Genomic DNA, 72,089 nt, shown 5'->3' with positions numbered 1-72,089 from the left:
TAACAAATATTCAGAGTCAAATAAAATGTTTTGACAGAAGAATAAATAGCGTTAAATAAAATGAAAATTTTCTATTTTTCATCCATTTTTACATATTGTTTGGTTTCCCCCATTTCTTTAATGCAGTTATTTTAAGGACATTTTAACCTGTTTTCCATTAGTGTATTTTTTTTTACTATAAAACACTTTGAAAGGAAATTAAAAAAAGTAGGAAATGTTGAGTTACTTATTGATTTAGATTAAATTACAGGTAAGTAAGTAATTCAATAGCATAAAATAATATTTAAACAGTTTTATAAAAGTATATTTTAGGCTCTGAAGCTCCTCACAACAGTCACAGTTTATTTTGTTGCTATGCAAGAAAGTCGAGTTCAACAGCTTTATAATTTAAGTGCAGGATTAAAAGTCCACAAAACAAAAGTCAAATTGGATGTGAAACTAGTTTCTGTGTCTCTCACCACCGACGTAAAAGCTCTGAGTTTTGTCGACGGCGACTCCATCGTTGGCCTGAGCGAGAAACACACAATCAGTTCAGAACCAACAATGTAGGACAAATGACGACAATCACAGAGAAAATTACCACATCAGAAGGTGTTTCTGAAGATGAACTTCAGTGACCGTGTGTGTAGGTGTGTGTGTGTGTGTGTGTGTGTGTGTGTGTGTGTGTGTAGGTGTGTGTGTAGGTGTGTGTAGGTGTGTGTGTAGGTGTGTGTAGGTGTGTGTGTGTGTGTAGGTGTGTGTGTGTGTGTGTGTGTGTAGGTGTGTGTGTGTGTGTAGGTGTGCGTGTGTGTGTAGGTGTGCGTGCGCGTGTGTGCGTGCGTGCGTGAGTGTGTGTGTAGGTGTGTGTGTAGGTGTGTGTGTGTGTGTGTAGGTGCGTGTGTGTCTGTGTGTGTAGGTGTGCATGTGTGTGTGTAGGTGTGTGTGTGTATGTGTGTGCGTAGGTGTGCGTGTGTGTGCGTATGTGTGCGTATGTGTTCGTGTAAGTGTTTGTGTGTAAGTGTTTGTGTGTAGGTGTGCGTGTGTGTAGGGGTGCGTATGTGTGTGTGGGTGTGCGTGTAAGTGTTTGTGTGTAGGTGTGCGTGTGTGTAGGTGTGTGTGTAGGTGTGTGTGTGTGTGTAGGTGTGTGTGTGTGTAGGTGTGTGTGCGTGTGTAGGTGTGTGTGCGTGTAGGTGTGTGCGTAGGTGTGCGTGTGTGTAGGTGTGTGTAGGTGTGAGTGTAGGTGTGTGTGTAGGTGTGTGTGCGTGTAGGTGTGTGTGCGTAGGTGTGCGTGTGTGTAGGTGTGTGTGTGTGTGTGTGTAGGTGTGCGTGTGTGTAGGTGTGTGTGTAGGGGTGCGTATGTGTGCGTGGGTGTGCGTGTAAGTGTTTGTGTGTAGGTGTGTGTGTAGGGGTGCGTATGTGTGCGTGGGTGTGCGTGTAAGTGTTTGTGTGTAGGTGTGCGTGTGTGTAGGTGTGCCTGCGTGTTGGTGCGTGTGTAGGTGTGCCAGTGTGTCTAATCACATCTACAACATCTAAGTGTATGTTGGTGTGTGTGTGTGTAGGTGTGTGTGTGCGTAGGTGTGCCAGTGTGTCTAATCACATCTAAAACATATAAGTGTATGTTGGTGTGTGTGTGTGTGTAGGTGTGAGTGTGTCCATGTGTGTGTGTGTTTAGGTGCGCGTGTAGGTGTGTGTGTGTAAAGGTGTGTGTGTGTGTGTAGGTGCGCGTGTGTAAAGGTGTGTGTGTCTGTGTGTAAAGGTGTGTGTGTGTGTGTGTAGGTGCGCATGTGTAAAGGTGTGTGTGTGTGTGTGTGTGTGTAAAGGTGTATGTGTGTGTGTAGGTGCGCGTGTGTAAAGGTGTGTGTGTGTGTGTGTGTGTGTGTGTGTGTAAAGGTGTATGTGTGTGTGTGTGTACAAGTTGTGCTCCACTTCATCAGCTCACCTGCTCACACAAGTGATCCCACATTCCTCTGACAGGCTTCCTGAAGACACCTGGACCTGCTGCTACAAACACCTACAAACACACACAAACACAAACATCAACGTCTACCTTTCATGAGTTGGATTCAGCCATTTTTGATCAGCTGTTTTGATTGACAGCTGAACCAATGGAATCTTTTACATTATGACAAAGAATGTGTCCCATTGGTTTATTGTCTGGTGGAGGAGCCGTCCAATCAAAACTGGCCCTTGACAATGTTTTATGTCGTGTCAATAAAGTTATAAAGATTCTGACACAAATGAAATAAAATAAAGTCAAAAACAGAAAAAAAAGAAAAGATTTTTAATCTTTTTTCAAGTACTGGACAATATATACAATATATCCATGTTACTACGCCATCACTTATATATCACCAGAGTCAAGTACTATACAATACTACACATATATACTTGTTACTACACTATCACAACACCAGAGTCAAGTACTGGACAATACTACACATATATACTTGTTACTACACCATGACAACACCAGAGTCAAGTACTGGACAATACTACACATATATACTTGTTACTACACTATCACAACACCAGAGTCAAGTACTGGACAATACTACACATACAGTATATACTTGTTACTACACTATGACAACACCAGAGTCAAGTACTGGACAATACTACACATATATACTTGTTACTGAACTATGACAACACCAGAGTCAAGTACTGGACAATACTACACATGTATACTTGTTACTACACTATCACAACACCAGGGTCAAGTACTGGACAATACTACACATATATACTTGTTACTACACTATCACAACACCAGAGTCAAGTACTGGACAATACTACACATATATACTTGTTACTACACTATCACAACACCAGAGTCAAGTACTGGACAATACTACACATATATAATTGTTACTACACTATGACAACACCAGAGTCAAGTACTGGACAATACTACACATATATACTTGTTACTACACTATCACAACACCAGAGTCAAGTACTGGACAATACTACACATATATACTTGTTACTACACTATGACAACACCAGAGTCAAGTACTGGACAATACTACACATATATACTTGTCACTACACTATCACAACACCAGAGTCAAGTACTCGACAATACTACACATATATACTTGTTACTACACTATCACAACACCAGAGTCAAGTACTGGACAATACTACACATATATACTTGTTACTACACTATCACAACACCAGAGTCTAGTACTGGACAATACTACACATATATACTTGTTACTACACTATGACAACACCAGAGTCAAGTACTGGACAATACTACACATATATACTTGTCACTACACTATCACAACACCAGAGTCAAGTACTCGACAATACTACACATATATACTTGTTACTACACTATCACAACACCAGAGTCAAGTACTGGACAATACTACACATATATACTTGTTACTACACTATCACAACACCAGAGTCAAGTACTCGACAATACTACACATATATACTTGTTACTACACTATCACAACACCAGAGTCAAGTACTGGACAATACTACACATATATACTTGTTACTACACTATCACAACACCAGAGTCAAGTACTGGACAATACTACACATATATACTTGTTACTACACTATCACAACACCAGAGTCAAGTACTGGACAATACAACACATATATACTTGTTACTACACTATCACAACACCAGAGTCAAGTACTGGACAATACTACACATATATAATTGTTACTACACTATGACAACACCAGAGTCAAGTACTGGACAATACTACACATATATACTTGTTACTACACTATCACAACACCAGAGTCAAGTACTGGACAATACTACACATATATACTTGTTACTACACTATGACAACACCAGAGTCAAGTACTGGACAATACTACACATATATACTTGTCACTACACTATCACAACACCAGAGTCAAGTACTCGACAATACTACACATATATACTTGTTACTACACTATCACAACACCAGAGTCAAGTACTGGACAATACTACACATATATACTTGTTACTACACTATCACAACACCAGAGTCAAGTACTGGACAATACTACACATATATACTTGTTACTACACTATGACAACACCAGAGTCAAGTACTGGACAATACTACACATATATACTTGTCACTACACTATCACAACACCAGAGTCAAGTACTCGACAATACTACACATATATACTTGTTACTACACTATCACAACACCAGAGTCAAGTACTGGACAATACTACACATATATACTTGTTACTACACTATCACAACACCAGAGTCAAGTACTCGACAATACTACACATATATACTTGTTACTACACTATCACAACACCAGAGTCAAGTACTGGACAATACTACACATATATACTTGTTACTACACTATCACAACACCAGAGTCAAGTACTGGACAATACTACACATATATACTTGTTACTACACTATCACAACACCAGAGTCAAGTACTGGACAATACTACACATATATACTTGTTACTACACTATCACAACACCAGAGTCAAGTACTGGACAATACAACACATATATACTTGTTACTACACTATCACAACACCAGAGTCAAGTACTCGACAATACTACACATATATACTTGTTACTACACTATCACAACACCAGAGTCAAGTACTGGACAATACTACACATATATACTTGTTACTACACTATCACAACACCAGAGTCAAGTACTCGACAATACTACACATATATACTTGTTACTACACTATCACAACACCAGAGTCAAGTACTGGACAATACTACACATATATACTTGTTACTACACTATCACAACACCAGAGTCAAGTACTGGACAATACTACACATATATACTTGTTACTACACTATCACAACACCAGAGTCAAGTACTGGACAATACTACACATATATACTTGTTACTACACTATCACAACACCAGAGTCAAGTACTGGACAATACAACACATATATACTTGTTACTACACTATCACTATATCGTGATACGTATTTTAATGCCAGTTTCTTGGCGATACAAACTCGTGTGCAGACTCGTCAATCACCTGTGAGTGTCTGAGACACGAGGTAACATCGAACCCGGACTGTGTTTTCTTTTACTCCAGGTAATGATTCTTCAAACAATCTCACGGTCTCACCTGCACCGGCAGCTGCAGCTTGGCCAGAATACCCTCCACCTTGGACTTGAAGTCTTCTGCTCGTAGTTTTCCTCGAGCGATTCCCATCTGGTTGGTAAAGAACACCACCTGCAGACCATAAACCAACAGATGCATCAACCAACACCTCGTCACATCCATGTCCTCACTTTGTATCCTTTCTTCAGCAGGGCGGCCAGTCGAGGCTGGATCTCCGGGAACAGAATCCTGTCGCACACACAATGACTTTCAGGTGACGCTGGAGAAACACACGAGGAACAAGCGAACCTCCAGTCGTCCGTCGAGGTCGCGAAGACTTTTCCCGACTTGGTGGTGATGATGCAGCCGTCGATGTCGAACCCGGCGACCTGAAGCAGAGACACACGGGAGGCCGATCAATCCTGTGAGTTCTGTGAAGTTATTAGTAAGTAAGTCATATTTGTAGAGCTTTTCCAGACCAGGGTCACAAAGCGCTTAAACAATCGAAACAATACTCATTAAAATGAATACTTTAAAGGTCAAGACAACATAAGAAAAACACAGGAGTCTCAGAGAATAAAGGAAAAGCTTGAATAAAAGTGTGTTGAGATGTTTCTTGAAGGAGTCAGTAGATCATCAAACACAGAGATGTTTCTTGAAGGAGTCAGTAGATCATCAAACACAGAGATGTTTCTTGAAGGAGTCAGTAGATCATCAAACACAGAGATGTTTCTTGAAGGAGTCAGTAGATCATCAAACACAGATGTTTCTTGAAGGAGTCAGTAGATCATCAAACACAGATGTTTCTTGAAGGAGTCAGTAGATCATCAAACACAGATGTTTCTTGAAGGAGTCAGTAGATCATCAAACAAAGATGTTTCTTGAAGGACTCAGTAGATCATCAAACACAGATGTTTCTTGAAGGAGTCAGTAGATCATCAAACACAGATGTTTCTTGAAGGAGTCAGTAGATCATCAAACACAGATGTTTCTTGAAGGAGTCAGAAGATCATCAAACACAGAGATGTTTCTTGAAGGAGTCAGTAGATCATCAAACACAGATGTTTCTTGAAGGAGTCAGAAGATCATCAAACACAGAGATGTTTCTTGAAGGAGTCAGTAGATCATCAAACACAGAGATGTTTCTTGAAGGAGTCAGTAGATCATCAAACACAGATGTTTCTTGAAGGAGTCAGTAGATCATCAAACACAGATGTTTCTTAAAGGAGTCAGTAGATCATCAAACACAGAGATGTTTCTTGAAGGAGTCAGTAGATCATCAAACACAGAGATGTTTCTTGAAGGAGTCAGTAGATCATCAAACACAGATGTTTCTTAAAGGAGTCAGTAGATCATCAAACACAGATGTTTCTTAAAGGAGTCAGTAGATCATCAAACACAGAGATGTTTCTTGAAGGAGTCAGTAGATCATCAAACACAGATGTTTCTTGAAGGAGTCAGTAGATCATCAAACACAGAGATGTTTCTTGAAGGAGTCAGTAGATCATCAAACACAGATGTTTCTTAAAGGAGTCAGTAGATCATCAAACACAGATGTTTCTTAAAGGAGTCAGTAGATCATCAAACACAGAGATGTTTCTTGAAGGAGTCAGAAGATCATCAAACACAGAGATGTTTCTTGAAGGAGTCAGTAGATCATCAAACACAGAGATGTTTCTTGAAGGAGTCAGTAGATCATCAAACACAGATGTTTCTTGAAGGAGTCAGTAGATCATCAAACACAGATGTTTCTTGAAGGAGTCAGTAGATCATCAAACACAGATGTTTCTTGATGGAGTCAGTAGATCATCAAACACAGATGTTTCTTGAAGGAGTCAGTAGATCATCAAACAAAGATGTTTCTTGAAGGAGTCAGTAGATCATCAAACACAGATGTTTCTTGAAGGAGTCAGTAGATCATCAAACACAGATGTTTCTTAAAGGAGTCAGTAGACCATCAAACACAGAGATGTTTCTTGAAGGAGTCAGTAGATCATCAAACACAGAGATGGTTCCAAAGCTTAGGAGCAACAGTCTGGAAGGATTTCTCTCCTCTGGTCCTGAAGTTCAGGAACCATCAGTAGATTCTGATCCACAGACCTCAGAGCCCGAGCTGGGGTGTAAGTCTGGATCAGATCACTGATGGAAGTTCTGACCATGAATAGATCTGAAAGTAAGAACCATTAGCTGTGAAACACAAACACCGTTTTATTATACGACTGTATTTGTTCAGATTCACATCATCCTAACATTTTAACTATTAACAACTTCTATATCAGGAACTTTACAGGAATATAAAGATATTCACGTTAAATATAAAAGGAAAGTGATCTAAAGAATTTTATTTTAATGTATATTTGAGAATAAAGAAAATAATTTTGAGATACTTAGTTACTTATAATTATAGTAAAATAAAACCACAATTAAATTGCACTTTATTTGATATTTAACATCCATACAAACTGGACTGTTAAGTAAATACAAAACTACACAAGTTAATTTAATCATGAGCATTTTTGAGGAACAACTTTACTACAAACTGTAATAAAAGATTTTATTTAAACAATTATGTTGGTAAAGTGATTTAGCATTATAAAAAGTTTCAAAAAAGGTCAATTTTTATTTTAAGTTCATGATCTGAACAACCAAAACCAAAACATCCATAATACACTGACAGTGCAGATAATTGGGCATGAATCTACTATAAAAATAAGAGTTTTTAGAGGCAGAGAATATGATAAAATAAAATAATCGACTAATATCAAGTAGCAAAATAATCAGTGATAAATGATTGTTTCTCATTTGCTCATCACTTCCTTAACTTTTTGTTTGTTTTTTCATCTCACAGAATTTTATTTAGTGGTGCAGTAGGTTTTTCTGTTGGTTTACGTCTTGAGGTTTGTGTTAAGAAAAGAAAAATGAAAAAAGTCGTTTGTGTTTGATGAAAACATGTTCGATGATAACAAAACCTGACTCAGCTCTCAACATCTCACGCCTCCTTCGACCACATGATGGTTCAAGTCGCCACATGATGATCAAAGTTCATTTGTGTTTCCCTAAATCTCAAAGAGTTTCTGTTGTATTCTACCTTGTTGCTCCCTTTCACGCCGGCCGCGGTGAACAACAGGAGGTTTCCCGTCTGCTGCCAGACGCTCTGAGAGCGAGCTTTGGAAGAAGACGACGACGACGACGACTCTCCTCCGCCTTTCGTCTCCGTCATGGACTTCTCGGCAAACTCCTGCAGCTTCTTGAGTTTAGCCTCGGCTTCCTTCTCGTCCTCGTCCTCGTCCTTCGATTCTTTGACTTTCCTGCGACGTTTCATGTCGGATTGATCTCGGTCGGGGCTCAGCGGCCTCTTACACGACTGTGATCGTTAACAAAGAAGAAGTGTCAACATTTCCAAGAGGCTGGCGGAGCATTAACTCTTACCTGCCTTGTGGAGGAGCGAGAAAAGAAGTCGAATATGTTGCAATTTAAATTTAAATTATAACCAATTTATTGAAATAGTTATTTATGTTCAATGTTTTTCTGATTTTCCGTCCCATATTTAAGCTCTTCACTCCTCTCTTTTGGCCCCTCACTGCACTCAAAGTACATAATGTGGCCCCTGAGGGAATGTTAGTGCCCACCCTTAGTCCCTCCAAATAAAATCTTTTTCAACTCTCACCGCTGTCCGGTGCAATAAAGCGTCACGACATTCATATAGTTACAGTTGAATGCAAAAGTTTGAGCACCTCTGTACAATTTTCATGACTTTCCTTTATAAATCATGGGTTGTTCGGAAGAAAAATGTAAGTTAAATATATAATGTAGGAGAGTTGATATTAGATAAAGATATTAGAGATTGATCTCGGTCGGGGCTCAGCGGCCTCTTACACGACTGTGATCGTTAACAAAGAAAAGTGTAAACATTTCCAAGAGGCTGGCGGAGCATTAACTCTTACCTGACTTGTGGAGGAGCGAGAAAAGAAGTCGAATATGTTGCGCTTCTGCGCCGGACTTCCTTGTTCCGCTGCACTTTCCCCGTTCCTCCCTCCGTCCGTCTTATCTGTTGCCTTTAGTCCTGGCGGTGCTTTGCTGGCGGATCCGTTTGAACTCAGCGAGTAATGCAACTGGAACGGGTGTTGCTGATTCACCAAGTAAAGGGAACCTCCGTGTTGGAGTCTGCCGGACTGGCCTCGACCCAACTTCTGGTCGTCCAGGAAACTTGGATTAGGACCCAGCTTTGGAGGAAAAACTATTATTATAAACTAAGTAGACTCAGTTTTTTTTTTTTTTAAAAAGAAGCCACTTATTATGTAGGTCACGTCCAAGTTTATCACGCGTATCACGCGGCACTATCAGGGTGTGTCGTGTTTGTTTAACTCGACTCAACGACTAGACACAACTAAGTGCATTCCTACCTGAGTGACAATCACATCCTGGTCGGCAAAGCAAGGAACCACTTTCACTGGAGGAAAGACAAAGATATTAGCATCGAAAATAATGAAAATAAAAGGAAATATCACAGATTTTGTTTCATGGTTGGTTTAATTTTAAAAAACATCTTGACTCCAACTATCTTTTATTTCTAAACTTTCCTACGCAAGTATAACATCTCGTGTACACCCCAGTCCAAGCATTGGTAAAGTGTGGCCCCTTTATATGTGGCCCTTATGATGTCAAAGTAGAACTGACTAGAAAGTGTTTCTGACCTTTAACAATTGTATATTATTGTAAATAACTATCTTAAGTTCTTTGTTTATGTCTTTTCCCTGATCTTGCTTTTCTGTGTCCTTTTGGTGAATATTTCTACCCCCTCAAAATAATAAGAGTCAACATTGAGATCATATTAAAAAAAAAAATGAAGTTTACCTGATTTAAGGTAACACTTTATTTTTACCTTAAATCAGGTAAACTTCATTTAAAATATGATCTCAACGTTGACTCTTATTATTTTGAGGGGGAAGAAATATTCAACAAGATTTATTCGTTTTTATGAAAGTTTATAAACAATTTATTGAAATAGTTGGATATGTTCAATGTTTTTCTGCTTTTCTGTAACATAATTAAGCTCTTCACTCCTCTCTTTTGGCCCCTCACTGCAGTCAAAGTACGTAATGTGGCCCCTGAGGGAATGTTAGTGCCCACCCTTAGTCCCTCCAAATAAAATCTTTTTCAACTCTCACCGCTGTCCGGTGCAATAAAGTGTTTTTACTTCTTGTTTTTATTGCTCACATCAATCATATAGTTACAGTTGAATGCAAAAGTTTGAGCACCTCTGTACAACGTTCATGACTTTCCTTTATAAATCATGGGTTGTTCGGACGAAAAATGAAAGTTAAATATATAATGTAGGAGAGTTGATATTAGATAAACAACGTTTCAATGATTTACACAAAGGTGTGTAAGAATTATTAATACAAAGTCTTGTATATAAAGTTAGGCACCACAAAAGAAAAAAAGAATTCAAAGTTTTGTGCATCATTCTTTTGCAGAAATAACTCCCTCTAAACGATTCCCATAACTTTGCTTAGATTCTGGCATAACATCTACTTAAACTTTTGCACAGCACTGCAACAATAACCGTTATATCTGCAATGCATTCTATTAGTTTCACCAATAAAAGTCCATTTTCATTCTTCCTCAACTTTGTCTTTTTCTTATTTGTTAAAATAAAATCTAAAAACTCAACCTTTTCACATGTGTGTCAAAGTGTATACTTATTAATTGATTAATGAATAATCGAATATACTATTAATTAAAGATATATATATAAATACTCTACACATACACAATCGCAGCTTAAGTAATTATTTGTGTGGATAATTGAATACAATAATAATAGAACTAATATATGAATGTGTTCTCATCTTTGATGTCTAAACCTTTAACAAACCCTGGTGTCTGGAGCACTTCTTGTCGGCGACACCGGTGTCCGGTCCCCGGCCCAGCAGCACCGCTCGACCGTCCTCCAGCGGGACCCGCACCCCGGCGGCACCGACCAACATGCACGACATCACACGAGCCCTGATTCTCAAACCTTATCGAAGGATTAAACTCATAAACGATCGAACTTTTCGCTGAAAGTTTCCAGTAACTTTTCACACTCAGATGTATAAACAAAAGCAGCGAAACTAACGGCGTGATTTCCGCGTCCTTTGCCAAAACACTTCCGACTATAAACACGACGAAGAAGGTTCCGGGGTCCGTTTAACAGGAATTACAATTATATAATTAATCTTTTTTTTTGACTATCTTGTTGTTTTTATATCTGCAGTTTAATTTGTTTATATTCGTAAAACAGTTGAAACGCAGTTGTGAATGAAAGTGTAAATAAATCCCCGCCCTGTTAAAGTACTGTTTCAAACCAGGAAGTAAAGGTGAGTTCAATTTCTCTTCACCAGTCTGTGCTTTAACAACATAAATGGACGATTATCAGTTTTACTTTTCTCCCTCTCAAACAGTAATGTCGAATGTGTTTGTTGTAGCAACTTGAAAATGTTTATTCAGATTAATTTCCCTCATTTTATTTATCCATGACTTTCCCTCTGAAATGAGTGGAATATTTTTTGGTTCTGACAATAGAAAATAGCTTTTTTTAATATAACAGAAAATACAATTAAATGCAGGAACATTACTCTATGTATTGTTTGGTCAGAACTGTAACCCTCACTAGTCAAAATAAGAATTAACTACTAGAGCCAATGTTACACACATTAAAAATAGTTATAGGCATGAATTACTTGTGACATAAGTGTTAAAATACTAGATAAATATTATGCTTTTACAAGGGCCAAGTTGCATATTAGGAATGGTTAATGTTTATTTAATAATATTAGTATTAACTCACAACATTTTCTTTAAATGTATCAATACATTATAGTTATGCAAGGTGTGTGATACACCAGTTGTTTCCCTTTGTTAACGTATAATTATTATTTATAAATAAAATAGTATTTTTTTAAATCAAGGTCATTTGTTCAACTATGTATTTAAATATTTTCAATATCTTCATTTAGTGTACAAAACAATCAATATTATAATATTTACAGGTATTGTTAGAGCAAAAAATAAGTGAACGATAATAACGAAAACAATCCTTTGTGTGAAGTTTAATTTAAAAAATAATCTTTAAAAAAAATACTTGCAAACCAAAGCGCACTGCAGGAATTGATCCCTACGTGAGACATGAATGCAAGTATCTGTGTTTTATTATTATTATTTTGATAATTATTATGTTTTTATTCCCTGATATCAGCAGGTGTTTTCATAGTGCATTGTTTGTATTTGGGAGATCACTCGTGGTACTATTTCAGTTAAATAAACAAAATATTATAAGATAGCTAAATGTAATTAACTTAAAAACATAAGCAAATCCTTTTTTTTTTTAAAATTGTTTCCCTAATTCTATTACTTTATATTATGTGTGTCAAATATTGTTATTTAATATTGGAAATTCATGCTCACGTATTATTTTAAAGATATTTCGTGTTAAGCCTCAGATACAAAAGGCTTCTGGAACATAATAAGAAAGTTCTGACGACGGACATGAACAGGTCGAGCAGGTTGGCCTCGAACAAACAATCAGGGTGGATCCCGTTTCAGGACGGCTGGCATGAAATGCAAATATGTCTGACATCTTAGAATGTGGGAAGATGAGTGTTTGTCATGTGTCTCCTGTCTTGATCAGAATTATTTGTCTTTTATGTCACTCCTCTTTTTTTCCAGTCACCCAAACACTCCCTCGCTCACTCCCTGAACCTGTTGTCAGTCGTACTGACGGCGTCTTTCATCTGCTGCGCAGCTCGGCAGGTGAACTTAGAATCACTTTAAACTGATTTACAGTTGATTGAAATGTTTGTTTTCTTGGCACAGATTGTTTGATTCGACCCGATCCTCCTCGACTGTCTCGGAATCCGCCTAACCATGTGCAGCCAGATCCCCCACGACCACCACGAAGACGCCTACGTCGCCCTGATGCGAGGCCTGAGGGAAGTGGACCTCCGGGGCTCGGCTGTTCCCAGCAACCTGGTGCTGATCGGAGACCACGCTTTCCCTCTGGCCATGAACAGCTCCGGACAGGTTCTGATGGCCGCCTCGCTCTACGGCTGCGGCAGACTTGTGGCCCTGGGCCACGAGTCCTACCTGACCGCTGCGCCGGACTTCCTGGACAACGCTCTGACCTGGCTTCGGGGGGACAAGAGCGACAACCTGTCGGTGGGCGTCCACAAGAGTGTCCAAGCGGTGGCCAAGAACCTCAGCAAGTCCCAGTTCCAGGCCAAGGTGGTGGGGGGCTTCGACAGCGCGTCCAAGGTCGGCGTCTACGTGACCGACTCCGACTCTGTGGACGCCAACGCGTTGGTGGGCTTCATGAAAGAGGGAGGTGGAGTTCTGATAGCAGGGGAGGCCTGGAGCTGGGCGGCCAAGCACCCCAAAGAAAACACCCTGATCGGATTCCCGGGGAACAAGGTCTCAGGTGTGGCAGGGGTCTACTTCTCTGAGCACAAGGCCGACTCCGAGGTTCTTCCTGTTCATCCTCACATCCCCTCCACCTGGATGGAGTCAGTGTGAGTGACATGTCTTCTTTTTTATCCTCTTTTTTCCTTTTCGTGTTTAAATCTTTAATTGCATAATTGAAACAGTTTAAACATAATGGTATTTACAACTAACACCTTTATTTCGTTTGGAATATCTAAAAAAAAACGCAACTAAAAAGAAGAAAATAAAAAAATGCCATTCTAACGATTTATGTAGATGTGAAATTGAGGCAGGAAAGAGTTAAAATTAAATTAAAGCAGCAATAGGTAATTTTACAGAAAGTTTTTGGCTCCCTCCAGTGTCAGGACAGTATAACTTATATATGAAGAACATGGTTAATTAAAAATAGCGAGTATTGTACAAACAAAACAGAATATATTTTTTGTAGTGTTGTAGAATACAGTTTAAAATATAATAAAATGGAATAAATGTAAATAAATAAAGTGAGAGATTAGATAAAATAAAAGTTACTCATACATTAAAGTTGGCATGTAAAAATTAATTAACTGAAGTTATTTACACATAAATGAAATAAAATAAATGTATATGAGCTAAGAGATGAAAGAAAGAATTATAAATGACCCAATATTTTAAACTAAACTGAGGGCTATGAATATATTAAAAAGAAAAAAACTGAATAAATACCTATTAAAAATAAAGTAAAATGACTTTTCCTTGCTATTCTGAGACTCCTGCGTTTGTCTTATGTTGTCTTGACCTTTTAACTTTATATTTTATTGAGTATTGTTTTAATTGTTTAAGTGCTTTGTGACCCTGGTCTGGAAAAGCTCTCTATAAATAAAAATGACTTACTTACTATTCATTTAATGAATAAAAGAACATATGAATGATTAGATGAAGAAATAATAATAATTAACGTTCTATCCTTAAAAAAACCCATTTATTTCATCCATGTTCTTCAGAATTGGCAAGAATTTCGAGGACGACCTGGAGTTCCTTCTGAAAGACGTGAAAGAGTTCGACCTGCAGGGCAGGATCATCGCCTCCGAGGTCATGGTCCACGGTCGACTCGCCTTTCCCATCGGGACGACGGCAGATGGACGAGCGTTCCTGGCCGGAGCCTACTATGGTCAGGGACGCGTCATCGTGGCCACACACGACGGCTTCCTGCTCAAAGAGGTCAAGTGTTAGACCTGTCGTTGTCTCACCGCCAAAACACCACTCATGTTTATTTTCATGGATCAAACAGAATCTGCTCCAGTTCTGGAAGAATGCTCTTCATTGGTTGGACGAAGGCCGGAACGGACTGGTCGGCGTGTTGCAATCCCGTCCTTTTGGAACCTTGAAAAAGTGTGGTTTGAAGTGTGAGATCGCGGCGCTCAAGAAGGAGCTGAGCGTGTACGTGGTGCCGTCGACCATTTACTCAAAAGCAGAAGACGTGCTGGACTTCGTGGCGGAGGGCGGAGGTCTGCTGGTGGCCGGGCACGCCTGGAACTGGGCGCAGAAGCGTCGAGGACACAACGTATTGACGGAGTTTCCAGGTAGGATCCCTGAACTCTTGCGTGTTTTTCTTTACTTTCGGAACTGGTACTTCAACAGTTACACTAGTAACAAATGTTAATTTACATAGTATTGTTTTTCAAAATGCCTTTTTTTTAACTAAAATAAATAAATCAATACAAAATATTATATAAAATAATAATAAATTAAAGCAACTAATTGTTTTCCCTTTTCATTCAGTTTTTTCTAGTTATTTTGTTTGCACTTTGTTCTTGTTCTGTTTCTATGAAAGTTAATTAAATTCAAACCATCCATCTATCTAAAAATATATAGAATATAAAAAACGAAATAAACATATAAATTATCAAAAAAAGGACTCTTTTAAAGATGCAAAATGGATAGAAATGTGTAATAAAAACTGCAAAACAATTAATTATCAGCCATTTATCAGGTACTTTTGATTCGCTGGTACTTTTTAAAGTGAAAATTATATTTTTATAATGCATTTAGTTTATGATTAGCGATATGTGACGCTTCTGCCACCTGCTGGCGGATTGGGCGCATTGCTATCAATGATGTTTAATATTTGAAAAACATAATTAATCATACAGATAAAATAAATGTTGGATTATATTAAACTTCAAAACCCATACAGTATGAGTGGAAATCAGCTGCTTTCTTGCTACACATTTAAATTCTGATAATCCTTGGTCATGTTCGAGGTCAGATAGACGTTTTCTTTATTGGCCTGCAGGGGGCGATATTGCTTAAGCGCCTGATGTTTTTATAACATTATCGTGAACGAATACTATTTCGTGAAGATTTCCTTAATAGTCCAGCTGTTGACTTTTCATTGGTGCGTTTTCTAAATCTTCAAAGGTAAAATAAAAAAAACCATTCTAAAGATTTATGAAGATGTACAATTTTCTTTTGTAATGTGTAGCAAATGAAGAAGCAAAGGAATTGATTAGGTAATATAAAAAAAAAAGATGACGCAAGAAAGAGTTCAAATTGAATTAAAGCAGCAATAGGTAGTTTTACAGAAAGTTTTTGGCTCCCTCCAGTGTCAGCTCAGTATTACTACAATATGAAGAACATGGTTATATACCTATATTTCGTGAAGATTTCCTTATTAAACGAGTCCAGCTTTTGACTTTTCATTGGTGCGTTTTCTAAATCTTCAAAGGTAACAAGGTGCTGAACAAGATGGGGTTGAGTTTGTTGGGGACCACCATCGGAGGAGGACTCTACAAGACCCTCGAGCCCAGCAAAGCCCTCACCGACTACTACCACTTCCAGCACCTTCTCCATCGCTTCGCCGCCCACGTGAAGAAGGGAGAGACGCTGAGCAAACACGAGCAGACATGTCTGACCAAGCTGGGCAGCGACTGCGCCGTCTACCTGAACATGAACGCCCACGACTGCTGCAGCTACACGCAGGTGGTGTCGGTGCTCAGCGAGGTCCTGAAGACCTCCGGCATTCCCGCGGTGAGTCCCCCTGGAAACACACTCCGGAGCAGGGAGTGAGAGAAGGGAGTCTTGTATTGACGTGGTGTGTTCAAGGTCACGGCTAAAACCCCGGTGAAGGCTCCTAAAGATCACCTCCTGCTGAAGGTGGTAGCCACCGTCTACAGACACAGTCCACACCAGGATCTGCTCCTGCCGTATCTCGTCAAGAACCAGGAACCCATGGCCATAGTCAAGAACTACAAAGTCAAGATCAATGTCAATACTGGAGGTTCTGTTTTTCTCCTTCTTCTCTCGATAATTTGTGTAGCGACGTGTCTCATGAAACACTTCATAATACAGTGTCTTCTTTTGAAAGGCCACCAGATGGCACTCTCAGTTTGAAACTGATGCCGGGAGTATAGAACTATATTACTGTCATCACAATATTAAATATTGAATTTAAATGTTAAAAATTAAAAAAAATGTAATCAAAATGTTTTATTTAACCGCTGTTATCTCAGGGTCAAAGTGACCCGAAAGCCTGAAAACAATTGTATTGTGTTTATAAATACATGTGCAGCAGTGGAGGTCGTTCACTTTAACCTGGAGGCAACATAAGGGATCATTTTTGTTACCTTTGTTTTCGGGCCTTTGGGTCACCTTGACCCTGAGATAACACAAGGGTTGATTATTGAATTATATATATTTTTTAATATAATTGAATTAATTATTCTATTTTATAATGGAGGGGAATGTATTTGTTTACTTATTTAATTTCATTAATTCAATAATTTATATATTGAAATGTTCAGTTAATTCTTCTTTTGAATAATTGAAAAAAAAATCGAATATATTCTAATGATGTTTTTCCCCATAGAGTTTGGTATTTTAATTACATAAAAATAACCATAATTATCCTAATAAACCTTCTAAATTTTATATTTTTTAATACATAACCTTTTAAATTCAATTTAAAAATGTGCAAAACAGTGACACCAGACAATACTGAATATAAAAGGTTACACATTCAACCTTGAGTATAGAATATTAAATTATATTTAAAAAAAATGTAATGCATTAGAAAAAATGATATAAAACAGAGAAAAGGCACAGAGTGCCATCTAGTGGCCATTTAAAACGAGCACACTGTTTCGCCTCATCAACCCAACGGTAGCGATGTGTAGCTGTGGATGTGTTGTGTTCATGTGTGTTTGTGCGACAGGGCACGGAGAGTGGGTCAGCACGGGTCTGTACCTGGCTCAGGGAATGAAGACCTTCATGTCGATGCCGGCGGAGATCCTCAACAAGGGCTGGCTGGTAATGACACCAGAACATTTACACCTTTACAATATGAGGCGTCAAACTTTATTTTGTGTTTTTTAAAGCAGTTATTATTTTTATTTAGCTGGAATGAAAAATGTTGAATGTTTTCCTGCTACTTGATGGAACATTTTGAGTTCTGTTTGACTGATGGATCCAGTAGATCGGTACTCTGTTGGTACTCTCTGGAGTTCTATTATACTGACATCTTTATATTGAATTTAAAAGACTACACATTTTAAAGACTTCATGTTTTCATTTTTTTGTATTCAGAATATCAAACTCTATGTGTAAAAACACTATTTATTTTATCGATATATAATCTTTTTAATTGCACTGATATTCTTTTGCATATAGAAACCAACAATTAATTTACCGTGTTGTGAAATCGCAAAAATGTGTATTGTTTTCCATTTGCACCACGTCTTTTAAATATCTTTTACACAGTACGTCACTCGAGCGCTCAGACAATGATGAAACACAAATGATCGTTTTCATTGATGGTTTGTGTCACAGTGACAAACGTTATAGTGAGGATGGATGAGGAGGATTTTAATGTTGAGTGAGTCTGAGTTTGGAGAAAAACAAGAAAAAAGATTCAAAAGCAACTTTTTCTTTATTTTATCAGTCAAAAACTTAAGGATTTATGTCTCACTTATAGATACATATAATGACAAAGTAAAGAACATTTAATGGTGCAGCTATCAAATATTTTATTAGCAGAGTTAATCACTTAACATGTAAGAATTATTATTATTATTATTAAATTCAATAAAAGCGAATATAAATATGGCATTTAACTTCATAATAAATGAACCAATGATTTCCTTTTTACTAAACAAATAGAAAAAAGGCAAATAAATCAATAGTTTTCAAGCATTTATCATCATAAGGAAAGAATGTTTGTTCTATTTTCATGTCATAGTTTTTAAATAAAGAGTGATTTTAAGTAGTAATGTGTTGATGAAGCTTCATGAAACAGTGTCATGTTGTTCAGAGGTCAGTAGGTGACGCCATCAGTTTAAAAATGATGTTTCATTAGATACAGTTGTTCAAAACAAAGGAAACAAGTGCATAGACGCCATCTAGTGGACTCTGAAGATAATGACACTGTTTCATGAAGCTTCATCAACACATCACTACCATCTAGTGGACTCTGAAGATAATGACACTGTTTCATGAAGCTTCATCAACACATCACTACAAACTAGTGGATTCTGAAGATAATGACACTGTTTCATGAAGCTTCATCAACACATCACTACCATCTAGTGGACTCTGAAGATAATGACACTGTTTCATGAAGCTTCATCAACACATCACTACAAACTAGTGGATTCTGAAGATAATGACACTGTTTCATGAAGCTTCATCGACACATCACTACAATCTAGTGGACTCTGAAGATATGACACTGTTTCATGAAGCTTCATCGACACTGAAGTCAAACCTGTTTCATGTAAAAATATTTCCTCTTTTCAATTCATTTTTGTTTCAGTCAAAGTAAAATAAACCGAAGGTTAATAAAACGTATTTGATTCAAATCAAAAATGAGATTCAATGTCGTCTTCAGGTGCAAATTGGATGTCAGACGGATTATCTGAAGGGAGGATGTCTGAAGAGGGCGCCGTGCGTCTACGAGAGGTTCCCTGTGGACTCGGAGATGATCCAGGTCAACAACCTGTGGGGGGGCCTCGTCTACCTCGTCGCCCCGGCCAAGACCAAAGTGGACACAGAGATCACGGTCCAGATGGCGGTTCCTGCTCCGTATTATAAGTCAGGTGAGATCGAAGCTGCTACGAGGAACCTTCAATGATCACAAAACTATGGTGTTTCTCTTGACTTTCTCCGGCACAGGTGTGACGACGCTCGACGACTGGAACCTGCTGAAGACGGCGCCGGCCCCCTGGGCCGAGCTGGAGTTTGAGAACATCGTCCTCACCGTCCCGTCCGTCGTCGTGCGGAAGCTGGATCGTCCCGACCAGCTGGCGGAACTCTGGGACAAAATCATGAGAGCCATCGCCGACCTGTCGGCCACGCCGGCCCCCTTCCCCAGGAAAGAACGCTTTGTGACGGACGTGCAGATTTCTCACGGTGAGGATTTGAAATTAAGCCTTGATACTGTAGTAACAAGGATATATGTGTAGTATTGTCCAGTACTTGACTCTGGTGTTGTGATAGTGTAGTAACAAGGATATATGTGTAGTATTGTCCAGTACTTGACTCTGGGGTTGTGATAGTGTAGTAACAAGTAAATATGTGTAGTATTGTCCAGTACTTGACTCTGGTGTTGTGATAGTGTAGTAACAAGGATATATGTGTAGTATTGTCCAGTACTTGACTCTGGGGTTGTGATAGTGTAGTAACAAGTAAATATGTGTAGTATTGTCCAGTACTTGACTCTGGGGTTGTGATAGTGTAGTAACAAGTATATATGTGTAGTATTGTCCAGTACTTGACTCTGGGGTTGTGATAGTGTAGTAACAAGTAAATATGTGTAGTATTGTCCAGTACTTGACTCTGGTGTTGTGATAGTGTAGTAACAAGTATATATGTGTAGTATTGTCCAGTACTTGACTCTGGTGTTGTGATAGTGTAGTAACAAGTATATATGTGTAGTATTGTCCAGTACTTGACTCTGGTGTTGTGATAGTGTAGTAACAAGTATATATGTGTAGTATTGTCCAGTACTTGACTCTGGTGTTGTGATAGTGTAGTAACAAGTATATATGTGTAGTATTGTCCAGTACTTCACTCTGGTGTTGTGATAGTGTAGTAACAAGTATAAATGTGTAGTATTGTTCAGTACTTGACTCTGGTGTTGTAGTATTTACAGACCACATGACTCTTGACAAAGGCGTAACTGCAATCATTTGTTTTCGTACCAAAATATGTCCAAACATCAGCTTTAAAAACTTCTGGAGTCACTGTATCCTCTTGTCCTCAGTCATCGCTGGGATTACATTCTGTGGAGCACATTATGACTCCTGCCATCTAGCGGTTGCAAGTTTAATGGCAACACAAAAATGAACAGACGCCATAAATATTTGCATGTAAAATGTTCATGTTAATTAAAAATATATAATTTGATTATAAATAATATTTTAATCACAGTTAATTAAAATAGAAACCATACTTACTTAAAAAAATACTATGGTTAACCACAAAATATGATTTTAAAATATACAAAAATACAAATAGCAATAGAAATATTGCATTATTTAAGTGTATTGATATTTTCTGACCTCCTAGTGGATACTCATGAGAATTCCAGTTCATCCTTCACACAACAGAAGTTCTCTCCATTCTTGTTACTTTAAATCAGAATTTCTATATATTGAGGAAAACGCTTCTGTGTCTTTAAACCTGATGGTAAATAATGAGAAGAAGTTTTCTAACAACAGGTACTAAATATATTTAAAGGAGGGGTAGGCGATCTTGAAAATGGTTAGAGTGGGAATTTCAAAGGTTTAACCCCATTTCTTTAGACTCTCCCCTTAAGCCACGCCCCCCTCAGATTAGCCAACGAACGAGGAGATGGTTAAGAGTTAACCGGTCGTACCTCTTCAGGTCTGATGCATGCTGGGTATCCCATCATGACTCATTCGCACACGGCCGCTCAGCTGGTGAGCGTCGAGCACATGACGAAGGTCGGTCTGTGGGGCCCCATCCACGAGCTGGGCCACAACCAGCAGAGAGGATGCTGGGAGATCAAGCCCAACACCACGGAGGGAACCTGCAACCTGTGGTCGGTGTACGTGCACGAGCAAGTGTTCGGCATCAACAGGGACAAGGTGAGGTCGTTGGTCGTCGCAGGTGTTTCACGCAGGTGAGGCTGAACCTTGTCTTGTCGTCGCAGTGTCATCAAGCCATTCATCCGGCCAAACGCCAGAGCCGCATGCAGGGATACATCAAAGGAGGCAAGAACCTGAGGCAGTGGACCATGTGGTGCGCCCTGGAGACCTACCTGCAGGTGGCGCCAACAAAATACACTCATCGTTACTAATACGTTGATCTATCAACAACTTTTTTCAAACATATTTTTTTATAAATGAAACAAAAGTGAGATATTAAATAAAAACTCTCATTACAAATTAATCATATTTATGTCCATAAAATGTATTTAGCGTCTTAAAATTACATGATTATAAATAATTAAATGTACTTATTATATATGCAGGAATAAATAAATGTCTGACTCAGTAAAAAATTCTCAAAACAAATACATTAATTAAGATTTTCCTTTGTCCAAAAATTATATACGCTTGTTTATTTATACATTTTTTATTTTATATATTTGTAGTTATTTATTTCAGATTTTCTTCTTTTTGTCTCATTCTCATTTTTTTTTCTTTTATTTATTTAGTTTTTTCTACTTTTTGTCTTTTATTTTTATTTTTTTCTCCTTTTTGTCTTTTATTTATTTCAGTTTTTCTAATTTTCGCCTTTATTTTTTATTTTTTGTACTTCTTTTCTTTTATTTATTTCAGTGATTCTACTTTTTGTCTTTTATTTATTTAATTTTTTCTACTTTTTGTCTTTTATTTATTTAATGTTTTTTACTTTTTGTCTTTTATTCACTAATTATGTATTTCTCTAGTAATATGCAAATGTCGTAGGTCTGCATTGATTGGTCACAGTGATGTCATCGGATCAACTACCACTACCTTGACGAGCATCCTTCGCTCTGTTGCGATTGTTCCGAGATCAGCGATCGGTTGCTTCGGTCTGTTTCAACGGTCGAACTGCCATTGAAACTCAAAAATAAATGAAACACTACAAGTAGAAAAACAGTATTGAATAAAGAGAAATGTATAAATAAATCAAGAATAAATAAATGTTGAAAATAAAATACATAAAACCAACAATTGAATGAAACTGTTTAGATAAAGAAATGTATACAGAGAAATATCAACATTCTTCGACCAAAAAAAGTGTTTTTTGCAACATATAAATATTTATCCACACTTTAATAACTTAAATTCTATATTTATTTATTGATAATTATGTCTTTTATCTTTCTTCAAGGTTTTGCCTCTTATTTTGACCATCTTGTAAAAACTTGTCTCCGGCAGCTCCAGGAGAAGTTCGGCTGGGACGCCATGAAGAAGGTTTTCGCCGCCTACTACAAGATGAAGGCGTTTCCGCGCGACAACAAGGGCAAGATGAACCTGTACGCCCTCACCTTCTCGCAGGCCGTCAACATGAACCTGTGCGACTACTTCAAGGCCTGGTCGTGGCCCATCGAGGCGGCCACGGAGAAGCAGGTCGCGGCCCTCGCCGCCTGGACCGACTACCCCATGACCAAGCTGTGACCTTCGCACGCTCAGTGACCAGGAACCAAACTTCTGTCACAAACGAGGCTTTTACGTGACGAAAGTTCATCTTAAATCATTAATAATAATTGAACTGGTTTTTATTGTTGATTTATTTGATGAATTGTTCAACAGGGTGTTTTTTTCGAAGAACGTGAGGAAGTGAAAATGAAAATCTCAATTATTTGAAACAGCACAAATTTAAACATTTTTGAAATACTCTGGTTTAATAACGTTTTATGCACTTAACAAGTCACTGATTTTTCATCAATCAAGAGCAATAAATCTTTTGAAACCTCAGCTGTGTTTTATTTTTTATTGTTTTATGACAGATTTATTTCACTTTTTAAGGTTTAAACTTTATCATTTTGTAAATTCTTCACATATCTAGTGAAGAATCACATTATCATTAGCATGAATTATGTTAATGTTAGCATAACTCATGTTTGCATTAATATTAATCACATTAGCGTTAGCATGAATCATCTTAATGTTAGCATAACTCATGTTAGCATTAATATTAATCACATTAGCGTTAGCATGAATCATGTTAATGTTAGCATAACTCATGTTAGCATTAGTATTAATCACATTAGCGTTAGCATGAATCATGTTAATGTTAGCATAACTCATGTTAGCATTAATATTTTTCACATTAGCATGAATCATGTTAATGTTAGCATAACTCATATTAGCATTCATATTAGTCACATTAGTGTTAGCATGAATCATGTTAATGTTAGCATAACTCATGTTAGCATTAATATTAATCACATTAGCGTTAGCATGAATCATGTTAATGTTAGCATAACTCATGTTAGCATTAATATTTTTCACATTAGCATGAATCATGTTAATGTTAGCATAACTCATATTAGCATTAATATTAGTCACATTAGTGTTAGCATGAATCATGTTTATGTTAGCATAACTCATGTTAGCATTAATATTGATCACATTAGCGTGAGCATGAATCATGTTAATGTTAGCATAACTCATGTTAGCATTAATATTAATCACATTAGCGTTAGCATGAATCATGTTAATGTTAGCATAACTCATATTAGCATTAATATTAGTCACATTAGTGTTAGCATGAATCATGTTAATGTTAGCATAACAGATGTTAGCATTAATATTAATCACATTAGCGTGAGCATGGATCATTTTAATGTTAGCATAACTGATGTTGGTAGTTTTTGGATCCGTGGGAACGCACAAGAAAGTTTGTCTAAGACCGACAAAAATATTTTCGGTCTGAGCGACAGAACCAACATTAACGTCAGATGATGAACCTGCACCTTTATTTATTGGGCGGATCTACAGAAGTTGAAGAAGGTTTTTCTCGTCGTCACTCTGGACAGACTTGAGTTCGTTCATGTTGTCGTCAGTAACGTCTTCTCACTTCAATCTGTGTCAACACTGATCTTCAAACCCGGTGAGTTCAAATCTTTTATTCCACTGAGCTGTCAATCAATATTTAGCCATTTTTATTGTGTAACAAAAAACATCAAGAACTGTATATAAAACTTGTTTTCTCAACTTTATTAACTGCTTCAGAGGACGAACGCCGCAACACACAACAAACACAAATAATACAAAAGGCTCTTTTGAATAGAAATTCAAATGTACAAAAAAAAATTCTAAAGATAATTAGACAATAAATATGTTATATGACCATGTTTTTGTAACCAGGTGACTTTTGCTAAAGAAAGTCAATATTCAATTTTTGGCTTTAAAAAAAAAATACTAATGAAAATAAAATGCTAAAAATGTAATCTCGTTTAAAACCAAAAAATAAAGTGGAAACAATCTTCCAATTAATTTATATTATCAAAGTATTGTCAGGTATTTATCATCATTTGCCTTAAACATGTATATTAAAATAATGCAATTATGGAAAAAAAATGGCCAGAACTGGTTAAATTTATATTTTTTAAATACTTATATCAACAAAGTAAATCAAAAAAATAGTATAAATACTGTACACAGAACATATTTAAAATGTTTATTTACAAATGAATTTAATAAGTTAAATAATTGATTGTGTTTGTTAGAAAGGAGCTTTACAAATAACTATATTACTTTGTACTATATACTTTATTAACTGTTACTATTATTGCTTATTATATTACTTCAAATCTTGTTAACTTGAAAACTACGATTGTATCCAAGTATTAGGTGACAAAACTTGTTACAACCGCCTTGTTCATTTCAGATTAAAAGAGTATAAAGAATATCAAATTAAAATAAATAACTAGAAGTATTTGTCTTCTGTAGTACTGAATTGAGTGACACAAACATTATTTTTTTTAAGATGAGAAAAATATTCAGCGATTATCAACTATTTGTGTCACTTCAACCTGAAGTTGTTGTTCACAGAGAAACAGACTCTTGAGGATCCGTGTTCTCTCGTCCGTCAGCAGGAAGTAAACACCAGAGTCGTCTGCCATGATTTCGAAGCATCTTTTCCATTTCTCCCATGATTCTCTTCACTGAGTCAACACTCGGGCCCAACCAAAGACATATATACACAGAGCTGACGGTTTCATCCTGATCCTTCCACAGACCAGACGTGTTGTCTGGGGAATTTTCATCTGTGGAAATGAAGACGTAAAAATTTGTCTAAACATCTCTATGAAGTTGATTCGTCTCCTTCAGTAGTTTTCATTCAGCTCAGTAGGTGGCGCTCTAATGTGACGTAAATGATGTTTGGTTTCATTGAGTTAGTCTTTCATAGTCAGATGATGATGGATCATCTGGAAATAGGGATACTGTTTCATGAAACCTCATCAACTGTTTCATGAAAACTCATCAACTGTTTCATAAAACCTCATCAACTGTTTCATGAAAACTCATCAACTGTTTCATGAAACCTCATCAACTGTTTCATAAAACCTCATCAACTGTTTCATGAAAACTTATCAACTGTTTCATAAAACCGCATCAACTGTTTCATGAAAACTGATCAACTGTTTCATAAAACCTCATTAACTGTTTCATGAAACCTCATCAAGTGTTTCATGAAAACTCATCAACTGTTTCATGAAACTTAATCAACTGTTTCATGAAACCTCATCAACTGTTTCATGAAAACTCATCAACTGTTTCATAAAACCTCATTAACTGTTTCATGAAACCTCATCAACTGTTTCATGAAAACTCATCAACTGTTTCATGAAACCTCATCAACTGTTTCATGAAAACTCATCAACTGTTTCATAAAACCTCATCAACTGTTTCATGAAAACTCATCAACTGTTTCATAAAACCTCATCAACTGTTTCATGAAACCTCATCAACTGTTTCATGAAACCTCATCAACTGTTTCATAAAACCTCATCAACTGTTTCATGAAACCTCATCAACTGTTTCATAAAACCTCATCAACTGTTTCATGAAAACTCATCAACTGTTTCATAAAACCGCATCAACTGTTTCATGAAAACTCATCAACTGTTTCATAAAACCTCATTAACTGTTTCATGAAATCTCATCAAGTGTTTCATGAAAACTCATCAACTGTTTCATGAAACTTAATCAATTGTTTCATGAAACCTCATTAACTGTTTCATGAAATCTCATCAAGTGTTTCATGAAAACTCATCAACTGTTTCATGAAACTTAATCAACTGTTTCATGAAACCTCATCAACTGTTTCATGAAAACTCATCAACTGTTTCATGAAACTTAATCAACTGTTTCATGAAACCGCATCAACTGTTTCATGAAAACTCATCAACTGTTTCATGAAACCTCATCAACTGTTTTATGAAAACTCATCAACTGTTTCATGAAAACTCATCAACTGTTTCATGAAACTTAATCAACTGTTTCATGAAACCTCATCAACTGTTTCATGAAACCTCATCAACTGTTTCATGAAACCTCATCAACTCTTTCATGAAACCTCATCAACTGTTTCATGAAACCTCATCAACTGTTTCATGAAACTTCATCAACTTTTTCATAAAACCTCATCAACTGTTTCATGAAAAGTGATCAAATGTTTCATGAAACCTCATCAACTGTTTCAAAAACTTCATCAACTGTTTCATGAAAACTCATCAAATGTTTCATGAAACCTCATCAACTGTTTCATGAAACTTAATCAGCTGTTTCATAAAACCCCATCAACTGTTTCATGAAACCTCATCAACTGTTTCATGAAACCTTATCAACTGATTCATGAAACCTCATCAACTGTTTCATAAAACCTCATCAACTGTTTCATGAAACTGAATCAGCTGTTTCATAAAACCTCATCAACTGTTTCATGAAACCTCATCAACTGTTTCATACAACCTCATCAACTGTTTCATAAAACTTCATCAACTGTTTCATGAAAACTCATCAAATGTTTCATGAAGCCTCATCAACTGTTTCATGAAACTTAATCAGCTGTTTCATGAATCCTCATCAACTGTTTCATGAAACCTCATCAACTGTTTCATGAAACCTTATCAACTGTTTCATGAAACCTCATCAACTGTTTCATAAAACCTCATCAACTGTTTCATGAAACTTAATCAGCTGTTTCATAAAACCTCATCAACTGTTTCATTAAAACCTCATCAACTGTTTCATGAAACCTCATCAACTGTTTCATGAAACCTCATCAACTTTTTCATGAAACCACATCAACTGTTTCATGAAACCTCATCAACTGTTTCATGAAACCTCATCAACTTTTTCATGAAACCACATCAACTGTTTCATGAAACATCATCAACTGTTTCATAAAACGTAATCAGCTGTTTCATGAAACTTAATCAACTGTTTCATAAAACCTCATCAACTGTTTCATGAAACCTCATCAACTGTTTCATAAAACTTAATCAGCTGTTTCATGAAACCTCATTAACTGTTTCATGAAACCTCATAAACTGTTTCATAAAACTTAATCAGCTGTTTCATGAAACCTCATCAAGTATATCATGAAAACTATGAGGAAACATTTTTGAAATGAGTTTAACTAAAAACAGTACTTAAGTGTCGTCTCAACGTGTTTTTGATTTTTCTGCCGACTAAAGTATCACAGTGACCTTGAAGCAATACAGAAAAACGTAAAACTTTAGTGTCCATGAAGTCAACAGAGCAGTTTATCTAAACAACTAATTACTCATTGAATAAAAAAAGTAAATATAAGTTATTTTATGATATTAATACTATATTTTTCTTCAACACCTCAGATTTGAGTCATGTCACACGTCGAGGCCTACACGACCCTCACGAAGGGCTTGACCGATCTGGACCTGCGAGGAGCTCCTGCTCCGAGCGTCCTGCATGTGTTCGGAGAAGCAGCGTTCCCTCTGGCCATGAACGGCCACGGTCAAGTCCTGATGGCAGCATCTGCGTACGGCGCCGGTAGACTCGTGGTCCTGGGTCACCATGGTTACCTGACCCGCTTTCCCGCTCTGACGGAGAACGCGGTGGCGTGGCTTAAAGGGGATGGAACCGACGACCTTCCGGTGGGGGTGCACCGGAACATCCAGGCAGTTGCAGACCAGCTCGGCAGATCCTGCAGTCAGACCACGGTGGTGGAGGGTTTCGAGAAGAACTCCGGGCTCGGCGTGTTTGTGACGGACTCTGTGGCCGGAGAAGAAGAAGACCTGGTGGCGTTCCTGAGAGGAGGAGGAGGACTTCTGGTTGCCACCGAGGCCTGGAGCTGGTCTGAGAGGAACCAGGCAGAGAAAACCGAGATTCATTTTCCAGGGAACAAAGTGACCAGCGTGGCGGGAATCTACTTCACCGAACATCCGGCTGAAGTTGAGCTGCTGCAGGTTCCTCCACAGATCCCAACGTCCTGGAAGTCTCTGGCGTCAGTGACACGTTTTCTTCTTCAATTTGAATTTTCTATCTTGAAATCATGTTTTTTAAGCATTTCACCATTATTTTGAGTAATTCAATTCAATTATGTTTATAATTAAAATCTGAATCTCTTTTTATTTAAAAATTGAATTAAAAAAACGAATATTTAAGTCATATATTACATTTTTTTATACATCAAGTTTGATATTCTGATTATAATTCCAAAATATTAAAAAATCAATAAAATTTAATATAAATATGTTGGGATTTTAGTACTCACTATGTATCATAAAGTATTCATTTAATAATTATCTATAAATATATATAGAATATAGAAATTATAATCATTCATAACATAATTTTCTTAATTAAATGTAATTTAAAAAAATCAAATATCTTCAAAATAAAGAACTTTTTTTCGACATGGAGTGTACGATTCTAATTGCATTGATTCCGAAATAAATCTTCTAAATCCAATATGTTTTAATTTAAATAGACTTTTGAATTAAATATAAATAATTTGCTAATACATGAAAAAAACACTACAACCTTGAACTATAAAATTATTGAATGTATTCATTTAAAAATATATATATAAACTGCTTAATTAAACCTAATTGAAAAATAAATCTATTATTTTCTAAAGTCAAAGTTGCATTTTGTCAAGTTTTAGAAATGTTATTTAAATGTTTTTAATTATTTCAAAAATGAAAATAAATGCAAACTCTATATCTCTATCTAAATATAGAAATTATTGATTAAAAAAACGATTTAAATATATACTTTTACTATATATATACTATACTTTTGATTCATTTATTCCAAATATTTGAGTTTATTTTCTCAAGATATCAATATAAACAAAATTAGGATCAATATTATCATAACATGAACATAAGTTATAGTAAAAATCGAATAAAAATAAAAACAAACAAACAAACAATAAAACGTATCTATAACTCTAATGAACATTATAAATTAAACAAAACTATAGTTGTTTTATTGTATTTAAGAAGAAGTTACTACGTTAGACCAGGAAACTCAGATTTAAACTATAGAACTTCAAAAAGATTTATATATAATATGTTCATATTTTTAAACAGCTTTTTTAAATGCTTTTTGTCGAATTGAATTAAAACAAGGTTGATAAAATATTTTTAAAACAAAATGCCTTCATATAGAATGTATTTTTGTTTACGGTTATTTTTCAAAGTATTTAAAACAAAATGTTTGTAATGTAAACTGTTGAACAATGCAGTGATTATTATAAGATCACGGCGTAGTTATGTTTGTAAAATTGATTAAAAAACAACAACTTTTCTTCGCAACTTCAGTATTTTGACCCACTTCTCTCTTCAGTGCCAGGAACATTTTCAAAGACGACATGGAGATCTTACTTCGAGGGATTTCCGAGTTCAATCTCAACCCATCGGGCGTTCCTTCCGAAATCTTGGTCCACAGTTCGATGGCGTTTCCCATCGGAACCACCGACGACGGACGAACATTCCTGGCCGGAGCTTATTACGGCAAAGGTCGGGTCATCGTCATCTCTCAGGAAGGACTTCTCGGAGTCGAAGTAAGATCGTCGATATTTATTGAACTGAAAAGAACATATAGATGAAGAATGTTGTTATGTTTTTCCACAGTCGATGGTTCCTTTCTGGAAGAACGCCGTAGAGTGGTTGGACGGAGGTCGGAACGGCACCGTCGGAGTCGTGCCGACCCTCCCGCAGGTCTTCAACCTCTTCACCAAATCCAAGGTGGACTGCGAGAAGACGGACTTCAGGAAGGACCTGAGCGTGTTCGTGTGCAAGGCCTACGTCGCGGACCTGGCGGCCGAGCTGCAGGAGTTCGTGGCGGAGGGAGGGGGTCTGCTGGTGGGGGGTCAGGGCTGGTACTGGGCTCACACCAACAGGAAGCTCAACGTGCTGAGCCACTTCCCAGGTGCGAGGAAGACGAGTCCAACGCAACGCATGTGAAATACATTGTTTGCTACGACAGAAGATTTTAAAGATCAAGAAAAGCACGGCACGAGCGCAGACCTCCACCAAGCAGCTCCTTTTCAAACCAGTATTTCAGCAAAATTATCCTTATGCTATTTAAATATAATTGTTAATCTTAAATTAGATCGTGAGTTGAGTTGGCAAACGTATTAGCATTCTTTATAAGCATTCTTTATTATTATTCAATTAAAAAATATATATTATTTTATCTATTTTTTTTTACGTAAATAAGTTAGTTCAATCAGTTCGTAACATTTTTAAAATAAATTCCCCTCAATAAACAAAAACTTTGCTTCAATCAAAAAAAGCTGTAGCCAAATTATTTTTTTTAATTAAAGAAAATCGAAAGCAAAAAATATCGAAGCAACTTGAAAAAAAGAAAATGGAATAATAAAGAAAAATACCTTTGTTTCGTTGAATATAAATTGCTTCAAATGTATGAAAAGATCTTAAATCAGAGCCTGGTGTTCAATAACTAGAATATTGTTTAGGGAGTCGAACATAACGTCTCCACTCACTCTTGGTCGATCATTTTATATTTGCCAACAAAGAGTAAAGTAGGATGTTCACAGAAGACCATAGTTTCATAAAGACAAGAACCAAGTGCACATAAAAGAACAAAGTGCAAATATAAAGAACAAAGGTCAAACGAAATAACACAAAAAAAGTACAAAAAGATTGACATAGAGTAACATGATCCTTTCAAAATAACTTTATCCTCTCGTCCTCAGTCAACACTGTATCCTCTCATCCTCAGTCATCACTGTATCCTCTTGTCCTCAGTCATCACTGTATCCTCTTGTCCTCAGTCATCACTGTATCCTCTCGTCCTCAGTCATCACTGTATCCTCTTGTCCTCAGTCAACACTGTATCCTCTCGTCCTCAGTCATCACTGTATCCTCTTGTCCTCAGTCATCACTGTATCCTCTCGTCCTCAGTCAACACTGTATCCTCTTGTCCTCAGTCAACACTGTATCCTCTCGTCCTCAGTCATCACTGTATCCTCTCGTCCATAGTCAATACTGTATCCTCTCGGCCTCAGTCATCACTGTATCCTCTCGTCTTTAGTCATCACTGTATCCTCTCGTCCTCAGGCAACACTGTATCCTCTTGTCCTCAGTCAACACTGTATCCTCTCGTCCTCAGTCATCACTGTATCCTCTCCTCCTCAGTCATCACTGTATCCTCTCATCCTCAGTCAACACTGTATCCTTTCGTCCTCAGTCAACACTGTATCCTCTCGTCTTTAGTCATCACTGTATCCTCTCGTCCTCAGTCATCACTGTATCCTCTCGTCTTTAGTCATCACTGTATCCTCTCGTCCTCAGTCATCACTGTATCCTCTCGTCCTCAGTCATCACCTGTGGGATTTTATTATCCCCTTAGCTGCAGAGGATGTAATAACTTCTGCGATCTAGTGTCCGGAAGTTAAATCGCAACAGAAAAATGAACAGTGTAGATATTTGCATGAAATAAAAATATATATTTATTTATTTTATACATACTTTTTTGAAAAATAAACCATTAAAGAACTTTGATAAAAAAATAAAACATGATTTAAAAGCTAGGAAAAAACGTGCTGTTGAACATCGAAACATTATTGTGAAAAAATAATAATTGTAAAGTTGAATTGTATTCAAATGTTCTCAGAGTATCAAGAGGTACAACTACTGTGTTTAAACACTCGACGGTCTCTTCCAGCTAATCAGTTCCTGCACAATATGGGCCTCAGCATTCTGGGCCAGATGATCACCAAGTCCACCTACAAGGCTCCTCACCCCGGCCGCGACATCAGGGACACGTACCACTTCCGTCACATGATCCACAGCTTCACGGCTCACGTGACTCAGGGAGCAGAGCTGAGCCAGAAGGAGGAGGCGAACCTGAAGAAGCTGGGGATGGACTGCGTGGCCTTCCTGATGATGAAGGCGCATCACTGCGCCTCCTACTGTCAGCTGAGGGACGTCGTCACCGAGGTGCTGAAGTCTTGTGGGATGCCTCAGGTGAGTAGTATTTACTCATGAGAGAACATATACATACAATTCAATATTGCAATGTTTTTCCCCTGAAACTTCATCAATATTAAACACCAACAAATATATATATATTTTAATGATATATATATATATATATATATATGTTATATCATAATTATTTCATGGTTTATATTTCAATAAAGTCTGTACTGTCTAATTCTACTACAACTTCTACTTCTACTTCTACTACTTATTCTACTCCCACTCCTACTATGTATTCTACTTGTACTACTAATGCTACTTCTTATTCTACTCCCACTCCTACAACGTCTTCTACTTATACTACTAATTATACTACAACTTCTTCTTCTACTACTACTTCTACTTCTTCTTCTACTCCCACTGCTACAACGTCTTCTACTTTTACTACTAATTCTACTACTACTACTACAACTTCTTCTTGTACCGTATTCTACTTTTTCTACTACTTCTACTACTTCTTCTATTTCTACTACTATTTCTAATACATTTTCTACTCCCACTACTACTACTTATTCTACTTCTACTACTAATTCTACTTCTACTACTAATTCCACTACTTTTACTTCTATTACTACTTCTACTTCTATTACTAATTCTACTACTTCTACTCCCACTATTACTACGTATTCTACTTCTACTACATATTCTGCTACTTCTACTACTACTTCTACTTTTACTTCTATTACTACTTTTACTTCTACTACTAATTCTACTACTTCGTCTACTCCTAATACTTATTCTACTTCTACTACTTATTCTACTTCTACTACTAATTCTACTACTTCTACTTCCAATTATACTTCTTCTACTACTTATTCTACTACTAATTCTAACAAGTTGTCTACTCCCACTACAACTACTTATTCTACTTCTTCTACTTCTGCTACTAATTCTACTACTATTACTTCTACTTCTAATTCTACTACTTCTACTACTACTTCTACTACTTCTACTACTAATTATATTACGTCTTCTACTGCTGCTGCTACTAATTCTACTACTTCTACTACCTCTACTAAAAATTCTACTACTTTCATCTTCTTCCTTTTTATTTTTTGAAATCCTTGTTTCTACACTATTACTATATATTGCAGAGTTAGTCCTGTATCATGATACGTATCAACACATTCTAGTCAACACACACCTGTACACACAATCAGCGTCGACCTATGACCCTGCAGGTGAGCGAGGACAGTCCGGTGTCGACGCCCCGGGATCACGTGCTGCTGCACATCGGAGCAGGACTGTATCGAGCCTCCACTGACCGTCCAGCTCTGCTGCCTCACCTGGTCAAGAACATCCCGCCCCTGCCTGTCGTCAACGACCAGAAGGTCATCCTGGAGGTCGACGCGCGTGGTGAGGATCATCCGACATGTCCTAGTTTGTTTTGACAACGTTCGTCCTGCAGGGGGCGACGAGTTGCTCAGCACCGGACTTTACCTGTCACCAGGTATGGAGACGACGGTAGTTGTACCAGAGAATCTTGTCAACAAGGGCTGGGAGGTATGACCTTTCACCTTTTAAAAAATATATAATTACCTGTTCATTTATTTTTAATTATCGCTGCATTTTTACTTGTTTTTTTTAAAGGAAACTAAGGAAGATTCACATCGTGTGACTCAGATGATATGTAGACAAATAAAAGCATCTTAAGGAATATGTTATGAATAATTCATCTTTATCATTTCATAATGGACTTATTGATCTAATGCAAATATATATATTTTTAAAAGATTTCTTGTTTATTCAATCATAATATTGTCCTTAATTCTATGTTCGATTGGCTGAAAACATAAATGAATAAATGGAAAGTATCTTCAGAGAGAGAGAGAGGGAAGAGACGATAAACCTGGTGGATTATGCCTCTTTAAATTGCTGACATTTGGAAAAATCTCCCTCATTTAGTGATAAATATGGTTTAAATGTCACCAAATTTGGATGATTTTTTATTTTATTTTCAGCTCTTTTAAGCCCCTTTACAATGAACTAAAGAAGCTTCAGTCCTGGTCATGCGTCTTTTTTTCTTTCTTCTAATAGATATTGTGTAAATTCCATCAGAATTGGAGGCGTCTACTGCCCCCTGGGGGATTCTTTCCCCTGACATGATTGATTTTCTCCCCCTTTAAAACCCTCACTGAGGTCAGGAGTCTATATACTGTATATATATTTCTATTCTTGCTTTTCTTTTTCATAGTTTTTGTACAATAACCTTTATTATTTTTTTAATTTTATTTATATGTTATGTCTGTATATTGTTAATTTATAATAATATATTGAATTGATCATAATAATAGTGACATATCATCAATAACATATCATTGAATTCTATTCTGACTCTAGTTCAACACTGTAGAAAACTGACCACAAACTGTTTCCTTCAACTGAGAAAAATCTCTAACCTCTGGAAACTGTTGTCACAACATGATCCGGAGTTTGTAGTCCATGTGTGACTATTGTAACGGTTCATTTTGGTGTCTAAACAAGAAGGATCTGTCTCGCCTGCAGTTGATAAAACCAGAATTCTGAGCCGCTCTAGTAGAAGAACTCACATTTCTCCGATCCTTAAAACTCTTCACTGGCTGCCAGTTTCTTTCAGGATCATTTAAAAATTCAGGTTCTTACTTTCAGATCTATTCATGGTCAGGCAAGTTCTAAATTGACAGATAAGAGAATCTAAAAGTGTTTTTGACTAGCTTAGCTAGCAACATATAATAAACTAATTGTTTAAAGTTGGGGTTTAAAACAAATATATGATCATTTACAAAATGCTTTTATTAAAAAGATTTTTTTTGTTGGATTTTACTATGCCCCTTAACCATTGTGATATCTCCGGGTCAAATTGACCGAAAAGCCTAAAAACAAATGTGTTGGAGAGAAACTACAAAACACTTCGGGTCACCTTGACCCTGAGAGCACACAGGGGTTAAAAGAAATATGGGAATACATTTTTACGTTTAAAATACTTAATATTACTTAAATATTGCAAGATATGAAAAAATTATAAGAACTTCTATTTTTAATAAATCTTTCAAAACCCTGTAAGAAATTATCTTTTTCCCTGTTGATGATGAAGTTTTTCATTCACGACAATGAAAATAAACTAAAATACATGTTGTTTAGACTTTAATTTATAAAATTATAAAGAAATTCTGACTCTTTTTTTTTACATTTCCAGCTACAAAATGTGTTTTTTTGAAACATAAACAATATAGTGAATAAGAAGATGTTGTTTTAATAGTAAAGAAAATTCATAAACTACCAGAAAAAAAGACTGATCTAATATATTTGTGTACAGTTTCTAAACATTCTGTTTTTACTGCGTCAGATCCAAGTCGGGTGTCAAAGTGACGCTTTGAAGAAAGACCTGCTGAAGAGACCTCCGCGAGTTTGTGCACGATTTCCTGTCGCGGAGCGAGAGACGGAGGTGTACAACCTGTACGGAGGTCTGATCTACCTGGTGGCTCCAAAACAGACCCAGATGACCCAGATAGAGGTCACGGTGAAGGTCGCTGTTCAGGCCCCGTATTACAAGTTTGGTGAGTTTGTCCTTCACTCCTGGTTTCCCAGTTTTTCACATGTCGTTTTTTTTTGCGATGTTTCCGTCAGGCGTGACCACAGCAGAAGACTGGTCCACACTGCGCTCGGCCCCGGCTCCCTGGGCCGAGTTGGAGTTCGACAACATCGTCCTCACCGTGCCCTCAGAGTTTGTGCGGGAACTGGACAAGCCGGACGAGCTGGCGGCTCAATGGAACGCCATCATGAAGGCGATCGCCGACCTCGCCGTCATCCCGGAGAAATTCCTTCGGAAAGAGAGATTCGTGACGGACGTCCAGATTTCTCACGGTACCTTCAAGCCACATGACCTTGAAAGTTGATTTTGTGTCCGACATCGACGTTTTTACTAATAAGATCCTAAAGGACAAGAAAATAAATAAATGTATATATATATATATTAACAAAATTAATATATATATATATATATATATTAATTTTGTTGAAAATTTAGTTGAAAACGTTGTTACCGTCCACTAGGTGGCGAGATTTGAAGTAGTAGAATTAATAATAGAAGTAGATGTAGTAATAGAAGTAAAAGTAGTAGAATTAGTAATAGAAGTAGATGTAGTAATAGAAGTAAAAGTAGTAGAATTAGTAGTAGAAGTAGAATACGTAGTAGGAGTGGGAGTAGAAGAAGTAGTAGAAGAAGTAGTAGAAGTAGTAGTAGAAGAAGAAGCTGTAGTAGAAGTAGTAGATTGAGTAGTATAAGTAGAAGACGTTGTAGGAGTGGGAGTAGAAGAAGTAGTAGAAGTAGTAGTAGAAGAAGAAGCTGTAGTAGAAGTAGTAGAATGAGTAGTATAAGTAGAAGACGTTGTAGGAGTGGGAGTAGAAGAAGTAGAAGTAGAAGAAGAAGTTGTACTAGAAGTAGTAGAATTAGTAGATGATACTATTAATGATTTTTTTTAACCCTTATTAAAAAAGATTTAAGCATCCCTGGCCCGGGGGCCAGTACAGGTCCTTGAGACACTTGTAACTGGTCCACACAGAAAGAAAAAAAGTGGATATGATTTTTGTTCAGTTGTTTATTACTTTATGAAAGGTTTTGTTTTGTTATAGAATTGTATCTAAAGTAAAATTAGTCTCATGATAATTGAATTTATTAAAATATACTCCAATGATAAACTTGTGAAATCAGTGAAACACAAATTCTATATGATTTATTTTTACTGCTTTTATGTTAATTCTGTCCATGACAAGAAGTTAAGGTTTTTACTTTATTTATAGTTACTTCAACAAAATTACCATTAGAATTCAAGAATTATACTTGTTTTTATTTTAAATTTAACAAGTCTTTATTAAAATATCAAACAAATATATCATTCTATAATTCGTCATGAAAAATACACTTTATTAAAACATAATTTTATCATTATTATTATTATTGAACAAATCTGATCATTCTTATTTTTAATCATCTTTAGTTTTGTTCAAAAAATGTTTCTCAATCTGAGTCATTTTGAGTCTTGTGTCCAGGACTGATGCATGCTGGGTATCCCATCATGTCTCATAAACCCACCGGCGCTCAGCTGGTCAGCCTGGAGCACATGATGAAGTTCGGTCTGTGGGGCCCCGTCCACGAGCTGGGCCACAATCAGCAGAGAGGATGCTGGGAGTTCAAACCCCACACCACCGAGTGCACGTGCAACATCTGGAGCGTGTACGTGCACGAGGAAGTGTTCAAGATCCCCAGAGCTCAGGTGACGTCACCACTGAAGATTTATTTAATTATTTAGAGATGTGTGTTGTACAGAATCTGTTGATACGATACAGGCTCAACAATATGATATATAGTGATACTCTAGTCTAGTAGATATAAGGATACATGGATATATGTGTAGTACTTGACTCTGGTGATATATAGTGATATACAGTGGTATATAGTGATACTGTAGTAACAAGGATATATATAGTAGTGTCCAATACTTGACTCTGATGATAAATAGTGATATATAGTGATACTGTAGTAACACGAATATATTTGTAGTATTGTCCAGTACTTGACTCTGGTGTTGTGATTGTGTAGTAACAAGTATATATGTGTAGTATTGTCCAGTACTTGACTCTGGTGTTGTGATAGTGTAGTAACAAGTATATGTGTAGTATTGTGGAGTACTTGACTCTGGTGTTTTGATACTGTAGTAACAAGGATATATGTGTAGTATTGTCCAGTACTTGACTCTGGTGTTGTAATAGTGTAGTAACAAGGATATATGTGTAGTATTGTATAGTACTTGACTCTGGTGTTGTGATACTGTAGTAACAAGGATATATGTGTAGTATTGTCGAGTTCTTGACTCTGGTGTTATGATAGTGTAGTAACAAGTATTTATGTGTAGTATTGTCCAGTACTTGACTGTGGTGTTTTGATAGTGTAGTAACAAGTATATGTGTAGTATTGTGGAGTACTTTACTCTGGTGTTGTGATAGTGTAGTAACAAGTATATATGTGTAGTATTGTCCAGTACTTGACTCTGGTGTTGTGATAGTGTAGTATCAAATATATGTGTAGTATAGTGGAGTACTTTACTCTGGTTTTGTGATAGTGTAGTAACAAGTATATATGTGTAGTATTGTCCTGTACTTGACTCTGGTGTTGTGATAGTGTAGTAACAAGTATATATGTGTAGTATTGTGGAGTACTTTACTCTGGTGTTGTGATAGTGTAGTAACAAGAATATATGTGTAGTATTGTCGAGTTCTTGACTCTGGTGTGGTGATAGAGTAGTAACAAGTATATATGTGTAGTATTGTCCAGTACTTGACTCTGGTGTTGTAGTATTTACAGACCACATGATTCTTGACGGAGTCGTAACTGCTTTCATTTGCTTTTCAAACCAAAATATATAAACATCAGCTTTAAAAGCTGCTGGAGTCACTGTATCCCCTGGTCCTCAGTCATCGCCGGGATCTCGCTGGATTTTTGTACCATAATTGTGTTATTTTATCAACCGAGATATTGTAAAATAGAATTGTGTTATTTAAGTCAATATTTTACAACCTGAATTCCATTTTGTTAAATCTAACTTTTGTCTTTCTCAGGCTCACGGTGACTTGAAACCAGAAAAAAGGAAGGCAAGGCTGGACCAGCATGTGAAAAAAGGCAGAAAACTCATGGATTGGTCCGTCTTTGTGGCCCTGGAGACATATTTGCAGGTATTTTTAAAACATTTCTATGTTGTCCCTCATCATGACCATGTTTTCAACATATTACTTTATAAAGTTGCTCTGAAATCTGGACAAACAAGAGGTTACAAGAGTCCATTATGACGTAATAATGGCTTCACTCCTACTTCGGGTGTAATGACGCCCTGCTTTGTTTATGACCAATCACAGCAGAGTGGGTGTGGTTATAGTAAACAAGATTTAATCTACAGAAAACCAAAGTGTTTTCAGTGGGCGAAGCTTAAGATCATTTTCTAATGTCAATATTTCAATAAAAAGAGAGTTTTGTACAAACACACACTGATGATACAATCGAGTCAAACATCACAACAACACACACACTATTGATACAATCAAGTCACACATCACAACAACACTCGCTGATGATACAATATAATCACACATCAAAACAACACACACTCACTGATGATTCAATAGAGTCACACATCACAACAACATACACACACACTGATGATACAATAGAGTCACACATCACAACAACACACACTGATAATACAATAGAGTCACACATCACAACAACACACACACACTAATGATACAATCGAGTCACACATCACAACAACACACACACACTGATGATACAATAGAGTCACACATCACAACAACACACACACACTGATGATACAATAGAGTCACACATCACAACAACACACACTGATAATACAATAGAGTCACACATCACAACAACACACACACACTAATGATACAATCAAGTCACACATCACAACAACACTCGCTGATGATACAATATAATTCCACATCACAACAACACACACACACTGATGATACAATAGAGTCACACATCACAACAACATACACACACACTCTGATGATACAATAGAGTCACACATCACAACAACACACACACACTAATGATACAATCGAGTCACACATCACAACAACACATGCACACTGATGATACAATAGAGTCACACATCACAACAACACACACTGATAATACAATAGAGTCACACATCACAACAACACACACACACTAATGATACAATCAAGTCACACATCACAACAACACTCGCTGATGATACAATATAATCCCACATCACAACAACACACACTCACTGATGATTCAATAGAGTCACACATCACAACAACATACACACACACTCTGATGATACAATAGAGTCACACATCACAACAACACACACACACACTGATGATACAATAGAGTCACACATCACAACAACACACACTGATAATACAATAGAGTCACACATCACAACAACACACACACACTAATGATACAATCGAGTCACACATCACAACAACACACACACTGATGATACAATAGAGTCACACATCACAACAACACACACACACTGATGATACAATAGAGTCACACATCACAACAACACATGCACACTGATGATACAATAGAGTCACACATCACAACAACACACACTGATAATACAATAGAGTCACACATCACAACAACACACACACACTAATGATACAATCAAGTCACACATCCCAACAACACTCGCTGATGATACAATATAATCCCACATCACAACAACACACACTCACTGATGATTCAATAGAGTCACACATCACAACAACATACACACACACTCTGATGATACAATAGAGTCACACATCACAACAACACACACACACACTGATGATACAATAGAGTCACACATCACAACAACACACACTGATAATACAATAGAGTCACACATCACAACAACACACACACACACTAATGATACAATCGAGTCACACATCACTACAACACACACACTGATGATACAATAGAGTCACACATCACAACAACACACACACACTGATGATACAATAGAGTCACACATCACAACAACACACACTGATGATACAATAGAGTCACACATCATAACAACACACACTGATAATACAATAGAGTCACACATCACAACAACACACACACACACACTAATGATACAATCAAGTCACACATCACAACAACACTCGCTGATGATACAATATAATCCCACATCACAACAACACACACTCACTGATGATTCAATAGAGTCACACATCACAACACACACACACACATACACTGATGATACAATAGAGTCACACATCACAACAACACACACTGATAATACAATAGAGTCACACATCACAACAACACACACACACACTAATGATACAATCGAGTCACACATCACTACAACACACACACTGATGATACAATAGAGTCACACATCACAACAACACACACACACTGATGATACAATAGAGTCACATATCACAACAACACACACTGATGATACAATCGAGTCACACATCATAACAACACACACTGATAATACAATAGAGTCACACATCACAACAACACACACACACACACTAATGATACAATCAAGTCACACATCACAACAACACTCGCTGATGATACAATATAATCCCACATCACAACAACACACACTCACTGATGATTCAATAGAGTCACACATCACAACACACACACACACACACACTGATGATACAATAGAGTCACACATCACAACAACACACACACACACACTGATGATACAATAGAGTCACACATCACAACAACACACACACACACTGATGATACAATAGAGTCACACATCACAACAACTCACTCACACTGATGATACAATAGAGTCACACATCACAACAACACACACTGATGATACAATAGCGTCACACATCACAACAACACACACTCACTGATGATACAATAGAGTCACACATCACAACAACACACACTGATGATACAATAGCGTCACACATCACAACAACACACACTCACTGATGATACAAAATAGTCACACATCACAACAACACACACTGATGATACAATAGAGTCACACATCACAACAACACTCGCTGATGATACAAAAAAGTCACACATCACAACAACACACACTCACTGATGATACAATAGAGTCACACATCACAACAACACACACACACACACACTGATGATACAACAGGGTCACACATCACAACAACACACACACACACACACTGATGATACAATAGAGTCACACATCACAACAACACACTCACACTGATGATACAATAGAGTCACACATCACAACAACACACACAGATAATACAATATAATCACACATCACAACAACACACACTCACTGATGATACAATAGAGTCACACATCACAAGAGCACACACACACTGATGATACAATTAGAGTCACACATCACAACAACACACACTGATGATACAATAGAGTCACACATCACTCAACACACACTCACTGATGATACAATAGAGTCACACATCACAACAACACACACTCACTGATGATACAATAGAGTCACACATCACAACAACATACACACGCTGATGATACAATAGAGTCACACATCACAACAACACACACTGATGACACAATAGAGTCACACATCACAACAACACACACTGATGATACAATAGAGTCACACATTACAACAACACACACTGATGACACAATAGAGTTACACATCACAACAACACACACTGATGATACAATAGAGTCACGCATCACAACAACACACACTGATGATACAATAGAGTCACACATCACAACAACACACACTCACTGATTATACAATAGAGTCACACATCACAACAACACACACACACTGATGATACAATAGAGTTACACATCACAACACACACACACTGATGATACAATAGAGTCACACATCACAACAACACACACACACTGATGATACAATAGAGTCACACATCACAACAACACACACTGATGATACAATAGAGTCACACATCACAACAACACACACTGATGATACAATAGAGTCACACATCACAACAACACACACTGATGATACAATAGAGTTACACATCACAACAACACACACTGATGATACAATAGAGTCACACATCACAACAACACACACTGATGATACAATAGAGTCACACATCACAACAACACACACACACTGATTATACAATAGAGTCACACATCACAACAACACACACACACTGATGATACAATAGAGTTACACATCACAACACACACACACTGATGATACAATAGAGTCACACATTACAACAACACACACACACTGATGATACAATAGAGTCACACATCACAACAACACACACTGATGATACAATAGAGTCACACATCACAACAACACACACTGATGATACAATAGAGTCACACATCACAACAACACACACTGATGATACAATAGAGTCACACATCACAACAACACACACTGATGACACAATAGAGTCACACATCACAACAACACACACTGATGATACAATAGAATCACACATCACAACAACACACACTCACTGATGATACAATAGAGTCACACATCAAGACAACACACACACACTGATGATACAATAGAGTCACACATCACAACAACACACACTGATGATACAATAGAGTCACACATCACAACAACACACACTCACTGATGATACAATAGAGTCACACATCACAACAACACACACTGATGACACAATAGAATCACACATCACAACAACACACACTCACTGATGATACAATAGAGTCACACATCAAGACAACACACACACACTGATGATACAATAGAGTCACACATCACAACAACACACACTGATGACACAATAGAGTCACACATCACAACAACACACACTCACTGATGATACAATAGTGTCACACATCACAACAACACACACTGATGACACAATAGAGTCACACATCTATTTAAGTAAAGTTCATCATGTCCTCCTGCAGCTCCAGGAGAAGTTCGGCTGGGACGCCATGAAGAAGGTTTTCTCATCGTACCACGACATGACCACGTTTCCGGCCGACAACCCGGGCAAGATGAACCTGTATGTCGAGACCTTCTCTCGGGTCGTGGAGATGAATCTGTGCGAGTTCTTCCGGGCCTGGAGCTGGCCCATAGATCCCATCACGGAGGAGAAACTCTGCCACCTGCCCGCCTGGACCGACCATCCCATGAGCCAGTACGACTGACGCCTGCAGGACGATCACGAGTCAAAGTGACTCACACGAGGGTCAAGGTCAATTAACAGGAAGTACAAGTGAGACGTTCTCTTTTCTATTGTGTTCACTATCTTATCTTTAATATAAAGACTTACTTGATTCTGCTGCTGTGTCTTGGTCGAAATAAAACTAAAAACTATGATTTCATCTCATATGTCTTCTGTATAACTGGATACTTGCAGGAAGTCAAATGTATTTGATTATTTTGCATGTAACATTTTAATGATGAAAAAATAAAAGTGATGGAAAGTGAATCCTGAATGTAAGCGTATTTTTTGTGGTTATAATAAATTATAAAAGCTAATAGGTAACATATATCAAAATATATATTATACATTTTAATAGCTTATAGTTAAAATACATCTAATATATATAATAGGTTATAATAGTAAGGTAAGGGAAAACTTTATATATCCCTCAGGAGGTCTCCTTTGGGAAATAGTGTTTTTCCAATAGCCAGAAATTTTTCATAAACAATAAAAAATAATACATACAAAATAAAATAAGAAGAAGAACATAAAGAGGAAGAACAAGATGACACAATCTTATTCTAAAGATAAAGATAAAGAACATAGGTCAAAGAAAAACAAAAAGACAAAGGATATAAAGACTAACATAGAACAGAACATCCAGATATTCTCACTCCACTCCTGCCCCCGAACTCAGAATTGTACAATTTAATAGCCCGAGGAATGAATGAGAATGAATAGTTAAAATATATATAGTTTATATAATACATTATAATATTAATATATATTTGTACAATAAATTATAATAGTTAATAGCTCAAATATATATAATATAAATAATAGATTATTATAGTTAATAGTTGAAATGTATACAATACATAAGAATATATATATATATAATACATTATAACAGTTGAAATATATTTATTATATGTACTCAATTATTATAGATAATAGTTTAAATATATATAAAATATAAAATAAATTATAATAATTAAAATATATATAATATATACAATAAATTCTAATCGATAATAGTTTAAATATATATAACTCATTTTAATAGTAAGAATGTTTATAATATTTTTTTATAGCTAATTCTTAAAATATATAAAATACATTTTAATGGTTAAAATGTATATAATAAATTAATGTAGCTAATAGTTAAAATATATATAATACATTTTAATAGTTAAAATGTATATAATACATTTATATAGCTAATAGTTAGAATATATATAACTTTTCAACGGTTAAAATGTATATAATAAATTAATATAGCTAATAATTAAAGTATTTATAATACATTTCAATAGTTAAAATGTGTATAATAAATTAATGTATTTAATAGTTAAAATATATACAATTCCTTTGTAATAATTAAAATGTATATAATAAATTAATGTAGCTAATAGTTAAAATGTATATAATGCATTTTAATAGTTAAAATGTATATAATAAATTATTATAGCTAATAGTTAAATTGCATATAATTCATTTTAATAGTTAAAATGTATATAATAAATTAATGTAGCTAATAGTTAAAATATATATAACATTTTAATAGTTAAAATGTATATAATAAATGAATGTAGTTAATAGTTCAAATATATATAATTCATTTGTAATAATTAAAATGTATATAATAAATTAATGTAGCTAATAGTTAAAATATATAAAATACATTTCAATAGTTAAAATGTATATAATAAATTATTATAGCTAATAGTTAAAGTATATATAATACATTTCAATAGTTAAAATGTATATAATATATTAATGTAGTTAATAGTTTAAATATATATAATTCATTTGTAATAATTTAAATGTATATAATAAATGAATGTAGGTAATTAAAATACATATAATACATTTTAATAGTTAAAATGTATATAATAAATGAATATAGCTAATAGTTAAAATATATATAATGTTACGAGGGAGAAGAGGGACTTTGCTTCAGAACATTTCGTGATTCAGCCCCGAGCTTCACAGTCACTGCAATTGAGGGCCAATGAAAAAAAAAAAAAGGACACCCGGTGTGTTCACGGACAACGACCAGTACAACAGACATTCGCGGGAAACACATCAAATAGAGCAGATCTTGGGGTGTGTTCACACTGCAGTAGGTTTGTCTCTCGAATCAGTGGCAGTCCAACGTGACAGACTCTTGCCAGTAGATGTTCACAAAGAAACATGGCAGATGTAGTAGGGATTCTGTTACTTTTAAAAACACTGTGTGTGTTTCCAGCCTTTCCAATAAACAAATAAAGTGAGACTAAATGTCTTGGTTGTTAAATATGTTTTATTGCTGTTACCAACCAGCGTTCTTCATTACGCAGGTGGATGTTGTGTGGTTGGGGGCGTGTTGATTCGTGTTAGACACATTCAGAAGCACTGCCACTCCCCTCGCCAACAACCATGGCGTCTCACTTAAGGTAAGGTAAGGTAAGGAAAAACTTTATTGATTTTTGATTGAAATTGTTTTTTACCAATAGCCAGCAATTTTTCATAAACAATAAAAAATAATACATAAAAATAAAATAAGAAGAAGAACATAAAGAGGAAGAACAAGATGACACAATCTAAGTCTAAAGATAAAGATAAGTAAGTAAGTAAGTAAGTAATATTTATTTATATAGCGCTTTTCGAGACCAGGGTCACAAAGCGCTTTAACAATCAAAACAATACTCAAAACAGTACATACTTTAAAGATCAAGATAATACTGAGAACAACACAGGAGTTCGAGAAATTCAAGGAAAAGCCTGAACAAATAGAAACGTCTTAAGATGTTTCTTAAAGGAGTCAGTAGACTCCATCATGCGCAAAGAGAGAGGAAGATTGTTCCAAAGCTTAGGAGCAACAGCCTGAAAAGATTTCTCTCCTCTGGTCCTGAACTGTGTGCGAGGAACCATCAGTAGATTCTAATCCACAGACCTCAGAGCCCGAGCTGGGGTGTAAGGCTGGATCAGATCAGTGATGTAAGGAGGAGCCTGACCATGAATAGATCTGAAAGTAAGAACCAGAATTTTAAAGTTAATCCTGAAAGAAACTGGAAGCCAGTGAAGAGTTTTAAGGATCGGAGAAATGTGAGTTCTTCTACTAGAGCGGGTCAGAATTCTGGCTGCAGAGTTTTGTATCAACTGCAGGCGAGACACATCCTTCTTGTTAAGACATGAAAACAAACTGTTCAAATGGTCCAGACGAGAAGAAACAAACACATGGATTATAAGATCCAGATCATGTTCCGACAACATTTTCCTAAGTTTAGAGATTTTTCTCAGTTGAAGGAAACAGTTTGTGCTGCGTTTATGTTCATAAGAAAGTTTTGAGTCGTTCTAGTGATCAGAGAACCTGAGTTATTCATTTCCTGCACAGCTGGGTGAGCAAACCACAATGTAATCACTCCCAAGACTCCAAACTTGTATAAATACTAGAATATAAACAATTTTAACTGTTAAGTTGGAGTTTAGGAAGGTCCATGAAGGCATCGCAAGTCTCGGTTCGTGAAGAAGAAGAAGACGAACAGTTGTCGTCGTTCGAGGCGAGGGAGTGTGCGTGTTCACTGTTTTTTGCCGTTGTCTGTGGCACCTAGAAATGCAACACAACCTGATCAGCATTATCTCTTATTTATTTTTAAAATTTTGACATATTGATATTTATTCACACAATTACTTTGAAATGTATACATTTTGTTACGTATTTATACAATTATATAAACATTTATCTATACATTTATTAAGACATGTCATTTATCGTCCTTCATTGACTTTATCATGGTATGGAACGGAGAAACCGTTACCAGCGGTAATTTGCAGAAACTCGGTTTAATTCAGTGGGGAAGGCAGAGGTGTAGTCATACAGTCCAGGAATCAGCAACAGAAGGAAAAGCAGGGGCAGAAATAGAGTCTTGGTCGGGAAAAGGCAAGGAGACAGAGTAGGAAGCAGGAATACTTAACGGCAGGATACAGGTACAGGAAAACGGTGATGACAAGACAAAGAACGTGACAGAGAGTGGAGGCTTAAGAAGACAGGGGAGCAATCAGCAGCAGCTGGGGGCGGGACTAACAAGACACTGCTGGGAACAATTACTACTCAGACAGGGGGGAAGTAAGACTAGCACAGACACAGAAGGGAGTGGATTTCACAATAAAACTGGAAACACAAGGAGGAACATGTAGACTCATGACAGACTTCACCTTCCTCAACAAAAAACATAATAATAAAACACTTGATATTCTAAACCAAGCTCGCAGAGCTGTTGCTTTACATCCAGTGCTAAAGGAAAATTGTTTAAAACCTTCCTATTCACCATGACATGAGTAATGATTTAGACTTAGTTATTATCACAGGTAAAAACACTGTGAATGAAAAAAAAATTGTCTGATGCACGAGTCAATCCTGGGTCTTTGTTCACAAGACCACCAGGCTATCAAGCGCCCAATGTTATACTTATAGCTCTTCTCGCAATGTGTGATTGGCTGAGAGTAACATAAACGTGATGTCACTGATGGGCTTCTCTCAAAGCGACCCCACCCACGCCAGATTGACAGGATATAACTAATGACAACGCAAACCTAGATCATAAGCAGAACGTGAATCAATGCAAATATAGTTTATCAGTGTGAAGACTTCTACAAACATAGAGACTCGTCACTGTGGATGATTATTTTCAAACTAAAAAAAGAATAAATAATAATAAGGGTGTGTGATTGTGTGTGTTCTGCCCAAAATCGTGATTGTTAATCACTCACACACCTACTACAGTAAGGTGGTTGCCTAGGAAATAAATAATACCGATGCAATCAAACAAGTGTTTCCAATGAATGACGAATAAATGATGTTCAAGGTGACACATATTGATTTTAATCTCAAAATTCACATTGAGCTACAAGAGTGGCGTGAGGTTGATTTAACGGCATTACAAGTGGAGGAGCAATGATTTTAAAAAGAAACACTATTAAGGACATAAAATAACAGTCTTGGACATACTTATTAATTTCTGAATGTTCTGCAGTACAATGAGCAATTACAAAAGTTGTTTTTTCTGTTAACTTACCAGGTAATTGGTAGGGATTGGCAAGTGCTTAGTACAAATATATACGTATATATATTTATTTATCTCAAAGAAAATGTTTCAAATTGTTCTACGATGAACACAAAGAAGACATATTTTCTATAAAAGTGTCTTTCCATCATATGTTGAAATTGACAAATTGTTGTTAGTTTTTATGGTTCTCTTTATTTATGTTTTCTTTTGCCCCAAAACTACCTGCGCTTTTTCTCAGCAGGAGGCAAATCACGTTTGACTGCCATTGGTAACGGCAGAAATAATCATAGGCCTGCATCAGCAGCAGTACAAAACATGTTTGCTTTATTTTTATTTTATTTTTTTAAATTAGATATATTTGATCATACAGAAAGCATCACTTATACATGCACCCCTTCCCACAATCCACTGGGTGAGGTAACCCAACCCTCAGTGCATGCCACAACAACAAAAAAAAATCTGACTTTATTTTCGTCATCAGCAGGTCTTGACAAATACGTGAACAAAGTCTATGCTGCAGAAAATATGGATTTATTGACTTTTAAGTACAGTCACTGTTAAGCAAGCAATATATATATTTTAATTTTTATTAAAATATGCATGTTTCTAGAGTAAAAATACATGAAACTTTGTTCACTTATATGTCAGGGCCTGCTGATGGACATAAAGTCGGATTTCTGACAACTTTAATTTTTTATAATAAAATAAATTGTGCACATTCTGCTTTTTAAAAGCAAATAAAACGTCATATTTCAGTACTTTTTTCATACAAAAACAAAGACACAACTCATACAGAAAAATAATACTGATAATGTATTTTCTCACAACAAAATATCCTTTAAATTCCCCCAAATTTCAAATGTATTCAAGCTGAAGTCCTATCCGGAGCTTTCATAGTGTTTTGCCTGTCAAGTGGATTCTATTTCTAACTGAGCTCATGTCTACATTATAAAAAAGTCATTAAAAACCTTTTTGTTTGTTACTAAGCTTCAGATTTTCAAGACCATTTAAGCCAAATCCCACTTAGACACTTGAAAAATCCTGGACCTTTTTTGCCGAGAAGGATCTTTGATCTAAATAATGACCACATTTCTGCCGAATATTTATTAAAAAAAAGATTGTCTCTTAATAACAATTCAATACCGACGAGTTCTCTGGCATCCGAGCGATAAAGATGCCCCCGTGAGAACGTCGCCCGTTGGATCATGGTGTACCTTTGAGGGATTAAACTTGTGGAAGACAGAGTCTGGTCTATTAAAGGTAATTCCCTGACAGTGATTTGATAATTACAGTTCTAGACCAGGGTGTGAGGCGGATTAACTGATTCTCACGATGCTTATTAAGAGACACTCGGAGCAGGATCACAACTTTTGTTGCTCATTTTTGTCGTTGAATTGTTGTCTGGATGTCGACCTACATTCCTCACACAATGAATCTTAATGGACGTGTTGATACAAACATGTCAGTCTTGAAAATCTCAATCTGAGTCAGAAAACATGTTCTGTTGCTTGTCAAGTAATTAAAGCGTTTTATTGATCAATTAATCTTCCCTTTGGTAGAAAACTTTGATATTAAAATAGTTTAAAACACTGGTTGTTTTGTGAAATCATCTGTTTTGAATTCTGAAATCAATTATTTGGTTTTAATATTCATTCTATATCACTGGATAGAAATGGATAACTCACAAATGTTTAATTCATTTTTCTTTTACTCTGATTTATATTTTGTATAATTGAAAAAAAAAGTTCAATTTTGAAGTATGTCTTGTTATTTCTAATCTTTGATCTTTTCCTCTTTTCAAATAGAAAATATCGATTTTGTTTAATTAAAAAATATCATAATACTAGTAACTAAGTAAGTAAGTAATATTTATTTGTTAAGTGCCTTTCTAGACCAGGGTCACAAAGCGCTTGATACAAGGCAATACACAATTAAAAATGCATACAAAACTCTAAAAGACCAACATAAGACAAACACAGGAGTCTCAGAAAGTGTCTTGAGATGTTTCTTGAAGGAGTCAGTAGATCATCAAACACAGATGTTTCTTGAAGGAGTCAGTAGATCATCAAACACAGAGATGTTTCTTGAAGGAGTCAGTAGATCATCAAACACAGATGTTTGTTGAAGGAGTCAGTAGATCATCAAACACAGATATTTCTTGAAGGAGTCAGTAGATCATCAAACACAGATGTTTCTTGAAGGAGTCAGTAGATCATCAAACACAGATGTTTCTTGAAGGAGTCAGTAGATCATCAAACACAGATGTTTCTTGAAGGAGTCAGTAGATCATCAAACACAGATGTTTCTTGAAGGAGTCAGTAGATCATCAAACACAGATGTTTCTTGAAGGAGTCAGTAGATCATCAAACACAGATGTTTCTTGAAGGAGTCAGTAGATCATCAAACACAGATGTTTCTTGATGGAGTCAGTAGATCATCAAACACAGATGTTTCTTGAAGGAGTCAGTAGATCATCAAACACAGAGATGTTTCTTGAAGGAGTCAGTAGATCATCAAACACAGAGATGTTTCTTGAAGGAGTCAGTAGATCATCAAACACAGATGTTTCTTGAAGGAGTCAGTAGATCATCAAACACAGATGTTTCTTGAAGGAGTCAGTAGATCATCAAACACAGATGTTTCTTGAAGGAGTCAGTAGATCATCAAACACAGATGTTTCTTGAAGAAGTCAGTAGATCATCAAACACAAATGTTTCATGAAGGAGTCAGTAGATCATCAAACACAGATGTTTCTTGAAGGAGTCAGTAGATCATCAAACACAGATGTTTCTTGATGGAGTCAGTAGATCATCAAACACAGATGTTTCTTGAAGGAGTCAGTAGATCATCAAACACAGATGTTTCTTGAAGGAGTCAGTAGATCATCAAACACAGATGTTTCTTGAAGGAGTCAGTAGATCATCAAACACAGATGTTTCTTGAAGGAGTCAGTAGATCATCAAACACAGATGTTTCTTGAAGGAGTCAGAAGATCATCAAACACAGAGATGGTTCCAAAGCTTAGGAGCAACAGTCTGGTCTGGTGGGTGAACCAGGATTTGAAGGAGAGTGGACCGAGCGCTCCAACTTCCGGTATTTCTAAATAATTTGCATTTTTTGTTAAACTCTTGTATTTGAGGTCTTGTATGGCCTACTTTTGTAATAATTTTTACTATTAATAAATTCACTGTTTTAATTCTAAATTCCGCTCTTCCTTGGATCAAACGATTGCGCAAAACGCGTTAGACAGGAAGGAGTATTGAGTTCTCTTTACTACTTAATAAATCCTTTCTCTCAACCGACGTAATAACTAACAGGTAGAATAGAACTAGTACAATCTATCTTTATGTCAAAGTAACCTCTATACTTTTCTGTTTCTAGAACTTGTTTCTTTTATCATTCCTCAGGTTCCACTCGACAGTTTATTGGCGTCTTTAAAGGACCTTCTTTTGACACTTGAATGCGGTTCAACATATTTGTGCTGCCCTCAGGCGAACGAGCAGCTCAAACAAAGCTTCTATACGTTTGAGCCAGACCTGGTGACTACATGCACCACCATAAAACAAAAAATATAGTTTGCTATGTGTTTGAATGGACGAGTTGAGACAAAACCAAGATGTGATGGAAACATTGAGTTGATAAAATAAACATATGGGAAGAGAAATGACTGTCTAATAACCACGAGGAGGACATTAAACATGATTTTAAAAGCACCTGCAGCTGCACATGCATTCCTAAACATGTACATTACCTCTGCAATCCAAAACATAAACACAAGGTTATGCCGAAAAAACTTGCTGGTGACAAATATTGCGATCCCAGACAGGGTGTATCTTTGTCTGAGTAATCCTGGAGCTAATAACTCGATGAAAGATGGACTCTTCAAAACAATTTGTCCTATTATGTCTTTTTTTTTGGGCTTAATATGTTGAGTACACAATGAGATGCTCAAGTCCCTCCTCTAAATGAGATGCTTCATAAGTCCTCGTCCACTTCCTCTCGTCTCACTTGACACTAAGGTTTGACACAAGATATTTTCAGGTAACTTTTTATCCTCAAGAATGAACCTGGCATACTTTAAACCAATTGTGTCATTGTTTGTTCTCAGATCTGACGGAAGGTTCTCGATCCCATCATGACCGGTCAACACCAACAAGACTTTAAGTCTCTGATGACGGGCTTGGACGAGCTGGACATCCGTGGCCCTTACGTTCCCAGTCTCCTCGATCTGATTGGCGAGCAGGCGTTCCCGCTGGCCATGAACAGCCACGGTCAAGTCCTGATGGCCGCCTCCCGGTACGGTTCCGGTCGGATCGTGGTGCTGGGTCACGAAGGTTACCTGAGCAGCCTCCCCGCTCTGACGGAGAAGGCCGTGTCCTGGCTGAAGGGCGACGGCCCCGAGAACCGACCGGTGGGAGTCCACCACACCATCCCGGAAGTCGCCGACAACCTGGTGACTTCGTGCATCCAAACTAAGGTCGTTGATGGTTTTGATAAGAATCTGGGCCTCGGCGTGTTCGTGACCAAGGCCTACTCCGTGGCTGGAGCCGAGGAAGACCTGGTGGAGTTCCTGAGGGGAGGAGGAGGAGTCCTGATCGCCGGGCAGGCCTGGAGCTGGGCTTCCAAGAACAGTGGGAAAAACACGATCCAGCATTTTGTGGGGAACGCCGTGTCCGGTGTGGCTGGGATCTACTTCTCACGACAACATGCAGCTGTGGAGCCTTTGGAGGTTCATTCTCAGATCCCATCCTCCTGGAAGTCTTTAGCGTAAGTTTACTCTTTATACATGATTAAAAATAGGTTTTTCACTGAAACATACACATCAAATAATCCTAGTAAACACAGAAACTTGGTGAATCCTATAGGCAGGTTCTACCATTACGAAGGTAGTTTGTGTTTTTTTATTTTTTGTTTTATTTTCTTTTGGACTAATCTGAAATACACATTGTCATTCAACAGTGAAGTGCATTTTGAAAGAAAAGTTTCAATCGAAAGAAAGAAAAATACTTTCATAGAGTCAAGCTGGAAGTGACAGGAGAGGACCGGAAAGAAACATACTGTAGATGTTAAAAGGAAAATCAATCAACAGGAGGCACATATTCGTTGTCACCTCATATAGTTTGCAACATACTTTTTATTATTTAAGTTTCAGCAACTTTGCACAAAATAACGCCATTATTGGATCATTTAAACAAATGTATTTATTCCACTTTTCAAGCTTAACAATACTATCAATCCTTATATTTATATAAAATAAAAAAAAATCTTTATTATTAAAACTCATAACGTTGAATACTGAAAAATACCATCAATTTCGAGCATTTTCAAACATGTTCACAATATGTTTCACATAAAGAGGCAACTATGGGCACCATGTAATCAAACCCTTATTTGGGCTGCCGGCTGCCGTGCTTTGTATTATTTCAACTCCAAAAAGACTATTATTTACTGCATAATTTGCATCACATGTTTTAGAGCAGTTAAACACAGGTTTTACTTGTTACTATGACAACCTGCCTGAGGTCAGGCAACTTAAAGTCTGGCTTTTATGACATGCAAATTAGAACTTATTTAGTGAATAATTGCATGAATCAACAACAGAGAGTCGAACCGAGAGTCAACAAATTGATTTATTCATTCAAAATGGTTTTGGTGGTTGAATTTGATTGACTCTCTGATTAATTTTCGATTCTAGAGTCAGGAACAGCTTCAAAGAGGACTTGGAGATCTTACTTCAGGGCGTTTCAGAGTTCGATCTCCAGACTCGCTTCATTCCTTCGGAACTCTTGGTCCATGGCTTACTGGCGTTTCCCATCGGCGCCACTGAAGATGGACGAACATTCCTGGCCGGGGCTTACTACGGAAAAGGTCGGATGGTCGTCGTCACTCAAGAAGGACTCCTGGAAACTGAGGTAACACGTGTATTTACAAGTAAACCAATTACAAAATCCCCTGAATTCTCCTTTGATGCTCGATTGCAGTCTATGGCTCCGTTCTGGAAGAACGCCGTTGCCTGGCTGGACGGAGGTCGGAACGGCACCACTGGAGTCGTGCCCACACTCGCCAGGGTCCACAACCTTTTTACCAAATCTGAGATCAACTGTCGACTGGCAGAATTCAGCAAAGACCTCAGCGTCTATGTGTGTAAAGCCTACACTGAAGATATCGCGAAGGAGTTGCAGGAGTTTGTAGCAGAGGGGGGAGGGCTGCTGGTCGGAGGGCAAAGCTGGTACTGGGCTCACACCCACCGGGACCAGAATGTCCTCAAGGATTTCCCAGGTGAGAATATTTTGTGTCTATTGTGTTGAATTAAGCAATCTTTTATTATGCGCTTTATAAGTAGTCTTTACTTACTTACCTCCTGTAGACTAAGATTAAGGTTAGGGTTAGGGTTACGGAGAGGATTAGAGTTAGGGTTAGGGTTAGGGTTAGGGTTAGGGTTAGGGTTAGGGTTAGGGTTAGGGTTAGGGAGAGGGTGAGGGTTATTCTTGGGTTAGTGTCCACAACTTCATTTTTGGAATTATTTTCAAAGCCTTTAATATTAGGTAGATTTAAAAAGTAAAACTAAACTGGCAGGTTTATTACAAGAAAAATACATTTCAACCCTAACTCAGTGGGATATCAGAGTTTTTTTTGTTTAAAAAAACAACAACATCTGTTCATAGTATAACAATTCAAGGTTTATTCTATAAATTAGTTGAGTCGGTGACCGCTGATGTAGAACCTTTTAACTCTACTGATGGATCAAATTCAGGAACAAGAAATGATGATGCACTGGTGTTGTACTCATCTGCCAGGATCAATCACCATCTTTGTCTTGATCAACAAGATAATCAAGTGTTGTGTAACAAATGACATTGGTATTCTGAGTTCAATTTTTGGAATGTCACTTAAAGAACTTTCTTTGAGTCATGCTACACTATTATTACCTGCAGCACATGTCGGGGGAAAGTTTTGTAAACATACCTAACATGCCTTTATAGAAATGTGATTTCAAACATCCTTAGTTACAACACAACCGTTTTAAGTAGACTATATCCAGGTCGGGGGAGGCACCTCTCTATGCGCAATCCATCACAAACTTTGTTGATTCTCGCAATTGAAGAGCACCTGTTGCCGTATCACTGAATGTGGCCAATATAATGCTCAGAGATACGTTTATTTGCCTTGCTTTCCACAGTTTGGCTGATGCCATAAACCATAAAAGTTTAATGTTTGTAAGGGTCTTATTTAGTTTCGCTGATCGGAAATACAACCGCATTGTTAAGGCAAAGTTGGAGGCTACTGAGCCTGAGGTGGAGATACTTTTAAAACTAAACGAATAAAGAAGGATTTTTACCAAAAAAGTAGCAAAGGTTTGTGTTGCAAAGGACAGGGGTATGGACTTCACTACAGATAAAATTACCATAATAAACATTTTCCCGGTTTGCGTAAATCTCGCCAATCAGGGAAGGCCTGACGCAATATTAACCAATCAGAAGCAGCAAAAGAGGTGCTGTCATTACTGGGCTCGTGTTCCTCCCTATTATTATCACAAGCAAAATCTGGAGAGACCTCACTAAACTTTACAGTTAATTCACCAAACGCCATTTAATAGGAAGAAATAAACACTCAGCTTTCAAATTATGAGCAATGAAAACGTAATATTTCCATTACGTTAATGTCACAGATGAGAAGTTTATGAAGCTATGAATCAATATTTATCCACAATCAATGTCTGCCATGGATCTAGAGGATGTAGACTAATATCCCACGACATATCACAACAATTCAATATAGACTTGTTTAGAAATAATTCATTGAATGATTTTTTTTTTAACTTAATATGTGTTGAAGAAGAACGTTTTTGAGATATGAAATAACCAGTAACAAATGAATAAGTTACTCTTTTGGGTTTAAGTACTATTTACTAAGTAAATCTGACACTAAAGAAGTCGGTGCCTCACCAACAATGAACCTCACCCCACGTCACTGACTACATCTGTCTTTCAGGCAACAAGGTTCTATACAACATGGGCGTGAGCTTCCTGGGCAGCATGATCGGTAAAGCCGTCTACACGGCTCCTCAACCCGATCGGAACATCGGGGAAGCCTACCACCTTCGCCACATGGTCCACCGCTTTGCAGCTCACGCCACTCAGGGAACCTCTTTGTCAACGTTCGAGGAGGCGAACCTGAAGAAGCTGGGGATGGACTGCGCTGCCTTCCTGCAGATGGAAGCTCACCACTGCGCCTCCTACGCTCAGCTGCGCGACGTCGTCACCGACGTGGTGAAGACGTGCGGGATGCCTCAGGTGCGATCGTCTATTCCTGCTTCTGTAATAGAACGTCTTGACTCTTGGGTTGGCATCGGCAAAACAAGGCTGAGGTGGTTTTCATCCTACATTTTAAACAGAACCTTTGCCGTCACCATGGGAGACACCTCAAGTTCTACAGCCAGTGTCTCCTGTGGTGTACCGCAAGGGTCAGTTTTAGGTCCGATTTTATTTTCTATTAATATGATTCCTCTCGGACAGATTTGAACCTGCCATAGGGGGTTTTATCATTTTTACGCAGACGACAAACCTGCCACTCAGAGACTCTCGAGGTCTAGTTGCCGTTTTAGCTTGTCTTGATGATGTGACCAGTTGGATGGCTCAGAACTTTCTACATCTCATTAAAACAAAATCCGAAATCATAGTCTTTCACCCTCCAAACCCCACTCAGATAAACCTCACCTCCCTCGGACACCTTGCTGAAAACGTCAATTCCACAGCCAGAAACCTCGGTGTCCTCCTTGACTTATCCCTCTCATTCAACCATCACATCATAAAAACGGTATCAGCTCAAAATCATGCTCAATAAACCCGACCTGGAAAATTCTACTGCAACTCAATCCTCTCTGGCATCTCCCAAAAGTCCCTCTCTCGCCTCCAACTGATCAAAAACTCCTTCTTAGAATTGATTTAAAGAATTTGGATTGCTTTTAAAGCTCGCCTGGGTCTGGCTCCTGCCTATATTAACAACATGTTGACCCCCTATGAGCCAGCTTGCAACCTCAGATCCTCGGGCAGGGCCCTCTTAGCTGTTCCAAAGTCCAGGCTAAAACCAACAGAAGGACAGAGCCTTCTCCGTCAGGGCACCCTGACTTCGGAACAGCCTGCCCGAGGAGATAAGACTGGCTGAGTCTGTGCCTTCTTTAAAAAATACACTTTTACCGACTGGCTTTCATGTGATGTCCCCTTTTTACCTTCAACTGGATTCATCTATGGGCTTTTATTCTCCTTTATTTGTAATTTTCATCTTTTTATTTCATACCATTTTTCTTTGAATCGAACACGTGTTTTTTTTTATCTTGTTTTAGTTCTGTACTGTTTTAATGTATCATTTTTTTTACTGAAGGTATTTGTTTTTATGTCGAGTACTTTGTAACTGTTGTTTTAAAAAGTAAATGAAATTATTGTTATTATAACACCGAGTGTAAACCTGCAGGTGAGCGAGAGCAACATGGTGTCCAGCGCCAAAGACCACGCCCTCCTCCACGTGGGAGCTGAGCTGTACAGAGTCTCCCCCGATCGTGATGCTCTGCTGCCTCACCTGCTCAAGAACATCCCGTCCCTGCCGGTCGTCAACAACCGCAAAGTCACCGTGGATGTGAACACAGCAAGTGAGTGGAATCCTAACCTTACATATTGTCCCGTCCTCCTGTCTGATGTTTGACAATCGTTCTTCAGGTGTAGGCGAGTGGGTCAGTACCGGACTCTACCTCTCTCCTGCCATGAAGACGTCCATAGTTGTCCCGCAGCAAATAGTCAACACGGGATGGGAGGTGCAGCCATTACCAAATCTCTTCTTCTTCAGACGGTCGATGAGTGTGTTTGACTGACTCTCTCTCTTCCGTAGATTCTTATCGGGTGTCAATCGGACATTTTGAAAAAAGACGTGATAAAGAGGCCGCACAGCGTTTGCGAACGCTTTCCTATAAAAGAACAAACGATGGAGGTGTCCAACTTGTACGGCGGACTCATCTACCTCATGGTCCCGCCGGAGACTCAGGTGGACAGGATGGAGGTGACGGTGCAGATGGCTGTGCAGGCCCCGTACTATAAGTTTGGTAAGTCCTGGCAGAGCTGATGATGAACAGTGTTGCCTCGTTTATCTTGTGGGTTATTTTCGGAAAATCTCCCCAATTTTTAACAGATTACGTCTCAATATTCTCGATCAAACTACATGTTTAGGCTTGAAAAGAATAATAATAGTAATTCATTTTATCGATAAATCGCCTTGCAGGACACACAAGGACACCATATGAACATGTTATAAAACAACAGTGCAAAGTGAAAAGTAAAAAGGAAGTTTTAAAGATAAGAAAGATTTAATAAAATCTCTCTTTGCCCTTTTTATTCATTTTCCCCAAAGTGTGATTAACATTTTCGACATTCTCATACAGTTTATACTCACTTTCAAAAACCTGCATTATTTTCGACAACGTGAAATGAGTAACTGATAACTGACACATGACGAGATGAAACGAGATATGTCAAGGAACCATCATACACCTACATGTTCGTAACTACTGCAGTAAATGAAGGGGTGTGAAAATATAAGGAACATTCTTGAGGGAGTTAAGTGCACCGCTTTCATTTTTTTAGTTGGCTGCTGTGGTGGTGAAATCAAGCTCCTGTGTGTCAACCAAGTTCACTAAACTTACTAAGAAAAAATAAAATGAAGTCAATAACCTTTATTAATAGTTCAATTTCCTCGATTATTTATTCATTTGAAAATGCTAGCTCGCTACAACAACACATATTTACGGTGGTTGATCACAAACATGCATCTTGGGAGTTCGCCGCCAAGTAAACAAAGTGTAAAGTAAGTAAGTAATTGAGTAAAGATTACTTATGAAGCGCCTTTCCAGACCAGGGTCACGAAGCGCTTTTACAATTACACACAATTCACATTCAAAATAAATACTTTACAAAGTCAAGACAACACAGAGACAAGCACAGAGTCTCAGAAAATCAGTGAAAAGCCTGCATGAATAAAAGGAATTTGTACTTTTTGTAACCTTAGTATTCAGAACTTTTTGTGGAGATAAGACTGGCTGAGTCTGTGCCTTCTTTTAAATATCGTTTAAAGACACGTTTACAGACTGGCTTTTATGTGATGTCAGCTTTTAACCCTTTACTGAATTCATCTATGGGCTTTTACTCTCCTTTATTTGCAGTGTTTTATTATTTTATTTCATACCATTTTATTTGAATCGTACATGCTTTGTTTCATCTTGTTTTACTTCTGCGCTGTTTTAATGTATTATTTTTAACTGAAGCTGTTTGCTTTTATGTAAATCACTTTGTAACCCAGTGACTAGAACAATGACTAGAAAAGCTTTGATAACTGATTCCTTATTTTTGAAGTTTAGTCGCAGCAGGACAGAATATATGTGTGTGAATGAGAGGAACCCAAGAGGAACCATGAGGCTACAGGGACTGGAGATAAAGAAGGAGGATTTTAAGTATTAAGGGTCAACAAAAAAGAGGAAAAGAGGTGAAGAAACGTGTTCAAGCGCGATGGAATGGGTGGAGAAAAGTGTCTGGGGTGATGTGTGATAAAAGAGTATCAGCCAGAATGAAAGGGAAGATCTACAAGACAGTGGTGAGACTATGATCTATGGTCTACAGACAGCAGAGATGAAGATGTTGAGGTTCTCTCTGGGAGTGACAGGGATGGATAGAACCAGGAATGAGTCAATCAGAGGAACATGTTAGATGTTTTGGAGATAAGGTCAGAGAGAATGAGATCATGTTCAGAGGAGGGATGATGAGTATATTGGTAGAAGGATGCTGGGGTTGGAACTGCCAGGCAGGAGGTCTGGAGGAAGACCAGAGAGAAGGTTCATGGATGTAGTGAAAGGTTGGTCGGTGTGATACAGAGAACAAGGTTAGATGGATTCGCTGTGGCGACGCCTGAAGGGAGCAGCCCAAAGGAAAAGAAGAAAAATACTTTTTTTCCTTGTATCCTTTAAGTACTACGATACTTAAGTCCTCCATTTTAGTTTCTTTTGAGATTATTACTAACAGTTGAAGTATTCTGTGTTAATCATTACATTACAGATAAATAATTATTGTTAACAGACAAAAGGAATCAGTTGCTGCGTCGTTGTTACTGGTGTGTAATGGCTGGTGTTTCCTCGTCAGGCGTCACCACGGCGACCGACTGGTCGACGCTACGGTCGGCGCCGGCTCCGTGGGCGGAGCTGGAGTTCGAAAACATCGTCCTGTCGGTGCCCTCGGACGTCGTGCGCGGGCTGGAGAAGCCGGACGAGCTGGCGGCTCAGTGGAACGCCATCATGAGGGCCGTCGCCGACCTCGCCGCCATTCCCCCGAAATTCCCCCGCAAAGAGAGATTCGTGACGGACGTCCAGATTTCTCACGGTACCTTTTGAAGAAAGAAATCTTGAATTTATTCCATTTCATGACATCATCATGACCCAAACATCTTCCCCCGGAGTCCAGGACTGATGCATGCTGGGTATCCCATCATGTCCCATCAGCCCACGGCCGCTCAGCTGGTGAGCCTCGAGCACATGATGAAGGTCGGTCTGTGGGGCCCCATCCACGAGCTGGGCCACAATCAGCAGAGAGGATGCTGGGAGTTCAAACCCCACACCACCGAGTGCACGTGCAACATCTGGAGCGTGTACGTGCACGAGGAAGTGTTCAAGATCCCCAGAGCTCAGGTGACTTCACGACTGCCTGCTCAAAACATCTGTCAGTGCAGGATTAACACAATTACAGTTTTCACACGAGTGACCTCTGACCCCGTCAGAAACGAGATACAGAGATTTCATGACAGCATTGACAAACTGATGATGTTTTAATTTTAAGCAAAACGTTGTTTTATAGTGTTTGGCGACCGTTTTATGCAAGTCCATTAATAACAAAACACGACTTTATAACCGATTTTGAAGATACAAAAAACAATGTATTCAACATTATTGTGACAATGAGTTACAATGTGTCGTGAGTGAGGTTCATTTTGATCACTGACACGACTTGTTCTTTCTATCCATCTGGAATGATCTAATCGAAAACCTTGATTTAAAGGTCACCTTATGTGCTAAGTGTCTCTTAAATTGTTCGAGGACCTCTTTTATACTCTATTATACTCTATTATACTCATCAGTTTCTTTTTGCACAAAACTCCTGAAAGATATTTACATTAGAAAATACGCTTAAGCCCCGCCCACTTAAAATGCGCTGTTTTGGCTGAGAAGAAGTCTCGTCCAAGAAACCACGCCCACTCTGCTCTGATTGGTCACAAAAACACGAGTTGCATTCAAGGACTCTCGTAAATGTCAAACCCACCCCTAAAACTCCCGTTTTGTACATTAAAAACAAATAAAAAAAATAAGGTTTTCTGCTCAATGTACACATTACAAAAACCCCTAAAGGCAGAAGTAACTCTCACCTTGTTTACATTAATATTTTTCTGTTTATTAACATGTAGGTATTTAACTGATTTAGAGCTTCTAGAGGACACCTGCACCAGTTTGATGTCAGAATGTTTCATTTAAACCGTAGTCTCGTTTGACGAGATTTCAGACGAGAACTTAATTAAGTAATAACTTCAAAACAACGTCATGATGAATGAACTACTGCATTTTGAAGACTTCAACATTTACAACGTGTGAATAAGTCAGTAGAGTTGGCTTTTCACATTAGCTGCCCTTTAAAGTTAAAAAAAAAAACGTTTTTACTGAAGGTTTAAATAAATGTTTATACTTCAATTAATTTACAGTAAATATGAATGAGATACAATAAGGAGATCTATTCATTGATATAAAATAAACGTTAACGAGCAAATGTGTTCCTGCGTGTGTTTGTTAACGTTTCATTTTAAGATTAATTATAATAGTTATGTCTTGCATGTTGTTGTATGAGTCATTAAATAACACAATATTCTCCACGTCATTCAGGAACATCACTTCACGTCATTAAGTTATTAAAATGTTATTGTAAAGCTACTAGTTCATTGAATAGTTTGTCATGTCTTTTTAATCACTTTTAAACATGTGTTTTGTAAAAAATTAAAAAAAAAAAAACTTGCACAAAACGATTGTTGATCACTAGAAAACAATTACTTTATTTTTTTGAAGTTATATTTTTGAACATGATAAGTTTCTCAAAAACTGTGATTGACTGTTTTTGCCTCGTTGCTGACGGAGCTAGAGAGGCCAGTGTGCACGCTCGTGTGAATACTGTAATTGTCTTTACACTGAACTGACACACATGGTTTCGAAAAGTATCTTTAAAAATATTGATGACCTTTGACTCCCCCAGGCTTACCGAGACTTGACCCCCGAGAGGCGGAAGGCCCAGATCGAGCAGTTTGTAAAGAGAGGGAAAAGATTGGAACACTGGACGGTCTTTGTTGCCTTGGAGACGTATTTGCAGGTAAAACTCATAAATATATATTTTATCAAATTATGACAGATATCTCATTTATATACTTAATCAATTATATTTTACTGACCATCATGAAGCCATAAGAAAAATTAAAAACTCTCTATCGAGTTTTAATTTAAATTTAATTAATTTTATTTTGTCATGTTGAATAGTTATTTTCCTTTTAAACAATTATTACAAAGTAGATGTTAAAATATAATTATTATTATTATTTCAATATTTTCCTTACAGATTTCTTTAAAGCAAAAATGTAACAAAAACGTTAATGATTTTTTTATTTTTTTATTAAAAATGTTAATATTTTTAAAGCAAAAATATAATATATATATATTTTTTTTATAACTAGAAAGGCACTTTACTAATATTCTTTACTTACCTACTTCCTAATAAAGTGTTCCATTTTTTATAATCTTGTTTAAATACATCACATCTGCAAAAAAAAAAGTTTTTATAACTTAAAAGAAAATAACTACTTAAAAACACTACATGTGTTTTGGTTCATACAAATTTTTGATTCAAATGTAAGACCTTCAAGTGTTATTCAATTGTGTTTTACCTTATTATCGGCCTATATTTTTGAGATTTTATCCTGTTAACCAACTCTCCTTATTAACACATCGAAATGGTGACATTGACAGCATTATAAATCCAAAATGCTTCTTTACACGTACATGTTCGGAAATCCTACTAAAGTCTGCTTTTTTAACAAAAGACGACATTTTTTTATTGTATATTTTTGGTATATTTTCCTCTTAAAAAAAATTGTTATCACTTGAGGGTCAAATCTGGACCTAAAGCTTTTCTTCTGTGAAAGTTACTTTTGTGTTTTTGAAGCCATGAATTAGACTGATTGGATCGTCGTGTGTTTAGTTCTTCAAAACTAATGACAAAACTAAGGACCTCACTCTGAGTCAATCGCCAAAAGTAGTTAAAAATCAGTGACGCTAAAAACTAGATTCACATCACAATAGACGACGTGGGTGAAAAACGTTTTAAAAACTTGAAACACCTTTCAGCTGCAGGAGAAGTTCGGGTGGGCGGCCGTGAAGGCCGTGTTCGGCGCCTACCACAAGATGACCTACTTCCCGACGGACAAGACGGAGAAGATGAACCTGTACGCCGAGACCTTCTCTCGAACCGTCGGCATGAATCTGTGCGGGTTCTTCCAGGCCTGGAGCTGGCCCATCCAACCCTCCACCGAAGAGAAGCTCTCCACCCTCCCGTCCTGGACCGACCATCCCATGGTCCAGTACACCTCAAGCTCCGCCTCCTTCTGAGCGTGAGGACCTGTGGATTGTCCAGAGTTTCTTCTGAAAGATACATTCAATCAATACTTAAGTGTTATGGTGTTGAACTTGATTATTAAATCTTCTTCTTGGTATAAAATGAATAAAAACACATTGTTCTCATTCTGCCAAAAAAAGAAACCATTACAGGTGAAACAAAGGTGTTTGTGGTATCCCTTTTTTAACCAGGAAATGTCCCATTGAGATTCAAAATCTCTTTTTCAAGGAAGTCCTGGCCGAGAGGCAGCAAATGATACAATTACAAGATTATAAATCAAAATAAAATGTATACATAACAAACAGTTACATTTTTTGCGGGGTCTGCTGCCCCCTAGCGTCCACTTTTTGTTGACTTCGTTCTACAGTTAAGAAAAGGAGCTTACGATTCTGGACCCTACTCAGTATGTATTACACAAGATTTGGGTTATGTTCAATTTCACTAATAACATTTTTATGTTAGTCTTCTACCCCCATGGCACCCCCTACCTTTTCATTTCTGCCCCCCTTTGCACCCCCTACAATAGACAAAAGGTGATCTGATTATCTACTTTCTGAGTTTGCAATAAATACAAATATTATCATTATTTGATCTACTGATGATTTCAGAAACTCAACTTTTTTTCGTTTTATATTTTAAAGCATTTTTGATTGTGTTGCTGATGTTATCTTTTGTTTATTATGGATCATTAAAATTCAAAAATCAAATAAATCAGTGATGCATCCAACAAATTAAACTTTTTTTATAAGAATGATTGTAGATTTGTATTAATAAACACATTTTTTGGTATATATATATAGATCAATATAAATGTGGCATTTTTATTTTTGAACACGTTTTTCATGTGTGACGTTTTTATTAAACATTTTAGGCACCAACGCCTCACAGTTGATCATGATCTGAAGTGAGAATTTAAATATTTACTCAAGTTTCCTAATTAAAGTTCGACTATGAAGTGGTTTCAATGTTTTCAATCCCTACAGTTGTTGTGAAACAGCGCCCCCACTGGTTGATCGGAGAACTGCTGGAGGAACCCTCCCAGGTCATCCAGGGACACTCGCTCCACCACGTTGTCTTCAGAGTTCCTGGCTCTGGCGCCTCCGCTCTGAACGGGTTTTCCGTTGTTGTCCACACAGCAGTAGGCGTTCCACACGTGGTCCGGAATGTTGACCCGCCTCACGTTGTTCTTGACGATCCAGTTGTTTTTGGAGGGAATCGCACCGACCAACACGAAGGCCTCCGAGCACTTCTCTTTGAAGGTCTCGGTGAGCTGGGACTCGTGGATTCTCCAGGCGTTCTGGTTCAGTTTGGGATTCTGGGGGATCACGTTGGTCAGGGTGAAGGTGGCGTTCCGACCTGGAACTGCAGGAAAACCTTCAGAACGATGACGTTTCGTAGTGAAACTCCTCTGATACCTGCATGGTGTCCGTTAGGATTGAGGTGTCCGCGGTCAAAACCAGAGTGAGTGTAGTCCTCGTTCAGGGCCTGGTTCTCTCCCAGGTAGACTCCGGGGTTTTCCTTCCCGAGCCAGTAACCGTCCCTCATCTCCGCCTGCCAATCCTTGTTGACCAACTACAGGGAAATAAGTGTTTAGACTTTGGTCTTACATTCCCTTATATGTTCTTCAGAAAAAATTGACTTATATTTCAACTTTTTTTGGAATGGTCTTATGCCCCCATTGCGCCCCCTTGCCCCCCTCCCTCTGCCCCCCTACAATGTACAAAAGGATCTGGGATTCAGGAAATCTATCTTAAATAGCATTTAATTTATATGGTTTCAATTTAATTAAGAATGGACATATTTTTATGGCGTAGGGGGGCTGGTCTTATGCCCCTCATGCGCCCCCCTTCTTCTTCTCTGTACTCCTTTATGCCCCCCTACAACAGACAAAATGAGCTGAAATTCAGGAAATCTATCTTAGTGTAAAATTTATTTTATTTCAGTCAATGGAAATATTTTCATGTTTATGGGGGTCCCCTCATCAGGCCCTCTTCTCTTTGAATTGTGTCCCCTTTTTTTTTTACCCGAGTACTATAGACAAAAAGGGCTGAAATTCTTAAAATTTCCGGGACTTAGTATGTTATACATATGAGTTAAATTGCATCAAAATTGTACATATATTGTACATACATTTTTGAATTCTCATGGGGGTCATGTACCCCCCTCTTATTATTAGTATGTAATATATATGGTTCAATTTGATTGAAAATCAATATTTTCACTGGGGGGCCTTATGTCCCCCTTGAAGCCCCCTCTTCTTTGACTTATTTTCTCCCCCTTCAATTAATAAGATGAGCTACAATTCTATCTTACTTAGAGAGAAATACATTTGATTTAAGTGAATTGAAATTTTCATGTGCTTTTTCTTCCCCCTTCCGCCCCCTTGCCTTAGACTTTTCCCTGGTCTCCTACAGTTAAAGAAAGGCTGACATTGTTTAAATCTCTTAGTATGTTATACATATGAGTTAAATTTCATCAAAATTGGACATAGTTGACAAAAAACTTACAATTAACAAAAGTATTATAGGAAATATACCTTACCTTGTGTGTAACATACGGTATATGGTTTAAATTTCATAAAGAATAGACATATTTTCAGGGAGGAAGGGGGGGTGGTCTAATGTCCCCTTTGCTGCCCCCTTCTTTGACTTTTTCCTCCTTTCTGCCCCCCTAAAATTAACAAAAGGAGCTAAAGTTCTGGAAATGTATCTTTGTGTGAAATCTATTTAATTCAAGTGGATCAAAATTGGACATATTTTTCATGTGGGTCCCCCCGTCAGCCCCCCTGTCTTCCCCTCTTCGCTTCCCTTTTATTACCCGACTAGAAAAGACAAAAGGAGCTCAAATTCCAGAAATCTCCCTGAACTAGTCTATAACACAAATGAGTTGAATTTCATCGAAATTGGTCAAAGTAGAATTTTCAGGGGGGTCATCTGCCCACTGGCGCCCCCTTCCTGTATGAATCACCTGTGGTTCCACAAACCATCTCCTCTCTCTGCCGCCTCCATTACTGGGCTGGAACTTGTATGCAGAGTAGAAGGCGATACGATGGTTTGTGTCGTACAGAGTAGCAAAGTGATACCTGCACAAACACACCAGTTGCTGGTTCAATTCCAGAGATACTTGTACTTGTATGAATAGTACTTTAGTACCTATTGTTGAACCTCTGGCACAGGCGAACTGCTCCGAGCGCAGATTGACCCAAGACCGGCGCCTTCTCCTGGTAGAAGTACTGCATGCAGTCGGGAACGTTCTTGAGAGGAACTTTGTTCAAAACTCAAAATAAAAGTAACAAAAGTTTACCAGGAAGTACCTCAAATCGATCCACAACATCTGCACCGACAAACACCAGGAGTGAGAGAAGAGTCGCCAACGTCGCTGCCATTTTGAACCGAACCTTCAATTAAATTAGACATTAAATATTATTGCTGTATTTCCTTTAGACATTAGAATCCTGTGTAAAATGTATTTTTAATTATCTGAAAATATTACAAAAGTTTAACAGATTTTGTTGGTTTAATATTTAAATTAAATGAATAATAATAAAAAGTTGTTTCAATCAAACGAATATATTGTAAATCAAAAAATAAGTTGTATTAGTTAAGTACATATATTTTCAATCAAAGAAATATGCTTCAATCAATAAAAATATGTTTTCAATACATTTTGTTTAAATGAAATAATAATAATAATTCTTAAGACTCGAAAAAAAAATTGAAGGAATCTATTTTGTGTTCAAGCCAGTCTTAATGAATCCATACAAGACAAGTTGGTTTAATAAAATAAAAATAAAATGAAGTTGCTTCTTTCCAAAAAATATTTTAACTGTTTTTTTTATTGAAAACATTTAAAGTCAAATTTATTTTTTATTGAAGCATTTTTTTGTGATTTAAGCAGATTTTGAGGAAACCTTTTGAAACTTATAATTGAAAAACAAATCTTCCTTCATTGTTGCTCAAATTTCTTTTCTTTTTCTCTCTCTCTCTCTAACAGTGTGACATGATGACACGTTCAAAACTAACGAGTGAAAAGCTGAAAATAAAAGCAGAATAACATGACAAATGGTCAAACTTTGAAAGACTCACAAAAGGTCGAACAGTTCGAACGAACATCAAAATTAAAAAGTTCCTCAGTTCCTCGTAAACCTGTGGTTCTGTCCTCGTTTCAACTCACCTCCAGCTGCCACGTCTGTCAACAAACCAGCGAAAGCGTCGACTTCACTTTGTCACTCGTTTTATCTGAACACGTGGTTTTGCGACTTGTGCGCGTGTGTGTGTGTGTGTGTGTGTGTGTGTGTGTGTGTGTGTGTGTGTGTGTGTGTGTGTGTGTGTGTGTGTGTGTGTGTGTGTGTGTGTGTGTGTCGTACACTCAGAAGGACTCACACAAGTTAGGAGGGAGACGCTAACTAGGACTTTTTCATGAAACTTTATCAAATGGCTCATTAAACATCATCAACTGTCTCACAAAACATCATCAAGTGTCTCATGAAACATCATCAACTGTCTCACGAAACATCATCAAGTGTCTCATGAAACATCATCAACTGTCTCGATCAAGTGTCTCATGAAACATCATCAACTGTATGAATCAAGTGTCTCATGAAACATCATCAACTGTCTGAATCAAGTGTATCATGAAACATCATCAAGTGTCTCATGAAACATCATCAACTGTCTCACGAAACATCATCAAGTGTCTCATGAAACATCATCAACTGTCTCGATCAAGTGTCTCATGAAACATCATCAACTGTATGAATCAAGTGTCTCATGAAACATCATCAACTGTCTGAATCAAGTGTATCATGAAACATCATTAAGTGTCTCATGAAACATCATCAACTGTCTGAATCAAGTGTCTCATGAAACATCATCAACTGTCTGAATCAAGTGTCTCATGAAACATCATCAACTGTCTGAATCAAGTGTCTCATGAAACATCATCAAGTGTCTCATGAAACATCATCAACTGTCTGAATCAAGTGTCTCATGAAACATCATCAACTATCTGAATCAAGTGTATCATGAAACATCGAGTATCTCATGAAACATCATCAAGTGTCTCATGAAACATCATCAAGTGTCTCATGAAACATCATCAACTGTCTCATGAAAACTCATCAACTGTCTCATGAAACATCATCAACTGTCTCGATCAAGTGTCTCATGAAACATCATCAACTGAATCAAGTGTCTCATGAAACATCATCAAGTGTCTCATGAAACATCATCAAGTGTCTCATGAAACATCATCAAGTGTCTCATGAAACATTATCCACTGTCTCATGAAACATCATCAACTGTCTCGATCAAGTGTCTCATGAAACATCATCAACTGTCTCATGAAACATCATCAACTGTCTCGATCAAGTGTCTCATGAAACATCATCAACTGTCTCATGAAACATCATCAACTGTCTCATGAAACATCATCAACTGTCTCATGAAACATTATCAACTGTCTCATGAAACATCATCAACTGTCTCGATCAAGTGTCTCATGAAACATCATCAAGTGTCTCATGAAACATCATCAACTGTCTCATGAAAACTCATCAACTGTCTCATAAAACATCATCAACTGTCTTGATCAAGTGTCGCATGAAACATCATCAACTGTCTGAATCAAGTGTCTCATGAAACATCATCAAGTGTCTCATGAAACATCATCAACTGTCTCGATCAAGTGTCTCATGAAACATCATCAACTGTCTGAATCAAGTGTCTCATGAAACATCATCAACTGTCTGAATCAAGTGTCTCATGAAACATCATCAAGTGTCTCATGAAACATCATCAACTGTCTGAATCAAGTGTCTCATGAAACATCATCAACTATCTGAATCAAGTGTATCATGAAACATCGAGTATCTCATGAAACATCATCAAGTGTCTCATGAAACATCATCAAGTGTCTCATGAAACATCATCAACTGTCTCATGAAAACTCATCAACTGTCTCATGAAACATCATCAACTGTCTCGATCAAGTGTCTCATGAAACATCATCAACTGAATCAAGTGTCTCATGAAACATCATCAAGTGTCTCATGAAACATCATCAAGTGTCTCATGAAACATCATCAAGTGTCTCATGAAACATTATCCACTGTCTCATGAAACATCATCAACTGTCTCGATCAAGTGTCTCATGAAACATCATCAACTGTCTCATGAAACATCATCAACTGTCTCGATCAAGTGTCTCATGAAACATCATCAACTGTCTCATGAAACATCATCAACTGTCTCATGAAACATCATCAACTGTCTCATGAAACATTATCAACTGTCTCATGAAACATCATCAACTGTCTCGATCAAGTGTCTCATGAAACATCATCAAGTGTCTCATGAAACATCATCAACTGTCTCATGAAAACTCATCAACTGTCTCATAAAACATCATCAACTGTCTTGATCAAGTGTCTCATGAAACATCATCAACTGTCTGAATCAAGTGTCTCATGAAACATCATCAAGTGTCTCATGAAACATCATCAACTGTCTCGATCAAGTGTCTCATGAAACATCATCAACTGTCTCATGAAACATCATCAACTGTCTCGATCAAGTGTCTCATAAAACATCATCAAGTGTCTCATGAAACATCATCAAGTGTCTCATGAAACATCA

The 72,089-nt window shown here is 37.3% G+C and overlaps 5 protein-coding genes across 8 annotated transcripts in view; 3 read left to right on the top strand and 2 right to left on the bottom strand.

The window, feature by feature from the left end:
- Positions 1-11,193, bottom strand: part of pnkp (polynucleotide kinase 3'-phosphatase) — a 16,581-nt gene extending 5,388 nt beyond the window's left edge. Inside the window, exons 1-9 of the mRNA XM_087796021.1 lie at positions 10,944-11,193; positions 9,469-9,515; positions 9,010-9,288; positions 8,154-8,429; positions 5,375-5,454; positions 5,257-5,314; positions 5,090-5,197; positions 1,919-1,990; positions 459-507 (exon numbers count right to left, since the gene is read on the bottom strand). Of these exons, the coding sequence (XP_087652147.1) occupies positions 459-507; positions 1,919-1,990; positions 5,090-5,197; positions 5,257-5,314; positions 5,375-5,454; positions 8,154-8,429; positions 9,010-9,288; positions 9,469-9,515; positions 10,944-11,064 (1,090 nt within the window). The 5' untranslated portion in view covers positions 11,065-11,193. The remainder of the gene's footprint in view (positions 1-458; positions 508-1,918; positions 1,991-5,089; positions 5,198-5,256; positions 5,315-5,374; positions 5,455-8,153; positions 8,430-9,009; positions 9,289-9,468; positions 9,516-10,943) is intronic.
- Positions 11,194-12,775: 1,582 nt separating this feature from the next.
- On the top strand, positions 12,776-23,430 carry LOC148074958 (TRPM8 channel-associated factor homolog). 2 transcript variants are annotated; one of them, XM_087796403.1, is made up of 12 exons: positions 12,776-12,859; positions 12,923-13,614; positions 14,509-14,725; positions 14,796-15,087; positions 16,233-16,534; positions 16,610-16,784; positions 17,718-17,812; positions 19,389-19,596; positions 19,673-19,909; positions 21,386-21,609; positions 21,675-21,788; positions 22,891-23,430. In XM_087796403.1, exons 2-12 carry the CDS (start codon positions 12,974-12,976, stop codon positions 23,128-23,130), a joined length of 2,745 nt encoding a protein of 914 aa, XP_087652529.1. In that variant the 5' UTR covers positions 12,776-12,859; positions 12,923-12,973; the 3' UTR covers positions 23,131-23,430. The 2 variants fall into 2 exon arrangements, with proteins under 2 accessions (XP_087652529.1, XP_087652531.1); XM_087796405.1 differs by having other exon boundaries at positions 12,794-12,855.
- Positions 23,431-24,500: 1,070 nt separating this feature from the next.
- On the top strand, positions 24,501-44,938 carry LOC148074957 (TRPM8 channel-associated factor homolog). 2 transcript variants are annotated; one of them, XM_087795949.1, is made up of 12 exons: positions 24,501-24,568; positions 28,323-28,951; positions 30,301-30,517; positions 30,588-30,885; positions 32,647-32,948; positions 34,145-34,319; positions 34,372-34,466; positions 36,289-36,499; positions 36,570-36,806; positions 37,992-38,215; positions 39,558-39,671; positions 44,431-44,938. In XM_087795949.1, the coding sequence occupies exons 2-12, from the start codon at positions 28,332-28,334 to the stop codon at positions 44,671-44,673; spliced, it is 2,736 nt and encodes a 911-aa protein (XP_087652075.1). In that variant the 5' UTR covers positions 24,501-24,568; positions 28,323-28,331; the 3' UTR covers positions 44,674-44,938. The 2 variants fall into 2 exon arrangements, with proteins under 2 accessions (XP_087652075.1, XP_087652076.1); XM_087795950.1 differs by lacking the exons at positions 39,558-39,671; positions 44,431-44,938 and having other exon boundaries at positions 36,289-36,503; positions 37,992-38,166.
- An 8,920-nt stretch (positions 44,939-53,858) lies between these two features.
- On the top strand, positions 53,859-65,447 carry LOC148074956 (TRPM8 channel-associated factor homolog). Its single transcript, XM_087796160.1, has 11 exons — positions 53,859-54,490; positions 55,419-55,635; positions 55,705-56,002; positions 57,716-58,017; positions 59,195-59,369; positions 59,437-59,531; positions 59,606-59,816; positions 61,900-62,136; positions 62,218-62,441; positions 64,045-64,158; positions 65,187-65,447. Exons 1-11 carry the CDS (start codon positions 53,859-53,861, stop codon positions 65,445-65,447), a joined length of 2,766 nt encoding a protein of 921 aa, XP_087652286.1.
- Positions 65,448-66,251: 804 nt separating this feature from the next.
- LOC148074955 (endonuclease domain-containing 1 protein) lies at positions 66,252-68,851 on the bottom strand. Of its 2 annotated transcripts, none has more exons than XM_087795798.1 (5): positions 68,768-68,851; positions 68,607-68,707; positions 68,422-68,536; positions 66,870-67,026; positions 66,252-66,816 (listed from the first exon to the last, which is right to left on the bottom strand). In XM_087795798.1, the coding sequence occupies exons 1-5, from the start codon at positions 68,837-68,839 to the stop codon at positions 66,425-66,427; spliced, it is 837 nt and encodes a 278-aa protein (XP_087651924.1). In that variant the 5' UTR covers positions 68,840-68,851; the 3' UTR covers positions 66,252-66,424. The 2 variants fall into 2 exon arrangements, with proteins under 2 accessions (XP_087651924.1, XP_087651923.1); XM_087795797.1 differs by having other exon boundaries at positions 68,607-68,686; positions 68,768-68,850.
- Positions 68,852-72,089: the final 3,238 nt, after the last annotated feature.

The sequence above is a fragment of the Callionymus lyra genome, chromosome 7, assembly GCF_982586985.1.
Source record: "Callionymus lyra chromosome 7, fCalLyr1.hap1.1, whole genome shotgun sequence".
NCBI lineage: Eukaryota > Metazoa > Chordata > Actinopteri > Syngnathiformes > Callionymidae > Callionymus > Callionymus lyra.
This window is presented reverse-complemented; position numbering and strand designations above follow the sequence as displayed.

What these genes read in the sequence shown, in the direction of transcription:
- LOC148074957 (XM_087795949.1), top strand. Translation starts at nt 28,332, where the DNA reads ATGTCACACGTCGAGGCCTACACGACCCTCACGAAGGGCTTGACCGAT. An exon ending in TTGTCAACAAGGGCTGGGAG is followed by an intron (nt 34,467 to 36,288) that starts GTATGACCTTTC and finishes TTACTGCGTCAG; the next exon opens with ATCCAAGTCGGGTGTCAAAG. An exon ending in CCCTGGAGACATATTTGCAG is followed by an intron (nt 39,672 to 44,430) that starts GTATTTTTAAAA and finishes GTCCTCCTGCAG; the next exon opens with CTCCAGGAGAAGTTCGGCTG.
- LOC148074955 (XM_087795798.1), bottom strand. Translation starts at nt 68,839, where the DNA reads ATGGCAGCGACGTTGGCGACTCTTCTCTCACTCCTGGTGTTTGTCGGT. An exon ending in TGCCAGAGGTTCAACAATAG is followed by an intron (nt 68,537 to 68,606) that starts GTACTAAAGTAC and finishes GTGTTTGTGCAG; the next exon opens with GTATCACTTTGCTACTCTGT. An exon ending in TCCTAACGGACACCATGCAG is followed by an intron (nt 66,817 to 66,869) that starts GTATCAGAGGAG and finishes GTTTTCCTGCAG; the next exon opens with TTCCAGGTCGGAACGCCACC.
- LOC148074956 (XM_087796160.1), top strand. Translation starts at nt 53,859, where the DNA reads ATGACCGGTCAACACCAACAAGACTTTAAGTCTCTGATGACGGGCTTG. An exon ending in GGCCCCGTACTATAAGTTTG is followed by an intron (nt 59,817 to 61,899) that starts GTAAGTCCTGGC and finishes TTTCCTCGTCAG; the next exon opens with GCGTCACCACGGCGACCGAC. An exon ending in CCTTGGAGACGTATTTGCAG is followed by an intron (nt 64,159 to 65,186) that starts GTAAAACTCATA and finishes AACACCTTTCAG; the next exon opens with CTGCAGGAGAAGTTCGGGTG.
- LOC148074958 (XM_087796403.1), top strand. Translation starts at nt 12,974, where the DNA reads ATGTGCAGCCAGATCCCCCACGACCACCACGAAGACGCCTACGTCGCC. An exon ending in AGACCTCCGGCATTCCCGCG is followed by an intron (nt 16,535 to 16,609) that starts GTGAGTCCCCCT and finishes GGTGTGTTCAAG; the next exon opens with GTCACGGCTAAAACCCCGGT. An exon ending in TCCTCAACAAGGGCTGGCTG is followed by an intron (nt 17,813 to 19,388) that starts GTAATGACACCA and finishes TGTCGTCTTCAG; the next exon opens with GTGCAAATTGGATGTCAGAC.